At 41.8% G+C, this 72089-nt stretch overlaps 1 protein-coding gene across 2 annotated transcripts; it reads right to left on the reverse strand.

Moving 5' to 3' along the window:
• Positions 1-4283: 4283 nt before the first annotated feature.
• LOC124045093 (chemokine-like protein TAFA-1) lies at positions 4284-35625 on the reverse strand. 2 transcript variants are annotated; one of them, XM_046364327.1, is made up of 6 exons: positions 35164-35625; positions 33327-33474; positions 7703-7843; positions 5169-5293; positions 4777-4835; positions 4284-4641 (listed from the first exon to the last, which is right to left on the reverse strand). In XM_046364327.1, exons 2-5 carry the CDS (start codon positions 33472-33474, stop codon positions 4794-4796), a joined length of 456 nt encoding a protein of 151 aa, XP_046220283.1. In that variant the 5' UTR covers positions 35164-35625; the 3' UTR covers positions 4284-4641; positions 4777-4793. The 2 variants fall into 2 exon arrangements, with proteins under 2 accessions (XP_046220283.1, XP_046220282.1); XM_046364326.1 differs by having other exon boundaries at positions 33327-33477.
• Between the last annotated feature and the right edge of the window lie 36464 nt (positions 35626-72089).

Raw genomic sequence — 72089 nt, forward strand, 5'->3', positions numbered from 1 at the left:
ACTACAGTACTAGAACTAAAGCGTTAGTAAATCCGCTACATTTATGCAGTACAGTACAGACAGAATGCAGTTTAGCAGTTACAGTGTACAGACAGAATGCAGTCCCCCCGGCGGGCCAAGGTGGCAATAAATTAATAAAACCAAAAGCTTACCTTGATTTGGAAGAGTTCCAGTGTTGGATAGCTATAGCCAGCTAGGTAACATAGCATCCCTCTCTGTTTGAGCCAGGTGTTTGAGTAGGTTAAACTAGCTAGCCAAATTTTCTTGCGAAGCGAAAGTGAAAGTTAAAAAAAATACAACCAAATATGGCTAACTTTCGCTCTCTCTTTCTTGCTTCCCCTTCATTTTGGAAGAAATGAATTTGTTCAAAACCATTCAACTATTGTCTTTCTCTCTGTTTGAGTCAACTGCTCAACACATTTCATGCACTACAGTGCTAGCTAGCTCTACTATAGCTTATGCTAGATTCATTCTCTGATTCTTCGATTGGGTGAACAATATGTCAGTTCATGCTGCAAGAGCTCTGATAGGTTGGAGGATGTCCTCCTGAAGTTGTCATAATTACTGTGTAAGTCTATGGAAGGGGGTGAGAACCATAAGTCTGCTAGGTTTTGTATTGAAGTCCATGTACGCAGAGGACGACAGAAGCTAGCTCTCCTCTGGCTACACCATGGTGCTACCCTACAGAGGGATTCCAGCTAGCACAGTGGATCATCTGGGCCGATTCCAGCTGAGAGTCGGGGTACTCAGCTGAGAGTCAGACTCGGCTGAAGTCATGTGGCCCGAGTCTGGGCCGCCTTCAGCAGTATTACTTATGGCTAGGATGCGGGGATTGAGCTCGGGCTGATTCCGGTGTGAGTTATCTGACCTAAATGTATTACTTGGGGCTCGGGCAGATTCCTGTGAAAGTTATCAGGCCCAAATGTATATATTACTTGGAGCTCGGGCAGATTCCGGTGAGAGTTATGTGGCGCAAATGTATTACTTGGGGCTCGGGCCGATTGGGGCAACTCTCTGGCAGATTATTACACCTTTCATTATTTATTTATTTCTCATATTTTCCTCATTGTTTCTGTGATAAAAAAAATACAATTAACATTTAAATGAAATTCTTTAAGAGTCCTGTGTAGTATTTTTGTATTTTGCTACTTTGTGCAGGGCAATTGATAAGCATTAAAAACTTTGTGGCTGGAACTTCCCGAGTGGCGCAGAGGTCTAAGACACTGCATCGCAGTGCAAACTGCATTTCTACAGATGCTGGTTCGAAACCCGTTCCGGCCGTGACCGGGAGACCAATGATGTGGCACCAGCGTCGTCCGAGTTAGGGATGGGTTTGGCTGGCCAGGATATCCTTGTCCCATTGCACTGTAGCGACTCCTGTGGTGGGCTAGGTGCATGCGCGCTGACACGGTCACCAGGTGTATGGTGTATCCTCTGAGTCAAAGTGTTGTTTTTTAAAATATTTAGTATTGTTGTATCTAAAAAGGATAACTTTTTAAATGTTTCACTATTTACATTTTTGGGAAATTCACTGAGGAGGATGGTTCTCCCCTTCCTACTCTGAGGAGCATCCACTTCTACCTCTATCACTCCAGTATCCCTGCACAGTGTAAATGTTGAATTGGAACTGACCCTGTATATTCTTACTTTCTCATTTTATTATTTTAATTTCTTGTGTGTTTTTGTTCTACCTTATGCTATTTTTGTACTACATTGATATTGATGGGTTTAGAGCTGGCAAGAAAGGCATTTCACTGTACTTGTGCATGTGACAATTAAACTTGATTCCCTCCATGAGGCAAAATGCTGCATACCGTGGTTTCACCTTCAACTACCGTTCACCTCTCTCATTTATCTTTTTCCCAGAATCCCAGTAGCCCAGTCTCACCAGCTGGTGTCCTCTGTGCTTAATCATTTCATCTGCAGCATGATTGTAAAGGGAGCCTTTAAAGGAAGCACATAGTCCATTAAACAGTGGTTAAGTAATTATTTTGCTCTCTTCGGCTGTGTCCTCACACAGGTAGTGTGCACACTGCCAGTTCATCAATCGGTCGTTATCAATCAAATGTCACAATACAGTGCACATCATTCGATTTTGAGATGACCAGCTCCACTAAAACCATTGACAGCTATGTGCCGTTTTCAAGGGATCGTTAATTAAATGTTAGAATTATTTTGATATCATCACCTCTGGAATGAGTATAGTAAGAACTACACATTTCCGATTATTCCACATTTAGCTCTATCATCAGAGTTATACAGCAAGTAACAGCATGCTTTTCATGATCACTAAACATCAAGTGATCATGCATTTTCAGACACATGAGGGTAGCCTTTTCATTTGGAAAATAGCTAGCTAGCTAAGCAAACAACATGTGTCATTTAGCTTGCTCCATCAGAGATTAGGCTTTTGGAAAGAGCTTGATAATGGCAAGTCCTCATCCTGGTAAAGTTGTCAGTCAGACTACTGTCATCGCCACTATAGATGGCAAGCAAATCAAACAATATTTGGATATAGCCATCTAGTTTATCCCCTGAAAGTTAGCTAGTTAACTAGCCATATTGACGTAATCTGTTATTAGCTAGCCCAAAGGCTGGCAGATGGCGATATTGAGTCGTTTCCATCTTACCGTCCAAACGCATTCTAAGCCACGAGCATAGTGGTGGAAAATGCCTTTGCAGCCTGAATGGACAATGTTTTGGGTACGAACTGTTCCACGAGAGATATGAATGCATTGCCAGCTACATACAATGTGTTTGGACAGTAAGATGAAACCATCAATACCATATCAATATCTGCTGGCCTTTGGGCTAGTTATTAGCTTGCTATCCAATTGACGTGATCAACCAATCAATGTAGCCCATCATGCCAGTCAGCAGCAATCGTTATTAAACACTCCGAAAAACAATGTTGAAAAGGTGATCATGTTAGCAAACTTCGCTAGGTAGGCCTATGATGAAAAGAAGGGACTCCTTGTCCCTCAGCAGGCAAATCGAACGCTCTGCAGCTTATTGTGATACTGATAACAACCTATTGTTCAGTTTGGAATCCTCTTTAAGAAACGGCATCCACAAAGCGTCCATATGATCTTATTCATTATGATCTAAAAGGCTAAACTGATCTTAGATCAGCACTCCTACTTTGAGATGCTTTGTGGATAAGAGCCCATATAAAACTTTCGAGAATACAGTTAGGATACAGTGCCTTTACTTGCATATTGCATTGTGTTGTCTCTAGCCTTCCTGTCGTTGGTGTGATGTGATTTCAGTGTGTGTTTGTACGATGTGTTTGATCCACACATATGAAGATTTCAGAAAACATGTGCCAGAGAGCAACACTCAGGGTGTCTGGTGGATTTAAATCTAATTTGCCCACTGGCTGCTTGGTTCCCTGACACATTGTAATAGTCTTTGTATAATCTGCTTCATGCTCCGTTGAGCATTCTTTGTTAAGTGGAAGACTTCAGAGAAAATGTGTTTTTCATTGACTGTCCTTATTAGTCCTAAACAAGCTCATTTCTTATTTACAAGGAGAGCAGGATACCAAAAAAAACTATTTGTTAGGTTAGAATTATGTCAGGGAAGAGAGCTGGAGTTGTGTTGTGTTGTTTTACTGGAACAACTGGTCTAGTACCCATTACAAAGATACATATACAAATTGGGCATTGATATTCTGTTCATGTGTTTTCCTCTACTTACTTAACCCAGTTAGCAAGCTAGTTGATTGTGATCGTTGTGCTTTCTGACATCTGTGCGCTATAGAGGCAATTATTATCCAGATTTCATCACTTAGTAGGATAGGCTGATTCGTCGATACTTCAACTTTAGAGGTAAATGGCTCTGTGCAGCCAGCACAAAATATATATTTAATTACATAACACAACGTACTTTAATTCAATATTTACGCACAGAGCAATGGTAGACTTTTAATATGTTGTTGAAGAAGACACACATAAGGCATCTAAAGGAGTAAAAAACAAAACAAGCATACTGTATTTTTGGTGAGCAATCAACCTTTTGAAGGATAACTAGACTATAAGTGTTGTTATTTCTAAGAGGGACGACGAAGCAACTGAGTTGACTGAATGCATTCAAATACAAAAACGTTTTTTTTCCATAACAAAAATATGTGTTGTTATATTGGTCAAATTATTCCTTTTAACAACCAATGTACAGTTGCATCCTCACGTGATGTAAAACCTATAGGTTATTGAATGTCTGAGAAATATTAGACTTTTGGCTGTGGTCTGAAACCTAGAACACATGGACAAGAACAGAACAGATCAGGGTTTGGAATCATTTACATCTCACCACCATCATACTGTAGACAATGTTCTTGTTAACATGAAGACACTGAAACATGGTATATACAGAATCCTGACTCCCCACTGCAAGTACTTGCTAAAGGTAACCCAGAAATGTCTGCCCATCTCGCAGAGTCTGTCTGAGTTTTCTGACAACAGATGTGCTGTACATCCAAAAGCAGTGTTTCCTCAAAGAACACAATTCAGAATTCAATAAGGTCCCCCATTGGTATCCTTGAACTGCACCATTCCCAGTACCCTTGAGCAGCAGTTTTTTTTGAGAATTCACACATCCAGGAAAGCAAACTGAATGTCTTTGTTGGGTCCTTGGATTGATCTGAAACAAACAAAAGGGAGAGCACTAAGATATTGTGATATACTGCAGTGCAGCTATAATGTTCATCTTGTTTATTAGAGGCTTTATGATAAGATGGTATACAGTAACAGCTCCATGGAACATGTCAAAGCTGACCTCTGCAGTTGGTCCGTCTAAAGTTCGAGGTATTCTTCACTTGCAGGCTGTTGGGTGTTCTAAAAAAGAAAGGAGACATTCGTAAAACAAATTAAAGTGTACAGTGAAATGCCTTACAGTGAAATGCCTTACAGTGAAATGCCTTACAGTGAAATGCCTTACAGTGAAATGCCTTACAGTGAAATGCCTTACAGTGAAATGCTTATTTACAGGCCCTAACCAGTAAAAAAAATAGGTATTAGGTAGGATATATATATACTTCAGTCAATACCTTGTGCCTTTGTCTTTAAATGTAAAGTCTGTATTGTTCTATTGGTGCAAATTCCTCATGACTGTAACTCTCCCTCCTTCAGTATGTCTCTGTTTCAAATGGTAACGAGAGGCTATCTTACCCGGGTGGTTTTGATCTTGTTCCCAGCGTAACACATCCAGCCTGAGTTGTCAGGCAGCGTCTTGCACTCCTCTCCCTCCAGGCAGGGCTCCATCTCGCACCACCACTTCCCAATCACTATGGATGCTGCAGGCAACAAATGGATAAGGTGACCTGAGTATGTCTTACCCAGTGGAACGGCTATATGTGATAGCAGTGCATGACTTGGAGATGGATTGGTGACTAGAGGGTCTGTTGCTTTGTTCATCACCTGACAGACACACACATCGAAATTGTGGGAATCTGTCTGACAAGTATCAAAGTAACTGTCAACTCTCCCTTGTCTTAGATCTGTAACATCCCTACCTGTATGGTGTAATAATCGATCAAAATCCGAATGGGAATCCTTGTACCAGTACTTACAAAACAAAATATGCACTGAAACAACCCTATGTGAATTATTGAAAGATTCGTATATCATTGCATTTCTTACATGCGTTATAAATCAAAGAGAAAGACAGACGTCTAGACATGTGTAGGAGGAGGCATAGCTGTGACTCTAATGCAGGCCATATTCTTGCTCTGGGAAGAGAAAATTGCCTTAAATACAGGTTAAATGTCCAGCAAATCTCAGATGTTTGACAGAAGAAAATACCCTGTCAGTCCTGACAGACAGAATAGACCTGAAATTCCCTCACTCTGTCTACTCTGCTCAGTAATTATGGCAACATCATCTAATGGTTAGAATCTAAAGAAGCATACAAGCAGGTGAGAAGTAATGCTCGCTGTACAGCACAGGAAGAATATATATGGAGGCATATAGGCTAATATTGGCTTCTGTTGGATCTTTACTGATGGTAAAATTGTGCCTCATCAGTCAAAAACCCAATACATACAATTCATAAAGCATCACTGCAATTCCGCAGTACAAAATGAGGTAGTTGTGTTGTATGTGGCCAGTAAGTTCAGGAAATATTTGGTTTGAGTGTTTTAATTCAAATAAAATGTTATGGACTGTATAACACTGTATTTACAAATATAGAGTAGGTAGTGACTTGGTCACACAGTGGAATCAATAGTATATAATTGAACGACAGCGTTGTGTGTGTGTGTGTGTGTGTGTATAGTCTCTAAGGTCCAGGTCTGTGAAGGGAGACAGCTAGAGTTAACTGTTCAGCATTCTGATGGCCTGGTGGTACTAGCTGTCTCGGAGCCTGTAGGTCCGAGACCTCATGCTCTGATACAGCTTGCCAGATGGTAACTGAGGGAACAGTCCGCGGCTTGGGTGACTGGAGTCCTTGACGATCTTTCGGGCCTTCCTCAGTCACCACCTTGTGTAAATGTTCTGCCCCCAGTGATATATTGGGCTGTCGGCACCACCCTCTGTAGAGCCTTCTGGTTGAGGGTGGTGCAGTTGCCGTACCAGGCGGTGACGCAGCCGGTCAAGATGCTCTCGATTGTGCAGCTGTTTTTGCCTACAATCACCACCTGGGGTCTGCCTGTCAGGAAGTCCAGGATCCAGTTGCAGAGGGAGGTGTTCAAACCCAGGGTCCTGAGCTTAGTGTTGAGCTTGGAGGGGACTATGGTGTTGAACACTGAGCTGTAGTCGAGGAACAGTATTCTCACATAGGTGTTCCTCTTGTCCAGATGGGACAGAGCAGTGTGTAGAGCAATGGTGATTGCATCATCCTTGGATCTGTTGGGTAAGTATGCTAATTGGAGTAGGTCCAGGGTGTCAGGTAAGGTGGAGCTGGTGTGGTCCTTGATCAGCCTCTCGAAGCATTTCATGATGACAGAAGTGAGCGCTACAGGCCAATGGTCATTAGGCAGGTTACTTTAGTTTGCTTTGGTACAGAGACAATGGTGGACATCTTGAAGCATGTGGGGATCACAGACTGGGACAGGGAGAGGTTGAATATGTTCATGAACACTGCAGCCAGCTGGTCTAACAGTGTTCTTTACTGTCGTAGTCTAAGTGGTTTTCCAGTCATACATATTCATCACCCATGAGGACCTCACTTGGACCTGTTCCTTATGGTAAACAGGGTTACCAAGGTTTGTTGCCAGGAGGCTGGTCGAACCAAGGTTATAGTGCATCTATTAATCAATAACAACAACTCCTTGGGCATCCTGTCTTAGACTTGACACTATTTAAAACTAAACGCATAATAAATAAAGAACCATGGCAGCTTCTCTCGGTCTAGGAAATGATTGCCATTGATGAATTGTATATGTTCTTCGATACGTTCTCTCAGGTTCATACTTCTACAGTCATCTAATCAGATGAAAGGGATAGAGCATGGGGCTCTCTATTTCTACTGGACACCTGCTGTGATATTTGCTATTCCAGATCTATTGGGAAAGGCAGAAGCATCATACACACTCCAAATGATATATTGTACTACTTTTATGCAACCCTGGAGAAACATATTTTAAAGAACTGTTGAATATGGGTTCTATTAGCAGCACCTGTGTGATTCCAATCAGTGATAGTACCAACACTTCTCTTGCGCCTGCAATACCAATGGGGATTGTGATGGTAGTGGTGGTACTCACCGTCAACACAGGAGGGTCTGTTCCTGGTAGTCCCTGCCACCTTCCCTGGTAGACAGGAACACTTGACTGTCTGGGACCGCTCTTCAATCTTGTTCTTATTACAGCATCTGTGAGCAGCAATCACCTCACATGTTCCTCCCTCTAAGAAAAAACAACAATTCAGAATAACTCCTGAGCTTAGTCCAGGGTATCTTAAACTATCCCTGTATCCCAAAGTGGGCCCTGGGCATGTGAGAGATAGGTCGCGAGTTAGGAGGATACATCTAGAATCACATACGATTTATTTTCAATTGGGTTCATTGTAGGAGGATTTGGGTCACGGAAGAGCGGTCAATTTCTCATTTGGGTCTGAAGCTGAAAGATCCCCTGGCTTACTTGATAGCGAAGTCAGCACAATTAACAATGATTTATGTAGCTGTATATGTAGGATTGTTGGTGGTCTGTTAAATAGCTTCAGCACCTGTGTATGTTTTTGGTTTTTATCACAATATCAACATACAGTAGATGGAATATCTTTATGCAAGACATTACACGTTTATTACATGTGACAGCTATTAATATGTCAAGCAGATTTATCATAAACAAGAGTAATGGCTGTTGTGCTTTGACTGAGTGAGGCCCCTGGTGTGTGTGTGACAGAATGATGATGATAATGGAGAGCCAGTAGATAAAGACATATCTATAAGCAGGATGAGAATGTCTTCAGGGGCCATCCTTCCCCCTCAGTCTGAATAATGGCCCTTCATGTAATTATCAGGAGGTTGGTTATCTTTGCCTACAGGACACCTGCCCGCTGTCCCTCTTTATCAGCCTGGCTGGCTTACTCTGCCTACAGGACAGACATCTCCCTATCAGGAGGCCCCACCTGCTGTCCTCAGCGGTCTACCCCTACACCTAACACTGTCAACACAACAAGTAGGACCCATCCAACAATTAGGCCTGTCTGTTGACCAGAAACAAGGAAGGTTTATTGTGAATCAGTTAGGAGAAATGTAAAGCTTCCCATTTGGAGGAGTTTGTAGAGAGAAAGTATATTCCTTTGTATTTTCAAAATGAGGCAAGTATGAACATTTTCCCACTTGGAGAAGTTTGTTGAGAAATATGTATGTCATTAAGTTTAAAATATGTTTTATGACTAGAGAATGTAATTGCAGAGCAGCAGTGGATATCACCTGCTGATGAAAGTAATACAATGGAACATATAGCCCATGAGACTGGGTTGAATAACACTCGTGCTATAATCTTACCTTGTGCAATATCCAAAGATTAGTCAAATATAGCCAACGGACTTTTCACCAACTAGATAGAAATTTTGATTTGTCTTCAAAGATATGAGATTTCAAGTAAAACCCATATTCAGAGTCAAAACCCAGATTAACATTTAAAAGAGCTTAAATTCAGGTTGGAGATGAGTCGGTGTCGGTTTCATGCTATAATTCAGACATCATGGTAGCGCCTGATAAGATTATCTAACACCACCTCGCCTGACCCTTGGATGAAAGGAGACCACACACTACTCTCCTACCGATTCACTTGCTCAGTCATTCCAACACCTTATCTCATTACCAAAATAATTCCGTTCACATTTTCAATAAGACACGCAAAGACTGTTTAAGAGGCTTCCAAATGTTACCATTATAAGTAAGGGTATTAGGATTTGTGATATTCTTCACCCACCCACTGTCTTTATGCATCATAGCGTTGTGTTTTTCAGAGTGTGCATTGTATCAGATATCTGAAATGTCTAGGATCGACTGAGAAGTGACTGCAAATAATAGCAGCAAAGCCGGGAAGTGACGTTAGAGACAGCCTAGAGGTTTAATTGGTGGAAATAATTGTAATACAGTAATTAAACCATGGTAATTGATGTTTAATTGAGGGGGAGGAAAGAAATGACAAACTTTGGCTTCCCAATTCTCAGAGGGGTTTTTGTGACTCAAGGCTAGTGGTTGAGAAAAAGTCAACAACCTATGGCAGAAGTTGAGGAGAGACCATAAAGTATATCTCTGAGCCTGGTCGTTGTGCTGTATAACAACAGGGCATATTTGCACAATGTTGATCCTGATATAGCAGTGGAAGCAATAGGGCATCAGTTAAAACAACAACAGCCCACAGGGGTTTGTTCTCTTTAATGCATCTTCTTAATTGCATAAGACAAGACCCAGATTCATCCTTTGATCTATTTAAAACCACACTACTCAACAGAATCCACTTTGTTCGTTGCTTGTTGAGAGGAGAGCAGCAGAGAGAACACACGTTTGAGTCTGGATATACTCTATAATTGGAAATCATTACCGCTGAAGAATATATTAAAATCAAATAAAAATGCAAATAGACTTGGTTATTTCCAGCTGGGCAGGTGTATTCGGTGGCTTCAAACAAAAGTAATGTAAAACTGATGAGCGTTCTTTAAGCTCAGTCGGCGTGGAGTCAGTTTGTGACTGCCACACACTGCATGCCCCAAGACCACATCTCTGCATCATGAATATATCAGGGGAGATGGAGAAAAGCTGCCTATGGATAATAATAATGGCTGGAGATGAATACTGCCTCATCAGGTGACGGCTACTGGAGCCATGCCAGGATATAATCATTTTCTGTATTTCCATTCCCCTCCTCCATTATCAATGGCTGAGAAGAAAGTCAATATGACAAATGGTGTCAGAACTAGTGTGTGCATGCATGTGTTTATGTAGCTATAGGTCTAATAGAAGCTGTGATATTCTATGGAAGGTTGAGTTTGTGTATTTTCCAAAAAGCAGAAAAATATCGGTTTAATATCTCCCATCTCTCCCGGAGAAGCACATTATGTGAAGCATGTCACGAGCCAGTTCCTGATCTCTTAGCTTATTGATTCTACTGCCGTTGTGTTGACTGACAGTCGTTCCAGGGGGTTGGTGGTAAAGGCAGGCAGGAACAGGAGGAGCTTTTCTAGTATGGCACTGTTTTAGTTGCCATGACATGTTTCTGCTAGTGCCCTCCTCCTGGCTGCAGGACTTTGAACATTGGATTTGTCAGCAACACAGGTGCCAACACACAACCTGCCACCCGATAGATCTGGGCCGCTTTTTTATTTTCTTTAGAGGCATTGACCCTTTTCACTGCATTTCGAGGAAAGAGAAGGTACAGTCCTTACATTTGACAATGTACTTTCTGTGGTACTCAGGGGAGATGGTTGTAACATTTCAAACTAGTGTAAAAGGGGTTTGGGAGCCCCGGGTCATGGGGGCTGCAGAGACAAACCTTTGTGTGAACACTAAATAATTTAAGAACCCATGATTTGGACAGGTCACACAACACCTGGTGTCTATGGTAAATCACTTTCTGAGGACTAACAGAGGAGTACATCCGTTTCTGGGGAGTCCACAAAACAATCAAACACATGCAGAAACCCAGTGAAACCCAGCGGAAATGAAGAATGATGATTTATTACCCCTAATATAGAGGTTCATACTGTAGTGCCAACACATGCATGACAATGACTCACAACATTGATATTCCACAATTGCGTGGATCTGAGATTCTCTGTGTCTAATGGAGGTGAACAGGGGCAATATGGGACCAATAATTGACTATTCACCAGTGATGAAGCTGCTATTTCTCAAAGGCAAATGGTCGCTACATCTCACTAGAAATGTCACTAATACTATATGCCATAAGCATGCCATGACTTGCTGTCTACTATAATTAACACAGAGAGTATGTGTGTGTGTGTCACTGGCGTAATGCAGTTTCAGTGGACCCCTACAAGGTCGGAGGTGCCCCCCCCCTTCATAAAAAATGAATAATCTAATGTGTCAGCCAGACACAAAGTATAGAATACCGATAGCTGTCCATAGTGCTGAAATTGCGATATGTTTCTGTGGTTGATTTCTTATCGGATCGATGATAGGCTTTCTGTGGTGCTAGGGCATATCCAGCTTTGCTTTAACTAAGGGGCTCCTGTGTGGTGCAGCGCTATAAGGCACTGCATCTCAATGCAAGATGCAGTCCCTGGTTCAAATGCAGGCTGTGTCACATCCGGCCGTGATTGGGAATCCCATAGGGCGGCGCACAATTGGGCCAGCTTTTGTCTGGGGTAGGCTGTCATTGTAAATAAGAATTTGTTCTTAACCGACTTGCCTAGTTAAATTTTTTTACATCTATTTTTTTTAAATGAATGTTATTGTTAAGGCTATTTGGTCCTCATTTTGTCATGTTAAGCCTAACATTTCACAAAGCTATACACGGTGTTGCAATGCTGTCATTTTAAGATTGCTGGCTGGTGGCAATAATAATTACTTGTTCAGTAATTGAAGTTGGAAATTAAAACATTGCAGATAGTAAAATAAACGTTTGATGCAAAAGCAATGAGTTACCAATAGATTTTGTTTTGAATATACTACTGTCCTATATAGGCTACCTGAACCTGCATGACATGAGCTGTCCTCACTCTCTCTCCCAGCTTGGACAGAAAGTTGTTGTGCATAAAACCAGTCTATTAATTCCAAATAACACAGTATGTCCACCCTCAAAACAGTAGCTTACTAGGGATTGTTTCATTATGCATTGTAGTCTACTATCTACAGTGCTTTCAGAAAGTATTCACACCCCTTGACTTATCCCACATTTTGTTGTGTTGCAGCCTGAATTCAAAATGGATGAAACAGTTTTTAGAAATGAAGTACAGAATGATCTCATTTACACAAGTATTCACACCCCTGAGTCAATACTTTGAAGAAACACCTTTGGCATCAATTACAGCTGTGAGTCTTTGTAAGTCTCTTAGAGCTTTCCACACCAAGATTGTGCAACATTTTCCCATTATTATTTTCATAATTCTACAAGCTCTATCAAATTGGTTGTTGATCATTGCTAGACAAACATTTTCAGGTCTTCTCATAGATTTCCAAGCCTATTGAAGTCAAAACTAACTTGTCCACTCAGGAACATTCATTGTCTTCTTGGTAAGCAACTCCACTGTATATTTGGCATTTTAGGTTATTGTCCTGCTGAAAGGTGAATTCATCTCCCAGTGTCTGGTGGAATGCAGACTGAACCAAGTTTTCCTCAAAAAGTTTGCCTGTGCTTTGCTCCATTTCTTTTTATCCTGAACAACTCCACAGTCCTTAACGATTACAAGCATACCCATAACATGATGCAGCCACCACTATTCTTGAAAATATGTAATGTGTTGTATTTGCCCCAAACATAACACTTTGTATTCAGGACAAAAAGTGAATTCACATTTTGTGTAGTATTACTTTAGTGTCTTGCAAACAGGATGCATGTTTTGGAATATTTTATTCTGTACAGGCTTCCTTCATTTCTCTGTGTCAATTAAATTAGTATTGTGGAGTAACTACAATGCTGTTGATCCATCCTCAGTTTTCTCTTATCACAGCCATTAAACTCTATAACTGTTTTACAGTCACCATTGGCCTAATAATAATATAATATAATATAATAATGGGTGAAATCCCGGAGCGGTTTGCTTCCTCTTCGGCAACTTAGTTTGGAAGGATGCCTGTATATTTGTAGTGACTGGGTGTGTTGATACACCATCCAAAGTGTAATTAATAACTTCGGTCACCTTTTTCTTACCCATCTACTAATAGGTGCCCTTTTTGGCAAGCATTGGAAAACCTCCCTAGTCTTAATGGTTGAATCTGTGTTCAAATTCACTGCTCAACTGAGGGACCTTACATATGTGTGTAGTACAGAGATGAGGCATTCAAAAATCATGTTAAACACTTTTATTTGCATACACTATGTATTTGCTGAGTGATCCCATGCAACTATTGTGACTTTTAAAGCAAATATTTACTTCTGAATTTATTTAGGCTTGTCATAACAAATGGGTTGAATACTTACTTACTGACTCAAGACATTTCAGCTCACATTTTTTTATTAATTTGTAAAATAAAAATAAAACATAATTCCACTTTAACATTATGGTTTATTGTGTGTAGGCCAGTGACACAAACAATCTCAATTAATCATTTTTAAATTCAGACTGTAACACAACACAGTGTGGAGAAAGTCAAGGCTTGGGAATACTTTCTGAAGAAACTTATTTATCTGCTATTTATTAACTTTTTAAATTGAAAATCACACATCAAATACATGTTGGCTTGAGGATAAATTCAGCAACTATTTATTGTTGAACTAAGCGGGTTTTGTCAGGCTAATGGCCTAAACAAATGGGCTGCAATATTCAAGGTAAATAAAATCAAATAAAATCTAACTTGAGGGACTCCCCAAGGCTTCTGAAGTCCTTGTGTGTTTTTTATTTATTCTACTCTATAGTATGTGGGTCCAGGCCCGACTGTTTTCTATACTGAGTATTGCCAACACAGTCTTTCCTGAGACATTGTGCATTGTGTCCATTGCACTGCACACAATTTAAACTTAGTCTTGAATGATGAATGCCAAGATATACCAGAGATAAGGGACTGCTTATATTGCAACCACACAACTCAAATACCGGTTCACCAGCAAACCAATTTTTTTTGTTCAAACCCTCAAGAACTGTTGTCCGCTAAAGATGATCATCTGTTTGCATCTGGCACATTTATTGGCTGTCCGGTATCCAGACGACCTGTCGCCAGAGCTTCCTATACAGTTAACCTCTTTCCGTATTAAACGTGTTGAGGCCTGCAACTAAGGAGAAGGAGAGGCTCAATTAAAGATGTTGCAGAACTGCTGTATTTGAAGCACCACTCCCTACTGCCCAGTTTCCCTGATGTTGCTATGGCAATCAAGCTGTTTTTACCATCACTGCAACTGCTGTTTCTACAGAGATATCGTCCTCTAAACTAAAACTCCTACAGAACTACATTAAAAGCAGTAGGCTCTCGGTCTGATACAAACTTTTGAACACCTGAGTCATCTCCACTCATTGCACTGGCACCGTCGTAGTCGTGACAACGGCATTTGTTCCTCGATATATCCCCTTATACTTTCAAATCGGTAAAAAAAAAACACAGATGCATGAGACACACACGCATGAGCATACACACACCAACACACAGACGCATGCGTGCATGGACGCGCTCAGGTGACATGGCTCTCTCCCACGCTCTCACGCATCTACGCACACACACACATTCAGGCATAGACATTGGTGTGTGATCTGCTAATCTAGGACAACTCACTCAGAACAATGCCATGTTTGGCTGCCTTCAGAGATGTTTCTAAAAGTTACATCATGTAATTATTGCCTTTATTACATCATTTGAGGAGAAAATAAGAATGATTGGTATTGATGATGTCATAACAAAGTAAAGTAACTGCCCTCAGTAAATATTACACTTAAATTGTAGCAAATATTAAATTTGCAACCTAGGTCCCTCTTTTGTGTGCTCAAATGTTATAAAAAATAACAAATAACTTAAATGAAACAGCAGGACAGATCTCCAAGAGTCCTGGAAAACCACAGCCCATGCTTGGAAGGAAGCAGCATGCCTGTCACCATTAAATAGAAGATTTGCTCAAGGTGACCCGTAATAGGCAGCTCTTATGGTTCATTCTCTGTAGAGGTCCATGCCAGCAGGCTACCACAGCCCTGTTACTGAGGTAATGAGACAACCAGATTAGAGAATGTCAAATTAATGCAGATGGAAGACAGCGAGAGCCACAAAACACAAGCCTGCATGGTGTCAAATTTAAGGACTATGTTTCTCCCTCCAGTAAAGTCCCTACAGTGCTGTTGTTATTCTGGTCTCAAATGCTTGGGGAAAACAGAGAGACATGGAGACAATATTGCATGATAAATTCTATGATAAATATGCCGCTCGTGAGAAATGTGTTTCTGCAAAAAAAGAACAGCGTAAGATAACATGATATGTTTGCCAATTATAACTTTGTCTTTTGAAATTCAATAGACAAAATGAAATCTAGATGAATCGTGTGAGTCATGGCACAAAAGAAAACCCTGAGTAACTGAATGTGATGAACAGCTCAATGTTAGATCAATGTTTCCTTAGAGCAATACGCATGGCTTTGAAAAGCACTGAGAAGTCCCAGTAAGTGTGTGTGCGTGTGCATGTGTGCATGTGTGCATGCGTGCATGCGTGCGTACCCGTGTTTACCTACCCTCCCAGAGCAGAAAGAATGATCCTCCCCTCTCCCCCTCTGGATTTGATTTAGCAAAGTCCTTTTTCACAGCATGCACAATTTACACATGGCTGAAGAAAAATATAAATTGCTACTCTGAAAAAGTCGGGCCCATGACAAATATAAGCAAGGAAATGTATGAAATAAATGGCTGGCAGCACTGTCACTTTAACACAGGAGGGTGAAAGATATGTCCTATGCAACAGGCCACCTAGAATGGGCAATACTTTATTGAAATGCAAACTGAGAGGAGGGAGCTGCTGCTGCTGTTTTGAGATGCATGAAAACAGCATGGAAGAGAGGGACCAGAGAGTGAGGGACCAGAGAGAGAAAGGGAATGTTTTTTTCCTCCCATTTGCATCTGAGCCTCAAAGCCTGTCTCCACAGCTGTCATACAGGGTGGCAGAGGCTGTTGTAAAACTGGTATTGATCAAGGGTATGAAATCATATTCCCAGTCTTCCCTTATGTGAAACACTGCCCATGGTGATTAGGTTTTGCTGTGGATATACTGTATTTGTGTGCTGTCGGTCGTGACAACAAACTACAGTAGCAAACATTCAATGAAAGACATACATGCCACTTTAGACTTGCATTATCTGGTGAATGGTGACATTGGTAAAGTAGGACAAGAAACATGGAACATGAGCCCCTAGTTTCCTTACTCCATTGTTAAATGTCAAAGCTTTGTCTGCCTGTCTATGTATCTGGCCCTGGCTCTCTCTGCCTGCTACGTTTCCAGGTATTTAATATCTATAGATAGCCTTCCCTGATGACAGACTTAGAGTCTGCATGGAGAAAGAAAGAATGAAAAAAAGAAAGAATGAAAGTTGAGAAAGAAAGGAGGTAAGAGATTGGCGGGCGCTATTCAGAGAGTCTTCAGTGGACAACTGCTTAGCTTGGATCTGTAGCGACGTCGTTTCCTCTTAGGGCTGGATGGACGGACACTGTGATCTGGTGCTGGGTACTAATGTGTCTGGCTGCCCTGCTACTGCACTCTGCTGCAACATGTGCTCTGTGTGATAATGCACTGTATAATAGAATGCTTAAATAACCTGTCATACAATAAGACATGTACTCTCCTGGGTTGGGTAGTAATGATTACGTAAGTTTCGCAGGGTGACAGTGCTGGTAAAAGGAGTTGAAGGAAATGGTGAATGATTAATTCAATATGCTGGTGTTGTGCAGAGATGTCTTAGGTAACAAGCATTTTCAGTTATCTTAATCGTGCGTTAGGAATTAGGACACGTGGGTGTTTGTGCCGTGTACAGCCTACTGTTTCATGTTTTATCTAACTTCTAGCCTACTCTCCAGTCCTGTTGCCACCAGTGGACTGTTTGGTTCATATTAATGAAGGGGCAGTATACCAATCATCATTTCTATACAATGAAGTACCATTAGGTACTTTCTTATCACAAGTGTCCCAATGTGAGAGAATAGGATGCTGCTCCAATTGATGCTCTCTAGCCTAACTCCATCCCTCATCCTATGATAGGGTTCTCGTTATTGCAACAGAGCAGTCAGTTCTATCTATCACCCCTCTACTACGGCATCGGCATGCTTAACATCAGCTCTGAACCTGCTGTAATTGGATGGGTGGTTGAAATATGTAAAGTGATTTGTGGCACACCAAGGAGGTATAAGAGGCATAAGAAGCTGAAATCTGCAATAGAGCCTGATACTCACAGTATTAATTACCTTCCTTATTTATCATACCAAGCCTCATCCTTGGACCTAATTAGGAATTCAAGATGCTATTTTTCTAGTTAATGAGGTTTAAGTCATGATAATGAATTGCATATCCCTGTCGAGCATTTGAAATAACTAAGAATGGAGGGTAAAGACTTATCCTGCAGATATACTGTCGGTGTACTGGACATAGAGTTTCCTTTATTGACAAGGGTCAGAGTTGAACCAGAGTGTGGACATGATGAACCGAGGTGTGGACATGATGAACCGGGGTGTGGGCATGATGAACCGGGGTGTGGACATGATGAACCGGGGTGTGGACATGATGAACCGGGGTGTGGGCATGATGAACCGGGGTGTGGGCATGATGAACCGGGGTGTGGACATGATGAACCGGGGTGTGGACATGATGAACCGGGGTGTGGACATGATGAACCGGGGTGTGAACATGATGAACCGGGGTGTGGACATGATGAACCGGGGTGTGGGCATGATGAACCGGGGTGTGGGCATGATGAACCGGGGTGTGGGCATGATGAACCGGGGTGTGGGCATGATGAACCGGGGTGTGGGCATGATGAACCGGGGTGTGGACATGATGAACCGGGGTGTGGGCATGATGAACCGGGGTGTGGACATGATGAACCGAGGTGTGGACATGATGAACCGAGGTGTGGACATGATGAACCGAGGTGTGGACATGGTGAACCGGGGTGTGGGCATGATGAACCGGGGTATGGACATGATGAACCGGGGTATGGACATGATGAACCGAGGTGTGGACATGATGAACCGAGGTGTGGACATGATGAACCGAGGTGTGGGCATGATGAACCGGGGTGTGGACATGATGAACCGGGGTGTGGACATGATGAACCCGGGGTGTGGACATGATGAACCGGGGTGTGGACATGATGAACCGGGGTGTGGACATGAAGCTAGGGTTAGGGTTATGGTCATGGCTAGGGATATAGTTGAGAATAGGGTTAGGTTTGAACCAAGATGTGGACATGAAGCTAGGATTAGGGTTAGGGTTGAGACTAAGGTTAAGGTTGAACCAAGATGTGGACATGAAGCTAGGGTTAAGGTTAGGGTTTTTATTTTTATTTTTATTATTTTTATTTCACCTTTATTTAACCAGGTAGGCTAGTTGAGAACAAGTTCTCATTTGCAACTGCAACCTGGCCAAGATAAAGCATAGCAGTGTGAACAGACAACACAGAGTTACACATGGAGTAAACAATTAACAAGTCAATAACACAGTAGAAAAAAAAGAAAAAAAAGGGGAGTCTATATACAATGTGTGCAAAAGGCATGAGGAGGTAGGCGAATAATTACAATATTGCAGATTAACACTGGAGTGATAAATGATCAGATGATCATGTACAGGTAGAGATATTAGTGTGCAAAAGAGCAGAAAAGTAAATAAATAAAAACTGTGGGGATGAGGTAGGTGAAAATGGGTGGGCTATTTACCAATAGACTATGTACAGCTGCAGCGATCGTTTAGCTGCTCAGATAGCTGATGTTTGAAGTTGGTGAGGGAGATAAAAGTCTCCAACTTCAGCGATTTTTGCAATTTGTTCCAGTCACAGGCAGCAGAGTACTGGAACGAAAGGCGGCCGAATGAGGTGTTGGCTTTAGGGATGATCAGTGAGATACACCTGCTGGAGCACGTGCTACGGATGGGTGTTGCCATTGTGACCAGTGAACTGAGATAAGGCGGAGCTTTACCTAGCATGGCCTTGTAGATGACCTAGAGCCAGTGGGTCTGGCGACGAATATGTAGCGAGGGCCAGCCGACTAGAGCATAAAAGTTGCAGTGGTGGGTAGTATAAGGTGCTTTCGTGACAAAACGGATGGCACTGTGATAAACTGCATTCAGTTTGCTGAGTAGAGTGTTGGAAGCAATTTTGTAGATGACATCGCCGAAGTCGAGGATCGGTAGGATAGTCAGTTTTACTAGGGTAAGCTTGGCAGCGTGAGTGAAGGAGGCTTTGTTGCGGAATAGAAAGCAGACTCTTGATTTGATTTTCGATTGGAGATGTTTGATATGAGTCTGGAAGTAGAGTTTACAGTCTAGCCATACACCTAGGTACTTATAGGTGTCCACATATTCAAGGTCGGAACCATCCAGGGTGGTGATGCTGGTCGGGCATGCGGGTGCAGGCAGCGATCGGTTGAAAAGCATGCATTTGGTTTTACTAGCGTTTAAGAGCAGTTGGAGGCCACGGAAGGAGTGTTGTATGGCATTGAAGCTCGTTTGGAGGTTAGATAGCGCAGTGTCCAATGACGGGCCGAAAGTATATAGAATGGTGTCGTCTGCATAGAGGTGGATCAGGGAATCGCCCGCAGCAAGAGCAACATCATTGATATATACAGAGAAAAGAGTCGGCCCGAGAATTGAACCCTGTGGCACCCCCATAGAGACTGCCAGAGGACCGGACAGCATGCCCTCCGATTTGACACACTGAACTCTGTCTGCAAAGTAATTGGTGAACCAGGCAAGGCAGTAATCCGAAAAACCGAGGCTACCGAGTCTGCCGATAAGAATATGGCGATTGACAGAGTCGAAAGCCTTGGCAAGGTCGATAAAGACGGCTGCACAGTACTGTCTTTTATCGATGGCGGTTATGATATTTTTTAGTACCTTGAGTGTGGCTGAGGTGCACCCGTGACCGGCTCAGAAACCAGATTGCAACCTGTTTGTTGACTTGGCTTTCGAATACCTTAGATAGGCAGGGCAGAATGGATATAGGTCTGTAACAGTTTGGGTCCAGGGTGTCTCCCCCTTTGAAGAGGGGGATGACTGCGGCAGCTTTCCAATCCTTGGTGATCTCAGACGATATGAAAGGGAGGTTGAACAGGCTGGTAATAGGGGTTGCGACAATGGTGGCAGATAGTTTCAGAAATAGAGGGTCCAGATTGTCAAGCCCAGCTGATTTATACAGGTCCAGGTTTTGCAGCTCTTTCAGAACATCTGCTATCTGGATTTGGGTAAAGGAGAACCTGGAGAGGCTTGGGCGAGGAGCTGCGGGGGGGGCGGAGCTGTTGGCCGAGGTAGGAGTAGCCAGGCGGAAGGCATGGCCAGCCGTTGAGAAATGCTTGTTGAAGTTTTCGATAATCATGGATTTATCGGTGGTGACCGTGTTACCTAGCCTCAGTGCAGTGGGCAGCTGGGAGGAGGTGCTATTGTTCTCTATGGACTTCACAGTGTCCCAGAACTTTTTGGAGTTGGAGCTACAGGATGCAAACTTCTGCCTGAAGAAGCTGGCCTTAGCTTTCCTGACTGACTGCGTGTATTGGTTCTTGACTTCCCTGAACAGTTGCATATCGCGGGGACTATTCGATGCTATTGCAGTCCGCCACAGGATGTTTTTGTGCTGGTCGATGGCAGTCAGGTCTGGAGTGAACCAAGGGCTGTATCTGTTCTTAGTGCTGCATTTTTTGAACGGAGCATTCTTATCTAAAATGGTGAGGAAGTTACTCTTAAAGAATGACCAGGCATCCTCAACTGACGGGATGAGGTCAATGTCCTTCCAGGATACCCGGGCCAGGTCGATTAGAAAGGCCTGCTCACAGAAGTGTTTAGGGAGCTTTTGACAGTGATGAGGGGTGGTCGTTTGACTGCGGCACCGTAGCGAATACAGGCAATGAGGCAGTGGTCGCTGAGATCCTGGTTGAAGACAGAGGAGGTGTATTTGGAGGGCCAGTTGGTCAGGATGACGTCTATGAGGGTGCCCTTGCTTACAGAGTTAGGGTTGTACCTGGTGGGTTCCTTGATGATTTGTGTGAGATTGAGGGCATCTAGCTTAGATTGTAGGACTGCCGGGGTGTTAAGCATATCCCAGTTTAGGTCACCTAAAAGGACAAACTCTGAAGCTAGATGGGGGGCAATCAATTCACAAATGGTGTCCAGGGCACAGCTGGGAGCTGAGGGGGGTCGGTAGCAGGCGGCAACAGTGAGAGACTTATTTCTGGAGAGAGTCATTTTCAGAATTAGTAGTTCGAACTGTTTGGGTATGGACCTGGAAAGTATGACATTACTTTGCAGGCTATCTCTGCAGTAGACTGCAACTCCTCCCCCTTTGGCAGTTCTATCTTGACGGAAGATGTTATAGTTGGGTATGGAAATCTCTGAATTTTTGGTGGCCTTCCTGAGCCAGGATTCAGACACGGCAAGGACATCAGGGTTGGCAGAGTGTGCTAAAGCAGTGAGTAAAACAAATTTAGGGAGGAGGCTTCTGATGTTGACATGCATGAAACCAAGGCTTTTTCGATCACAGAAGTTGAGACTGGATTAGGGTTAGGATTAGGGTTAGGGTTAGGGTTGAGACTAAGATTAAGGTTGAACCAAGATGTGGACATGAAGCTAGGATTAGGGTTAGGGTTAGGGTTGAGACTAAGGTTAAGGTTGAACCAAGATGTGGACATGAAGCTAGGATTAGGGTTAGGGTTAGGGTTGAGACTAAGGTTAAGGTTGAACCAAGATGTGGACATGAAGCTAGGATTAGGGTTAGGGTTAGGGATGAGACTAAGGTTAAGGTTGAACCAAGATGTGGACATGAAGCTAGGATTAGGGTTAGGGTTGAGACTAAGGATAAGGTTGAACCAAGATGTGGACATGAAGCTAGGATTAGGGTTAGGGTTGAGACTAAGGTTAAGGTTGAGCCAAGGTGTGGACATGAAGCTAGGATTAGGGTTAGGGTTGAGACTAAGGTTAAGGTTGAGCCAAGATGTGGACATGAAGCTAGGATTAGGGTTAGGGTTGAGAATAAGGTTAAGGTTGAACCAAGATGTGGACATGAAGCTAGGGTTAGAGTTAAGGCTAAATGGTCACAAACACATTTTTTTTGCAAGAGATTAGGACAAGAAAAAAACAGCTGAAATGAAATGACTGTAATGATTGAGTTATTTTCTGGTGGATACAGTTCAGCCCAGACACAGCATCAGATCCAGGGGGGGGAGTCTTCCTTGATGATACCTAAGGGTCCTGATCTTGTCTCACTGAGATGTTCAGCAGACTCACAACACTAATAGTTTAATACTGATTAGAGTTGACGCCGGCATCATGGTAAATTAATGTTACTCAGAAAGAAATGTCACACATCAAAATCCCATCAACTGGTAGGGTGGTGTGAAAGGTATTACCATTAATACTGCTTTGTAGCTTATCATATATTCTAAGATAATGGTGGTCCGCGGACGTACCGCAGGTGGATAATAACAGTTGGGAGTATGAATGGTATTAAGCAATTTGACCATTTATTTACTTTTCACAATTCAAATTGTTTCAAATAATAATAGGCCTTTAATTTGTTACCTTCACTGCTCTACTCTGGCCTTCTACCTGGTGCTGACTGTTCAAGCCATGAATGGTCTTTTGTTTTTTTATTAGGATCCCCATTAGCACCATCTACTCTTCCTGGGTTCCACATAAAACATGAAACATGATATAATACAGAACATTAATAGACAAGAACAGCTCAAGGACAGAGCTACTCACATTTAAAATGTCACACAGCCTACATTTCAGTACATACACACTAAATATCTAGGTCAAATAGGAGAGAGCCATTGTATTGTGAGCTATTGCCTTATCTGTTTATTGAAACCAGGTTTGCTGTTCACTTTAGCAATATGAGATGGAAGAGAGTTCCATGCAATCTTGGCTCTACACAGTATAATATTGTACGTTTTCTTGCATTTGTTCTTGATGTGGGGACTGTGAAAAAATCCCTGGTAGCATGTGTGGTGTGTGTGTGTGTGTGTGTGTGTGTGTGTGTGTGTGTGTGTGTGTGTGTGTGTGTGTGTGTGTGTGTGTGTGTGTGTGTGTGTGTGTGTGTGTGTGTGTGTGTGTGTGTGTCAGAGCTGTGTGGAAGTTGACTATGCAAACACTATGGCATGATCATCCATCTATTGAACTATTTGTTGCATGTCTTTTTTACATTTTGAACTAAAATTGTATTTGGCTTAAAGCGCTTTGAGATTGTATTAAGAAACGCTGTAAAAGTTGAATACATTATTAGTTTTATCATTACAATTAACTAAATGTGACCACCAATATATTTTCTTTAAAAAAATGCAGTGGCATCGCGAATGGGGGTCCTCAAGATCTTTTGACAGTGATTTGGTGGTCCTCCAGATCTTTTGACAGTGATTTGGTGGTCCTCCAGATCTTTTGACAGTGATTTGGTGGTCCTCCAGATCTTTTGACAGTGATTTGGTGGTCCTCCAGATCTTTTGACAGTGATTTGGTGGTGCTCCAGATCTTTTGACAGTGATTTGGTGGTCCTCCAGATCTTTTGACAGTGATTTGGTGGTCCTCAAGATCTTTTGACAGTGATTTGGTGGTCCTCCAGATCTTTTGACAGTGATTTGGTGGTCCTCCAGATCTTTTGACAGTGATTTGGTGGTCCTCCAGATCTTTTGACAGTGATTTGGTGGTCCTCCAGATCTTTTGACAGTGATTTGGTGGTCCTCAAGATCTTTTGACAGTGATTTGGTGGTTGGATCTGAAAAGGTTGGGAACCACTGACATAGGCACGATACATTCACTGAAAGGATTATCACTTTACTCTATTTCAAAATCAGATCTCATTAGGATTAGGATAAATACTATTCTTCTAGCCTCCTTCATCCTCATGCTGTTGTGGAGAATGGCGAAACGTGAATAGAGGATGATCGCATTGAATGTGGAGGCTGTTTGACACTGTGTTGATGGATTGCTGTTTTCGTGTGACTCCAACATGCAAGACAAAACAATTCCCCTCCACTCTACACTTTGTTTGTGTGTGTGTGTGCGTGCATGTGTGCGTTCTTGGAGATCCCCCTACGCCAGCGGCCACTGAGCCTAGTGGGAGTGAAGTAGCATGGTTATTAATGCACGGAGATCCTCATACAGAGAGTCGGAAGCTGCTAACAGCTGGCAGAGGCAGAGCAGAAAGAGTGCTGGGTAATTAATTAAGCTGTAGGCCACCGAAATGCATTTTGCACACACACATTGACCTCAAACCATAGCAATGCTGCTGCATGTACATTTTCAATTAACATGTTGTATAAACAACTATCTACAAGCACTAAGCCCACATGTGTCTTGTGTATTGAATTATTCATGGTTTCCAAGAGAGAAAATTGTGAGGAAATCGAATTGTAAAATCCAATATCGCTCCTATACTGAACATAACAAGGGTATTGCATGTCCAAAGTGTCCTGTTATCCATACATTATTATTTTTCACCTAGTTGAACCAAAGACACAAAATAACTGAGAATATGTGGCCCAAATCCAAAATCCAAAATTGGCACATCACTAGTTTTTTTCTCCCCTGAAGGAGACCCCAAAGTCTGATGTGGCATGTGGCAAATGCTATGAGAATAGTTTATAGACTGGGCATTAGTCTAGAAAGGTTCCCTACATCGCATAATGGATCTGTATGGAGTGTTGGTCCTCTGGGGTCACACTGTGGCATGTATGGAGAATATTGTGCCAAAGTGGCCTTGGCAGGCTCCAGATGTAGCAGGGCCTGGAGCTCAGGCTGCATGCCACTTCCCATAAACACTGCAGGGAGGCTGGGATGAGACTGGTGAGAGCATGGCTCTGAGGAAGACCTGGGTTCAAATACTATTTGAAATAATTTCAAATATTGTATCTGTGCTTGATTAAGCTTGCCTGTTGCAATGGGAACCAATACAAACGTCTCAAAAGTGCAAACCCCTCCCACCTGGCACTCCAGGCAGACCAAAGCAAATGCTCAAAGTATATGAAAGATTTCAAATTGTATTTTAACCCAAGCCTTCTCAGCGGAGGTCTGAGGGCAGGATGAGGGAAATGTAAGTTAAATAACGTGCCACGAGGATGCATTATATAAGGCTATTAAACTGTCACTCTCTAGAACTCAGAGAAGGAATCAAACAATGTTTGCGACAGCTGAAAATCCATTTTCCATGTTTGTTTCTGGCGAGGACGTAGCACTGCAGCCTGGTTGCCGTCTCTGTTCAGCTATTACATTCCACTCCTTTCCTCTGCTGTCTTTGGCAAATGAGTAGTACTGTACTAGTACACTGGCTGTTCTTTGTTACACAGCATGGGGGTAATATCTGTGCGCCTTCTCTTTCTCTCTCACTCTGTTTTACAGAGCGATACACAATGAAAAACATGTAGCTTGCAAGCAACGTTAAAATAGTGTAACCTACATGTAACCTCGGCCTCTAACCTAAATATTATACTTTGACGTGTGTGGATTCAGTTCTGATTTCTTTATCGCAACAACAAAAAAATGTACGTAACGTTTTTGTGTCTGTCAGTTAAAGTATTTATTTGCACGGAGATTTAAAATGATACTGGGAGTCTTCGTACACAAACATGATGTTGATGTTGTATCTTTAGGGCTTTTAGGAAAGAACCATTCAGCCAAGTAGAGTTCAACACTGACTGAGTTCAAGCCCTGCCAGCCATAGTGTAGGTGAGAGCGAGTTGATGAGACCACCTCAGGCTTCTGTCTCCTTCCACCTCCTCTCTGTTGTCTCTCTTGACATCTCCACATGGAACTAAGCTTTAGGCCAACCACTCAACCGGATTCTTCCTATCTAAAGCACCAATCTTTCCTCCTCTTTGAAGAATGTACATAATTACAATACAATCACTCCAGATTAATTTAAGATGGCATGTGTTTCCCTCTACTGGATATAGATCACTTTTAAGTGCACACACACCACATGGGAAAATGGACTGTCTGACAGACAGCATTTTGCATTTAAAATAAATATAACTTTTACATATATATAATTTATATATAACCATATCACTATAGATGAATTGCATATGTTTGTTTTGAGCATATGGTTCAGTTTGTAAAGTAAGTTCAAAACATGGGACAAAGCTTATGCATGAGTTATCTATGAGTTTGTAGAGATAAAGTGTGATTGAAAAACTAAATAAAACTTAGCAACAGTGGCAAGAGTGTTTACTTTTCAGTACTAATCAAATCAAATCAAATTCATTTATATAGCCCTTCTTACATCAGCTGATACAGTGGGGCAAAAAAAGTATTTAGTCAGCCACCAATTGTGCAAGTTCTCCCACTTAAAAAGATGAGAGAGGCCTATGACAGACAAAATGAGAAAAAAAATCCAGAAAATCACATTGTAGGATTTTTAATGAATTTATTTGCAAATTATGGTGGAAAATAAGTATTTGGTCAATAACAAAAGTTTATCTCAATACTTTGTTATATACCCTTTGTTGGCAATGACAGAGGTCAAACGTTTTCTGTAAGTCTTCACAAGGTTTTCACACACTGTTGCTGGTATTTTGGCCCATTCCTCCATGCAGATATCTTCTAGAGCAGTGATGTTTTGGGGCTGTTGCTGGGCAACACGGACTTTCAACTCCCTTCAAAGATTTTCTATGGGGTTGAGATCTGGAGACTGGCTAGGCCACTCCAGGACCTTGAAATGCTTCTTACGAAGCCACTCCTTCGTTGCCCGGGCGGTGTGTTTGGGATCTTGTCATGCTGAAAGACCCAGCCACGTTTCATCTTCAATGCCCTTGCTGATGGAAGGAGTTTTTCACTCAAAATCTCACGATACATGGCCCCATTCATTCTTTCCTTTACACGGATCAGTCGTCCTGGTCCCTTTGCAGGAAAACAGCCCCAAAGCATGATGTTTCCACCCCCATGCTTCACAATAGGTATGGTGTTCTTTGGATGCAACTCAGCATTCTTTGTCCTCCAAACACGACGAGTTGAGTTTTTACCAAAAAGTTCTATTTTGGTTTCATCTGACCATATGACATTCTCCCAACATGTACTGGCTTAAGCAGGGGGACACGTCTGGCACTGCAGGATTTGAGTCCCTGGTGGCGTAGTGTGTTACTGATGGTAGGCTTTGTTACTTTGGTCCCAGCTCTCTGCAGGTCATTCACTAGGTCCACCCGTGTGGTTCAGGGATTTTTTCTCACCGTTCTTGTGATCATTTTGACCCTACGGGGTGAGATCTTGCGTGGAGCCCCAGATCGAGGGAGATTATCAGTGGTCTTGTATGTCTTCCATTTCCTAATAATTGCTCCCACAGTTGATTTCTTCAAATCAAGCTGTTTACCTATTGCAGATTCAGTCTTCCCAGCCTGGTGCAGGTCTACAATTTTGTTTCTGGTGTCCTTTGACAGCTCTTTGGTCTTGGCCATAGTGGAGTTTGGAGTGTGACTGTTTGAGGTTGTGGACAGGTGTCTTTTATACTGATAACAAGTTCAAACAGGTGCCATTAATACAGGTAACGAGTGGAGGACAGAGGAGCCTCTTAAAGAAGAAGTAACAGGTCTGTGAGAGCCACAAATCTTGCTTGTTTGTAGGTGACCAAATACTTATTTTCCACCATAATTTGCAAATAAATTCATTAAAAATCCTACAATGTGATTTTCTTTATCTCATTTTGTCTGTCATAGTTGAAGTGTACCTATGGTGAAAATGACAGGCCTTTTTCATCTTTTTAAGTGGGAGAACTTGCACAATTGGTGGCTGACTAAATACTTTTTTGCCCCACTGTAGGTCTATATACACTATATATACAAAAGTATGTGAACACCCCTTCAAATTAGTGGTTACAGCTATTTCAGCTACAACTGTTGCTGACAGGTGTATACAATTGAGCACACAGCTATGCAATCTTCATAGAAAAACATTGTCAGTAGAATGGCCTTTCTGAAGAGCTAAGTAACATTCAACGTAGCACCGTCATAGGATGCCACCTTTCCAACAAGTCAGTTCATCCAATTTCTGCCCTGCTAGAGCTGCCCCGGTCAACTGTTATTGTGCTGTTATTGTGAAGTGGAAATGTCTAAGAGTAGGAACGGCTCAGCCACGAAGTGCCGAAGCGTGTAGCATGTAAAAATGATCTGTCCTCGGTTGCAATACTCACTACCGAGTTCCAAACCGCTTCTGGAAGAAACGTCGTTGAGAGCTTCATGAAATGGGTTTCCATGGCTGAGCAGTCGCACACAAGCCTAAGATCACCATGCACAATGCCAAGTGTTGGCTGGAGTGGTGTAAAGCTCGCAGCCATTGGACTCTGGAGGAGTGGAAATTAGTTCTCTGGAGTGATGAATCACGCGTCACCATCTGTTAGTCCGACGGACGAATCTGGATTGGGGCGACCTGCCCCAATGCAAAGGGACAACTGTAAAGTTTAATGGAGGAGGAATAATCTGTCTGGGGCTGTTTTTCATGGTTCGGGCTAGACCTCTTAGTTCAGTGGTGGAAAAAGATCCCAAGTTAAGTAAAAGTAAAGATACCATAATAGAAAATGACTCAAGTAAAAGTGATAGTCACCCAGTAAAATATTACTTGAGTAAAAGTCTAAAAGTATTTGGTTTAAAATATACTCAAGTATCAAAGGTAAACATTTATTTCAAATTCCTTATAAAGCAAACCAGGTGGCACAATTTTCTTGTTTTTTTACTTATTTACAGATAGCTTGGGGCATGCTCCAACACTCAGACATAATTTACTAATGAAGATTGTGTTTAGTGAGTCCGCCAGATCAGAGGCAGTAGGAATGTTCTCTTGATAAATGTGTGAATTAGACAATGTTCCTGTCCTGCTAAGCATAAAAAAATGTAACGAGGACTTTTGGGTGTACAAGAAAATGTATGGAGTAAAAAGTAAATCATTTTCTTTAGGAATGGAGTGAAGTAAAAGTTTGAAAAAACATTGCAATTATCACAACACATGCTGTAATATGGCTTTTCTACCCAGCCTGGCTTCCCCGATGATTTTATCCATGCACCACTACTGACAATCTGTTCCTCTTTTGTGCGCTGTTGTTCACGCTCCTTGCACCGGATAAATACGGCACCTTGTGATTCATGTGACCCTTAGCTCAGCAAGCCACACTGTCCGTCTGCACCAAAGGTAAAACAGCCCACGGCACGTCTGAGATTGGAGCTCTGGCTGATGCTACATCCTATAAGTACAGCTGCAGGGTGGAGAGGAGGACACTACCTCCTCCTGATTCACTGGACATACATAATCATCTATTCAGGAATCCTATTTCCAAACTAGAGTTAGAGTGTGCTGGGCCTGGGCCTGGAAAGACTTCGGGCTCTATTCAATATGTAAAGCTGAAGTGTTACAGATTCCGCAATAGAAATGTACAGGTCATTTCCCATTCAGCCGACATGTGCAGCGTTTACCATGAATTCGGCCTCCACTGAAGCAGGAACATTACCTTTAAAATCCAATCACACTGTAAAGCTGAACGTCCACGATTTGGATTGAATAGAGCCCTTAATGCTACCGGGAGGACTGTCAAGTACTACCCAATGAACTGTTGTTGGGTAACCAGTATCCTTGCAAAGCAGAAGTAATCACCAGTGTGATCATCTCAAGTACAGGGAGACTTGGGATGATTTGTGCTGTTTTTGCAACACATTTCAAAATTGGCTCAAGGCAATTATACATATAGACCTACCTGTGTTCAAGGCTTTCAAAGTGAATGTCTATTGTTTGGGATTAGGTGTTGTTTATGTTTATATAGGACATCATGTGAGTTGCATTTATCCGTGATCAGCATGTAAAGAGTCACAACCTTCCATTTGACTATGCCTACCATTTATTCTGATTAGAGGCCCTGTTTACCCCTACAGCCCAACACTTTCGTTTGGCAAGGAAACAACTGATCTACAGCCACTTGTGATCTCAATTACCTGTGGTAACACCAGTCACATTGAACTTATGGCATGTCACTGGCTTCAATGATTGGCCCAATGGTCTACAGCCAATGGCCTTCCTGCCACCAATTCATGACCCGTCAACCCCAATACTGCTACCAATCCAACAGCCACACAACACATAACACAGAACAAATGCCCTGGTGTCACAGTCAATCCAGACATCCCATTCTGTTCTCATAACACCGGCATCCTGTTTATCCTGGAATGAGGATAAGGAAAACTATGGTATTCAGGATTGACAAGGCTTTTACACTTTCCCCTGATCCAGAAAAATAAGGATTGTATGCTTTGTACAATATCAACTACGTAGAATGTATGCACACATGACTGTAAGTCGCTTTGGATAAAAGCGTCTGCTAAATGGCATATAATAACTAACCAGGATTCACGTTTGGTTGAATTTGTAATCTCTCTTAAATGCTTGTCTGAAACGTGTGTTTGTCAGAGGGTATTGTGCCAACATCCCAAGTGATTGATTCTTCAGTGGGAGAATGTAATTATGGTCTGTACCATCACAAAGCCCATAGAACAGCAACACTGACGTCTCAGAGGAGATTTCATAAGGTCATTATTTGGTAGCTAGGGCTCTCAAGCTCAGCAAACATAGTCTCCTTCATTATTGTTTAGACATTTTTGGGGGACGGACATGCAACTGAAACACTCAGCATTTACAGTCCTATCCCAGTCCCATCTCATCTGTGTATCTGTTTATCTATGTACAAGGCCATCTCTTAAATGGCTTTTTGGGTCGTTTTAAATGGCTCTCGGTGTAGTTTTTACTGTCAAGGACTAGAGCTGCTAATATGACATCCATGTTGTGTTATTCCTCCGTCATTGCTTTATGATTCAAGCAGCTAGACTAATTAGCTGCTTTCAGGGCCGGCACAATCAATCTTTTCAGGAAAGCTTATGAGCAGAGACATCTAAACAACAAAGACTCACGAGAGAGCAGCAACTCCAATCAGGCGTACAGCTTTCTCCAAATAAATCTCACTAAAGTGGATATTTGACATGGAAAAGAACAGAACCTAATGAGCATGTAGCCTACAGCATGTTGTGCTTTATTACATTGACCCAATACATTTTTTAAATGAACACTGAACATTTACTTTATGTATTAAAAAAAATGCTGTAGGAGGATGTATAAAACCATTGAAATGGTGCACCGTTTCTTCGGAACCAGTCTTGATTGCTGCTTCAGTAGGCATCAGGACATGAACATGGAATTTTATATTGTAGTGTGAATAATTGTCCTGACATTGACAGCATGTGGAATACCAGCAGCAGCTAACATGCTTTAGCACTACTATGACATTACAAATTTAACAGCCACTGAGGGAGGAGCTGCACACTCAATTACATTTATGTCATTTAGCAGACGGTCTTATCCAGAGCAATTAGGGTTAAGTGCCTTGCTCAAGGTACATCAAAATATGATTCACTTAGTCAGCTTGGGGATTCAAACCAGCAACCTTTCAGTTACTGCCCCAATGCTCTTTAACACTAGGCTACCTGCCACCCCAGTTAAAAGCATAGGCACAGTCCTCTGTGAAAAGCCTTGACAAGATTTACTATACAGCGTGGGAATGCTTCTCTCTTTATATCATATGAACCATATGACCGGTAGTCCACATCCCATTCAGCCCAATTTCATAGAGATTGTAATCACCCAAACCAGAAGGAGGAGAATAGTTTGTTGGTAAATAAACTCACACCTCAGCATTGAAGTTAGTGGGGGTCATAGTTCTGTCAGATCAAGCAAACTGTCGCTCGAAATGACTAAACACTCAATCTAGCCAGGTGGGCTTGGACTTTTGCAGCAAAACATCTGTGCACAAAAGGCAAACGCAACACAGTGCAATGTGCATGCTAGCTAATGGGTGTTTAGTCCGAGCTTATTAGAAATGAATGTCTTTGTCAAATTAAGGCCCCACAGACACCACACGCACCATAACCTTTTCTAAAGAGGTAAGAAAAATATGACAATCTTTCTCCATGACTATTTACAAAGAAGATACAAACACACACCATTCTACATATACTGAACAAAAATATAAAAGCAACATGTGAAGTGTTGGTCCCATGTTTCATGAGCTGAAATAAAATATTACAGAAATGTTCTATATGCACAAAAAACATATTTATCTCAAATTTGGTTCACAAATTTCAATTGAATGATTTCTGTAAATCAGTCAAATCTTTGAAATTGTTACATGTTGCATTTCTGTTTTTGTTCAGTGTAGAATATAGTTATATTGCCCAAGCCCTCCTCCCTATCCCCTTCCAGTTAAAGCTGAGATCTGTGATAGGTGAAACAGCGCCACTGGCAGCTCCATGCGCATTTGTTATTGATTTTGTTTTGAGGAAATAAGCATCCAGCAGTGTGGTCAAAAACATTGCAGTACATACTCTGCTGTTTTATCGCGTGTGCTATGATGTCCTATGATGCCCTATTATGTCCTATGATGTCCTATGATGCCCAATGATGTCCTATGATGTCATATGATGTGCTATGATGCCCTATGATGTCCTATGATGCCCAATGATGTCCTATGATGTGCTATGATGTGCTATGATGTGCTATGATGTGCTATGATGCCCTATGATGTGCTATGATGCCCTATGATGCCCTATGATGTCCTATGATGCCCTATGATGCCCTATGATGCCCAATGATGTCCTATGATGTCCTATGATGTCCTATGCTGCCCTATGCTGTCCTATGATGTCCTATGATGTCCTATGATGCCCTATGCTGTCCTATGATGCCCTATGATGCCCTATGATGCCCAATGATGTCCTATGATGTCCTATGATGCCCTATGATTCCCTATGATGCCCAATGATGTCCTATGATGTCATATGATGCCCTATGTTGTCCTATGATGTCTGAGGTAAAATAAATTGTTTGTTGTTTGAAGTAACATCTTTGTTGTTGTAATATCTTATCAAACACACGTGGAGTACCGCAAATATCCATACAAAGGCTATATAAAGACAATAAACCTCATGAAATTTGACTCACAAGGTCAGACTTACATTCACACAGCTGAAAGGAGGAACAAAGCAGAAGTCGAATAGGGTGTTGTCGTTGAGAAGCCAACTCACCAATCACGTGAATGGAGGTCCTTCCAGGCCGTGTCACATGGTGCTGCTGTAGCTGTATGGTCTCATAAAAGGTGGCCTGGCACAGCTGGATGGACCTCCCACTGACCCAGAGGACCAGGCACAGCAGCCAGGACATGACAGGACACATCTGCTATAGAAGGGGGAGAGCAGAGTCAATGTCATAGGTCATCATGTCACACACACAGGAACACACACGCAAGCACAAAGGCATTTATGACCGCATGAAAGCACACACACACACACACACACAGAAAAAGATGTCCTGGTACACTGACCCAGCTGAACTTCCACATAATCGCCATAACAAGCAGTGTATCATTAAGTGTGATTATCAACTGCTCATTTGTAATCTTTTTTATTCCTGCCCTATCTCGTCCCTGATCCACAGCGCAGCAGCAATTGTGGAATGGCCCCTGGGGACGTTTTCCATGCAGCTGAGTTTTCCACTGACAGGCTGACTCCCTCTTCAATTCCTGACTCTCTCTCTCTCGCTCTCTTCTTGCCTGTCTTTAAACCAAAAATTTAAATAAAAAAAAGACAACATTTCTCTCCTGGCTCGCAGGCAGTTAGCTGCCAACTCTTTTCTATGGATGGCTTTTGGATATCACAAGGCTGTGACAGTGACAGAACTGTAATGGGAATCCAAAGACATGTAATGTCTCTCAAAAGATGTGTATATAAGGCACATGCAGACCCCAGGTTAAGGTTAGGGTTGGTTTCAGAATGATTCAATATTTGAAACAATTGCCTCTGTCAAGAGATCTTGACATCAACAAACGTTGTAGAGGTGATAGCATTAAATTGTGATTCTATTGAACAGAGTACAGAATTATCCAATTTTAGTCACGCTTGTGAAAGCGAAATAGCTTTTGGTCCGGTGCCTTTGTCGGGTAATACGATTTTTTATTAGATTCCATTTCAGTGCCTTTTTTCTCTCAGTTATAAACAAAATAATTACCTCTGTCAAAAGATCCTCACATCAACAAACTAGAAGGGTTGTCTGCAAGCAGTGTTTCTGTTCAACGAATTACAAAATAATACATTTTCAAGGAGCATGTCAACGGCAAATGAGCTTTTAATATCTTGTTTTAGATTAGGTTTCAAATGATTTTGCACAGCCTTTTCTCTGAATGCAGCCTACCGTGTCTGTGTGAAATTTTAGCAGAGTGTTTTCTTCTACCTAAAAGGATTGGGTTTCAAGAATGGTACTTCCGTGAGGAAATTTCTTCCAGCAGCTCATCTTAGATATTACAGTCTCCGTGATCTAGAGAACCTTACCTTTGTAAAAAAAAAAAGGTGGCAAAGTCAGCAAACCATATTACATAGTTATTTTTGATGCTCTATTAAATGTGTTCATGTACTCATGTGTGTTCATGTAAGTACAGTAAATAACATAAAAGGTTAGGAAACTGTCAGTACATTTGATCCTTCATGCATTATGAATTTGAACAGGCTCTGTGTAACCTGCACTTATTTGTCATCGACATTTGGTATAAATGATCCTTGGAAAAAGAGAGGAAAATGAAATCCACAACATAGAATAAACAGTAAATATTGAGTACGCAAAGCAATGTTACTACAAATAAAGTGTGTGAAGGAAACAGAGCACCGTACCTCTAAGGAGTTTGCTTAATGCAGTGCATATGTGCAAACACACTTTAATCTTTGTGAACATGTTAAACAAGTGATGCTGATTTTATAAAACTGTCTCCATTTATTCATTTGAATTCACTTATAGGTGAATGTGTATTTCTACTTCCCTCCATACAGTAAACATGTCTCTCTCTCTCTCTTCTTTAAACAGTACGTCTCTTACCTAAGTATTCTAACACGTTGTTTTAAATCCATCCATCTTGAGGCTGATGTGGAATCCCCATCCAACTCCGTCCTTGATTTAGGTTGAGACTCCCAAACTCCTTTGACTCGTCACACTACTCTTCCTTCCTTTTCTTCACTTTGTCTGAGGACAACCAACAGCGTTGGGCACAGTGACTGAAAGCTGACAGCTGAGCCAGTCAGAAACAACACATTTAGAGCATTGCCATTTCCACCTTTGAAATATCACTGGCTTCCCTTGAGGAGACCCTGGCACTGACACAGAATAGATTTGGCTTTTCGCGTTTACAGGCACATAAGGAGCAATCCTTCATTTACTGCTGTAGAATCTCCCCTCTCGCGCTCTCGCTTTCTCTCTCTCTCTCTCTCTCTCTCGCTTTCTCCATCTGCATCCTCCTCCCATTGAGAGGCAGCCTCTGAGCACACGCTCTAGCTCTGTCCCCTTCAGCGAGCACTAAGTAATGAGTGTTCCTCTACAGCCCGGCTGAGTGTAAAGACTGTATCACATTTCTTAAAGCAAGACTGCCCCACTATCAAACTGGAACTGCATGCTACTGTAGGGTGCTGTATGAACAAACCATGATAATCAGCCTCTCACAGTTGCAAATCAGCACAGGTGGTCTCACATAGGAAAAACCCACTTGAGAACCTACAGACACTCAGATTTCCCCAGTAATCTTTAATGGATTTTTGTCAACATTTCATTTCTCCCCTCACTATAGATATACATAACACCCAGTGGTTCATGGTAATCTGACATGCAATTGCATGCAGTCTAACTACTTTTACTGTACATTTGATATACTCGAGTCTGTTGATTACATGGAAATTGCAGGTAATACATATTCATCACCAAATAGACACCTATTAGAAACAAGAAGTTTGAAGAAGAGAGTTGAAACCAACCTTCTGCTGAAGGGTGATTTACTAGAAGGTTGTTCATAAACTGGACTGCTGAGGGGGATATTCAAATACCGATGTGATGGAGGTTTAATGGCTACCTTAGGAAGTAAGGGAGAGGTAAGTGTCATTGCAGGGAGTAAGGGAGTAAGTCAGCCCTGATCAGTATGTGTGGGAGAGGCTGAGAGAAGCTGTCCTCCCTCCTCCATACCCATGGCATGACTTGAAGCCAGCTCCACTCCTCCACTCTATTGTGCTCAGGCTTTATCGCTGGTATACAGAACACGCCTGCGGCCCTGAACTCACACTGCTCTTACAGCGGCAAGAAAACTTCCATATTTATTGGAGTTGCTTGATTGGAAAGGTGAGGTTAATTCCCATGGAGGGGAATGAGTGAATAAAAACTTGGAGCAAGAAGAGAAAGTGTGACACACTCCTCTCAGGTGTTATGGCACAACTGCTTTGAATGATTGTCTCTGCTGCGAGGCTATGGAATAATCAACACTCTGACGGGGATGGGGGAGACAGGATGTGGAGGAGAGGATAACAGTGGAAACAGACTGAGAGACAACTTAAATCTCTTCGAACAGAATCAGAGTCCGACATTCATTCCCACCGTCAGCCATCTGCAGCATGAAGTATCAGCCTTTAACATTGATTAGATCTTTCTTTGACAGCGTTAGGAGCGAACGATATGCTTCAAAGCTCCGTTGGAAGCAGTGCAACAATGCAAGGATCTTATTGGAAACCAATAAGTCCTGGCATCAACAAAGCACACGTCAAGCTAATGCAGCGCTGAATGCTCAGTGGCCAGGGTAGAACATTCTTTGGTCTCTGTTAGTTTTCTTTATTATGACTATATTTATGATATAGCTCGGTAGCGGGTACAATCACAAGATAGTTTCAGCCTGCTTGTTATTACGTTGCACACACCCATCATCTAGTCATCTTGCTATACCCTATTATGTTGACCATGTTTTTTCTTATGAATTAATAGTTGATTTTTGGAAACAATAAACATTGAATTGAGATTTTAGAAAAGTTCTGATTCCATGTGATAAATATGCTAGAGAACCATTCTTTATTCGTAGTGAAACCTGCTGTGGTACCATCTGTTTCTCTGACCTACAGACCACTACTCTCTGTCTTTAACAGGCTTTGTGTACAGCCCCTGGATGAGTGTTTCTGACAGCTATCATCCTTAGAAAGCAGAAACCAATTACAGTAGGTATGTTGTTGTAGAAAAGGAACACTCTCCTTCAGACAGGAAGGTTGTTATTGTTGAGGATGTGAGTCTCTCGGCCCTGTAAATGACCCCTCACATGTCTGTGCTGTCGCAGGTGTTGCAGCACTCAGCAGTCCACTGACACAGTCTCTCTCATTACAGGAAGTCCAGGGAAGGGAACACATGTTGTTGCTATCCTCAGGACCAAACAGGAGAATAAATGTTTTAACAAATACAGGGCAATATTGGTCTGATACGCAGCGCTGAATGCATCATAAATACTGTACTATTTATAATATACTGTAGGATGTAACTCAAAACCTCTCTTCTCTATTTTGGTTAGGCCAGGGTGTGACTAGTGTGGGCATTCTATGTTCATTTTCTATGTTTTGGATTTCTTTGTTGTTTGGCCGTGTGGTTCTCAATCAGAAGCAGCTGTCTATCGTTGTCTCTGATTGAGAACCATACTTAGGTAGCTTTTTCCACACTGGGTTTTTGTGGGTTGTTGTTTTCTGTTGAGTGTTTGTATCGCATGTCAGAACTATTTCGGTCATTCCTTTTATTATTTTGTATTTAGTGTTCAGTTTCAAATAAATAATATGAACACGTACCACGCTGCACCTTGGTCCTCACCTTCTTCCTATGAATGCCGTTACAGAGAGATGGTGGTGTTAATGTACATATGTCCGAAGTGAACAGTGCATGTGATGCAATTGTGAGATGCAGTATCCCAAACTAGTTCATATTTTTCTCCCCTCAGCAACAGTAATGTTTACCACTGTCGCGATTGACCAAATTCTGAAAGGTTTTGATGTCCCAAAAACCACACATGACATTTGGAAATTATATTGTTGACAGTGACATTTACTCCTGAAGGCTCATTTTTTTAAGACATGGACTTCATGGAGCATGTCAAAATGTGTAATTATCTAGTAAAGCGCATTAGCTGTCACACACCAAAACAGTTCTATAGGAGGTGCTGACTAATGGAGAGTTAACTGTATAAAAAGAAAGAAAGTTGAAAACTATATATGCTCTCAAGAATTTAATGCGTAAACATAACAAATGTTTCAGAAAGCAGTGCCTTCTTCAGGGAAAATGTGCGACTTAAATATTTTTTTAAAGTCCTAGTTACTCTATTTTATATATTGTTGGTTATTCAGAACAATACAACATGTCAAACCTACTCCAGAGATTTCATACTTCATATTAAATGTATTTCTACTACATGTGAGCACAGTGAGGGGCATAGGCATAGGAGTAGTTGAACAGCTCCTGTTTCAGCACCATGGCCAATTCTGCGTTCTACAGCACCATCAAGAGGCCCTAGTTCAGCAACATAGACAGCTCTACTCACTACAACACCATCAAGAGGACCTAGTTCAGCACCATGGACAGCTCTGGTCATGGGCATCACAATGAAGAACCCACATTTGAGCAGCCTGGAGAGCTACAGCCCTAATCACTACAGAACCATGCTGGCCAAAGACAGCCAGCCCCTTACTTGACACACAAGACGCCTGTATAGCGTTACTTATCAACACACCTGCAAGGCAGTCTCTAATCAACACGGTGGCATGAAAGAGCGGCCTGAGGTTCTACACCAGTGGCACAGTTGGAGGGACATAGCCACAGATTGCCAGCAGACCCCCATTGTGTTTTTAGGTCTCTCTCTCTCTGCAGGTTGCTCAGAAGGATATCTTCTTTTAACCCTTCCATTGAAGCCAAAACACTGCCTAAGTAAGGGAAGCCAAGCAGTTAGCATCTTCAGCCATCACTCGCCTGAGGGCTCTGTGAACTTTTTTGGTTTGATAGTCTTGTTTGTGTGATTTACTCATTGCCACCTGTGTGTATGTGTTTTGTCTTTGTAACAGGAATCGATATTCATTTCTCTCTCTTTCCGGAGAGTGAGATGGAGACTGAGACAGATACAGAGACTGATGTGGAGATGACAGAGACAGACGGACACAGAGACTGACACAGAGTCAGACTGACGACATGTTTGCAGCTGTGAATGTGCCAGCCACCCCACCAGGCTCTGTTGTTCATAATCGAATTATCATTTCTTCAACTGACATTAATAAAGAGTATAATTTAAAACCCATTTTAATGACGTGCTGAGGAAACACTCAAGACTATTTAAAGAGGAAGAAATGCCTTCCCCTTATGGTCCAAATGCCTTTTCTCACGAGGCATATCAATCACCAGTGTCAATAAACCACACCGGAGAGACAGCATGAGATGATGAGGGATTCCCTTCGACTTCCAACTATTAGCATTTTCATTGAGTGCTTCTGTTTTAAGCACAGCAATTGTGGCTTGTTTCTTTAAAGGTCAATGGTAAACAGTTAGGGGCTGATCCATCTGCATGAGCCACCTTGCGGCTTCAGCCAAGTAAGAAATAAGATTATCTTCAAAGGGAGACCTAGTCTGAAAGTCTGAAAGCCGAGGCCTTGAATCTTATATAGTGGGGCATTAATATGTTGAGTAGGATTCCATCAAACCATTATTAGAATAACTGATGTTTCGATTTGAGGAAGCTTGGTATTTTTCAATTTATTGACTTCTCAAGTTGAATGGAAATTGAGTGTCTCCACTTTTTACACCTGATGATCCATTTAATACATTTAATAGATTATTTTTAAGGATGTCTTCCGTTTCATATTTGTTATGGATGAGAAGGAGAAACAGTTGGAATCTTTCCCCCAGCAAACATTATTCATTAACTTACTAGGTACAAACTTCACTATTCATTAATTTACTAGGTACAAACTTCACTATTCATTAACTTACTAGGTACAAACTTCACTATTCATTAACTTACTAGGTACAAACTTCACTATTCATTAACTTACTAGGTACAAACTTCACTATTCATTAACTTACTAGGTACAAACTTCACTATTCATTAACTTACTAGGTACAAACTTCACTATTCATTAACTTACTAGGTACAAACTTCACTATTCATTAACTTACTAGGTACAAACTTCACTATTCATTAACTTACTAGGTACAAACTTCACTATTCATTAACTTACTAGGTACAAACTTCACTATTCATTAACTTACTAGGTACAAACTTCACTATTCATTAACTTACTAGGTACAAACTTCACTATTCATTAACTTACTAGGTACAAACTTCACTATTCATTAACTTACTAGGTACAAACTTCACTATTCATTAACTTACTAGGTACAAACTTCAGTATTCATTGACTTACTAGGTACAAACTTCACTATTCATTAACTTACTAGGTACAAACTTCACTATTCATTAACTTACTAGGTACAAACTTCACTATTCATTAACTTACTAGGTACAAACTTCACTATTCATTAACTTACTAGGTACAAACTTCACTATTCATTAACTTACTAGGTACAAACTTCACTATTCATTAACTTACTAGGTACAAACTTCACTATTCATTAACTTACTAGGTACAAACTTCACTATTCATTAACTTACTAGGTACAAACTTCACTATTCATTAACTTACTAGGTACAAACTTCACTATTCATTAACTTACTAGGTACAAACTTCACTATTCATTAACTTACTAGGTACAAACTTCACTATTCATTAACTTACTAGGTACAAACTTCACTATTCATTAACTTACTAGGTACAAACTTCACTATTCATTAACTTACTAGGTACAAACTTCACTATTCATTAACTTACTAGGTACAAACTTCACTATTCATTAACTTACTAGGTACAAACTTCACTATTCATTAACTTACTAGGTACAAACTTCACTATTCATTAACTTACTAGGTACAAACTTCACTATTCATTGACTTACTAGGTACAAACTTCACTATTCATTAACTTACTAGGTACAAACTTCACTATTCATTAACTTACTAGGTACAAACTTCACTATTCATTAACTTACTAGGTACAAACTTCACTATTCATTAACTTACTAGGTACAAACTTCACTATTCATTAACTTACTAGGTACAAACTTCACTATTCATTAACTTACTAGGTACAAACTTCACTATTCATTAACTTACTAGGTACAAACTTCACTATTCATTAACTTACTAGGTACAAACTTCACTATTCATTAACTTACTAGGTACAAACTTCACTATTCATTAACTTACTAGGTACAAACTTCACTATTCATTAACTTACTAGGTACAAACTTCACTATTCATTAACTTACTAGGTACAAACTTCACTATTCATTAACTTACTAGGTACAAACTTCACTATTCATTAACTTACTAGGTACAAACTTCACTATTCATTAACTTACTAGGTACAAACTTCACTATTCATTAACTTACTAGGTACAAACTTCACTATTCATTAACTTACTAGGTACAAACTTCACTATTCATTAACTTACTAGGTACAAACTTCACTATTCATTAACTTACTAGGTACAAACTTCACTATTCATTAACTTACTAGGTACAAACTTCACTATTCATTAACTTACTAGGTACAAACTTCACTATTCATTAACTTACTAGGTACAAACTTCACTATTCATTAACTTACTAGGTACAAACTTCACTATTCATTAACTTACTAGGTACAAACTTCACTATTCATTAACTTACTAGGTACAAACTTCACTATTCTCGATGTGAGATCAGTTGGAAACAAATCAGCGACACAGCAGGTTAAGATGTTTACATAATGTACTCTCTGGTTTTTGCTTTCGAGTAGGCCCCTAGTCTAAAAAAGACTGAGCAATATGCAAAGCCTCTCTGTATAAGCCGTCTTTTTGAGCTCATTGTGGGACAATTACCCCCAATTTTTCTCACTTTTATGGTTTTACTGCTAAGTAGTAACATCAATGCATGCACATGCAATTTCGAATAGGGGTGAATACAGTAGTGCAATCTGAGGCATAAAATAAAAGATATACAGATGCATTTTAACATAACTACTCATTATTTTATCCCGGGCTGCTGATGACAGTCTCCTGAGAGAGCAGATGCTTTTTCTTCTGGCTCGGGGCCTCACCGTTCCATCTCAGTAAGTGCCTCTACTTCTCCCCAGATCTGCTATAACAACTCTCTATTCAATTATACAGTATATTACTTTCTTGCTGCTTTTATCATTGCCATTGTCACTGAGCACTTGTCAAATCAAGGTGAAAAGAACGAAGAACAGATGTCAACTCGGATGTGTCTTTATTCTATTAAATGTGTTTGTACTCTTAAATACATGTTTTATTAGGCAAGGACATTGAATTTACTCATCTCTCAAAACTGTCAACCTGTCCACTTGATTTAAATCAATCATTTGGAAAGAGAAATTCATCGCTGCTGCCACTGAATGATTCATTACATCGAATCGTGTCATATTGACATCCAGCATTGAACCAACTCAAGTTGTGGATTACTAATGGATACATTGTGTATTGTACTATGTCTAATATTTTTATCCTGTGGAAACTTTGGAGAAAACATATCATTTTCACTTTTAAGATATGCCAAATGTGTGAGGCTCAGCCAATGCAAATGCCTTGCGTGGCTCATTCAATTAAGTATGGCTCCATCATGTCAAACGTTCCCAAAACTGTGGTTGAATACATTATTGCACTTGTCAGCTCTTTCCTGATGAATGTGTTTGTCTCTAGAGACTGCCAGACACAAATGAAACCATAATGTGCCATAATGTGTTCAAAGATTCTGTTTAGCATCTGGAGGGCGACATCAACATCATGTCATATTAATCTACCATCAACATGCATGTCACTACATCAGCCATGAGACGAGGCTGAATAATATTCATGGGTCTTGTATATAGCCTAGTTATTGTTATTTTATTGTGTTACTATTTTCCCTTCAGATGTTTAGCCAATTTTTTAAAAACTGCATTGTTGGTTAAGGGTCTACCTACACCTGTTGTATTTGGCGCGTGTGACAAATAAAATGAGAATAAAAGGTGATTTCTACATTAGATGCTGCAGGGTGGTCTTTGCACCATGCATACAACACATTCTGAAAATAATCCAGACGTCTTGGCAGTACAGTGCCTTGCAAAAGTATTCACCCCCCTTGGCATTTTTCCTATTTTGTTGCATTACAACCTGAAATTTATATGGATTTTTATTTGGATTTAGTGTAATGGACAGCCACCAAATAGTCCAAATTGGTGAAATGAAATGAAAAAAAGAACTGGAAAGAATATGGCACCATAACAAACCTGCCAAGAGAGGGCCGCCCACCAAAACTCACGGACCAGGCAAGGAGGGCATTAATCAGAGAGGCAACAAAAAGACCAAAGATAACCCTGAAGGAGCTGCAAAGCTCCACAGTGGAGATTGGAGTATCTGTCCATAGGACCACTTTAAGCCGTACACGCCACAGAGCTGGGCGTTACAGAAGACTGGCCATAAAAAAGCCATTGTTTAAAGAAAAAAATAAGCAAACACGTTTGGTGTTCACCAAAAGGCATGTGGGAGACTCCGCAAACATATGGAAGAAGGTACTCTGGTCAGATGAGACTAAAATGTAGCTTTATGGCCATCAAGGAAAATGCTATGTCTGCCGCAAACCCCAAATCACTCATCACCCCGAGAACACCATGCTGTGGGGATGTTTTTCATCGGCAGGGACTGGGAAACTGGTCAGAATTGAAGGACTGATGGATGGCGCTAAATACAGGAAAATTCTTTAGGGAAACCTGTTTCAGTCTTCCAGAGATTTGAGACTGGGACGGAGGTTCACCTTCCAGCAGGACAATGACCCTAAGCATACTGATAAAGCAACAATCGAGTGGGTTAAATGTCTTGGAATTGCCTCGTCAAAGCCCAGACCTCAATCCAATTGAAGATCTGTGGATTGACTTAAAGATTGAAGGACTTGAAGGAGCTGGAGCAGTTTTGTCTTGAAGAATGGGCAGAAATCCCAGTGGCTAGATGTGCCAGACTTATAGAGACATACCCAAGAGACTTTCAGCTGTAATTGCTGCAAAATGGGGCTCTACAAAGTATTGGCTTTTGGGGGGGGGGGGGGGGGGGTGAATAGTAATGCACGCTCAAGTTTTCTGTTGTTTTGTCTTATTAAAAATTGCAACTTCAAAGTGGTAGGCATGTTGTGTAAATCAAATGATACAAACCTCCAACAAACATGTTTGAATTTCAGGTTGTAAGGCAACAAAATAGGAAAAATGCCAAGTGGGGTGAGTACTTTTGCAAGCCACTGTATCTGTTGAGTTTGTTTTTGTGAACAACACAACAGTTATTTTTTGTTTTTCAACACATGATTTGCTAAATGTGTTCTGCAGCTCTACACAGCTCAGTCTGATGAACGTTACTACAATAAAGTGTGATGTGCCTGTAACATCAAATGGCATGTTATTTAGTTGTCATATGGGTGAATTCTGAGAAATCATTGGTGATTTGGTCACCACCATAGGAATGCTGCCTGAGTGATAATGCTCACCAGGCCAAGGAGATCTAAATTGTTTTGTCACCTGTCAGCCATCATTGTTTTGATACCTGTCACCATAGTCTCCACTGTCTTTCAACACAGCTCTTCAGAGATAATTATGCCAGTCTGGTCTGAGCTCGTGAAATGATCATGTGTTCTTTAAGAAGCAGTCTCACCCACTAAACTTAAGTGTCTATTTGGGAATATGACTTTTTAAGCAGCTGGATGTAGTTTACTGGCTGGAGGAAGCAGATGTCTCTGGAGACTCTGCCTGAGTGATGATGATAGTATCTTACTTGTAGTTACATCATACTGTTCAGAGATGACAGGAGGCGGGGTCAACCGGCGAAGAAAAGGAAGAGTTCAGCTGACATAATTTTACTGGAGACCAGGCACTTGGAGCAGATGGGTGATTCTCCTGAGATGCTGTGATACAGTAGACTGAGAACTGAGAACCACTCATGGGACTGCGCTTTAACAATCCTAGGGATGGTTTCTCATGTCTAAACACAGCATTGAGCAGCCATTGCCTAACTCATTGTGGAATGATTGAATGCCTGTTCAGTAGAGTACAGTACTGTGCAGTTATGTTCAATATAAAGCTTTGTTATCCGAACAATACACATGGACCAATACAACATAAAAACACACAATGAACAGATGTCACAATAAATCAAACCAAATGTTAATTACACCCGAATACACCAGGTGTGTAGACCTTACTGTGAAATACTCATTGACGAGCCCTTACAGTTCAAGAAATGGAGTTAAGAAAATATTGACAAAATAAACTAAAGTTTTAAAAAAGGATAAAAAGTAACAGAATAAATTAACAATAATGAGGCTATATACAGGGGGTACCGGTACCGAGTCAATGTACAGGTTAGTCGAGGTAATTTGTACATGTTGGTAGGTGTAAGGTGACTATGCATAGATAGTAAACGGTGAGGAGCAGCAGTGTAAAAAAGGGGGCGGTGTCAATGTATGTAGTCTGGGTGGCCAATTGATTCATTGTTTTACGATATATGGTATGCAAACAAAGATAAGGGTATTTGTTTTCTTGAAAGAGCAGTATACATTTTTCCTGATAGGACAAAAAGACTTTCAAAACACCTTAAAATGATAATACCTTTTCTACTACAGCATGCTGTGAGTCCAACCGGACTGGGGGAACATGAAGTATATGAAAACATCCCCATGAACATTATTGTACCGTGCTTTTGTTCAAAAGACTGAAGCAGTGGGAGTCGGTTACTGAACTCAATTTCCTGACATCCTCCTCCTAGGTGTTATCGGAAAATTGTGAATATAAAAGTTGAAATGGTATTCTTTCCATTGTAAAAAGAGAGAAGATTGCATGCCAAGTTGGCCTGGGTTGAAGTACCCACGGTGAATCACTCCTGTGAGGTTGGAGGAGAGGGGGACCATTTTTCCTTCCACCAATGGAGGAGTGAGTCAGGTTTATTACTTCAGAGAGCAGGGGGTGGCCTTTATTTCCCTGTGAAGAATCATTATTATTACCCTGCAAATTTATGGCTGGCTCCCAGAGAGGAGCTACAGGCGAAGGGACTGTCATTTCTCTCGCTGATCCATGCATTATTTATAGGTCTATGGTCCTATCATCTATTGTGCTTCATTGCTATAGATCACTGCTATAGCAGCTAACAGCAGAGGGCTTGTGAGAGACACGTTTGAGTCTCTGCTCTTCTCTTTAAGACATTCCCAGACTATCTTGTCCAAATGTTAATAATTTAATTTATTGCATGGAACATTTTTGCTGTAAGTAAAAAAACATTTTGAAATAGACATTCAACAGCTATAGTAAAGGTTACTTTTCAGTTGTAACCGCCATGACATTATTGCAATGAACCTATTTGTTAGAGCTCTCGATCATTATGTTACATTATATTTAATAAAATAATTACACCCAATTTTCCTCGACAATTACTACTACAGCCTCCTACGCTCGGACGAAAGGGAGCAGCATGCTTTGCAGCTTTGTCATAAACCACTGTCCTACATTCAGTGTGTTGGGTTCATGCGGTGGTTAACATGACTGACAAAGAGGAACACTTGTAATTGGAGACATAACATCAGAATAAGTCTGATGACCAATGAGAATATGTATCCATTGTCATAACTGTCTCGCACACTGGGGACAAGAGTAATATTTTCTTCTGAGCTGGGCTTAGTCAAGTAATAGGCTTATTCCTTATATGCCACCTCCCCCTTATAGGATTTGAACAACAAACACCTATAAGACTACTATAAATTATAATGATGATCAGTCTGTGCAAAATGCTTTGACAAGGCAACAGCTGCATCCACTTGGCTACATGGTGGAGCCCTTTCCAATTCTGACCACAGATCTAGAACCAGAGATGAAGAGGAGGCCCCTACTAGACCACGGAGCATTTGTTTGATTGTCTAAGGATGCCGTTACATTGTAGAGCTATAAGCGGATTCATGGTGGCAATTTGTTCTTAATTAGCCAATTATATGAGGGGCTAATTAGATTGTCAGATTGTTAAGAGCCAGGATGCCCATTCAAAACCACTGAGCCTACAGCAATTGCACGGATTAAGTTCTCTCCTATAGCCTTCAGACTCCCCTCACTGTGGCATGAACACTCTCACGGGTTTACTGGAATGAGTATAGCCCCAACTAGAAAGACCATGAACAACATTTCCTGCTATTACCTGTTGCAGTGTACTCTTTTCTGTTATGTCAGAATGAGAATGAGTGGGCAATGGAAGTGCTTCTCACCTTCATAATTATTTTGCACTACTGCAACACTACCCAGGTCATTGTTGCAAATGAGAATGTGTTTTCAATCAACATACTGTACTGGGTAAAATGAATAAGTAGACAGACCATATCTGACAGTGGTTGGTAAATACAACACATAGACCCTTGCTCACGCAGAGTGTGTTCTGACTCACCGTCAAGTGTAGATGGCCAAGGTGTGGGAGAAAATGGCTAATATTCCTCCCACATTGTTCAGGGTTGCTCAACACGAGGCTCAGCCCCGCCCACATGTGTGTGTGATAATCTGTTCCCTCTGTTCTACCAAAGCTTCTCGCTCTGAAGTAAAGGGAAGCGGGCCTCTGCATTTGAGCCTCTGCATTTTTTCATGTTGCATGTGGTTGGGAGTGTGCGGTCAGATCGGACAACTTTGGGATGAAAACATATTTGTTGTCCCTCAGATTATTTGGAGATGGTCGTCTTTCTGCTCTTTAATGCGTTAGCGTAGGCCTGACTATTGTATTAAAATCACATCTTTTGTCATATTGTTCACACACTCAGAATTCGCTGCTTCAAGTAGCCTACCCCTTCTCTCATACTTAGGCGCGCAAGATCAAGTGCGTCTAGTAGGTTTATACACTCAAAAAAATGTGGGGTTCAACAAGGGTTCTTCTAAGACCCTCAAAGTTCTAATAATATGGGAGGGGGTAGTTCAAACATTAAACCCAAAAGGTTATTCAAAAGGTTCTTTGAGGATCCATTAAAAGGGGTTCTTTGAAGAATTTATAGGGGTTCCCCCACCGGTTCAATTTGATGAAACCCTAAAGGATACTCCAGGAACCTTTTCTTTTTAGTGTGTATGTGTGGTCTCAATGAACAACTACAGAGTAGGCTGAATATGCATGGGCAGAGAACCAAGGGGAAATTAGTTATATTACCAAAGAAATGTACTTCCTAAATATCATTAGGCTATAGTTACTACATTGCCTAGAAATAAATATTGATCACCCATATGTGTAGCCATCTGAAAATCCTCACACTCATAAATGGTAGCAGTAGCTCAAGACAAATTCCATGTCTCTTCAACTCAGCTCTCTTAAAACTAGCTGTAGCCTATTAGCTGATATACCCCAGTAATACCAATAGCCCAATATATATTGCCTATAGGGTGCAATATTATGCGGGCCTGCGGTTGGGTTCGGGACCAGCGGGTGTGGGCGGGTGCGGTATGAAAAACTGCGGGTGCGGAAGGGAGTGGGATTAATAAATCACTTCTGCAAGACCTCTACTCTGAGGACCCTTCAAATCCGATGCAATCATCCTATTGAGACAGCTGAACAGAGTGCTTTGTGTAATAGGGTTCTTTGCAAGAGTTGTTTTGCCAAAGCCTGCAATTATTACCTGAAACAATGTGCATTTTGATGTTTTCAGTTACCTGATTTGTTCTTTGGTTTGCATCAACTGACTTTACTTTACTATCGTGTATACTTTACCTATATCATTATGCAGTATAGCTGAATGTCTCAGCCCTATAAGTTAGTGATGCATTTCCATCATATTTCAGGAAGGAAGGAGTGTTTTTCCTGGAAAGAATGCCTTCACAATATTGTACAACCTTATAAGAGAGATTGACAAAAACAAAGAGGAAACAAAAAACGAAATGGATTCCCTTTTCATTGCTCATTGGCTTAGTTAAGATCATTTTCAGAGTCCAAATAATTTCTGTAGCCTACTACTGACCCACGTTAGGAATACATTACAATACATTATGGCTGTTTTGAGTGTAGAGTCATGAAGGGAGATGTGTGGTTTGTATTCAGAAGTAGTTTGTGGCATGAAGTCCCTGAGGTGATTATGCATACTGTCTTTGGTAATAGGAACTTTTGCTCATTTCAAAACGGCATCTTGAGTCTACTGCAAATGCTTGTGTGAAATTCATTGATTTTAAGTGGAGTGGAAAGATAGGGTCTTCTCAAAAATAATTTAAATTATGCTAAACTAAGCTCTCGACCTGGAAAGGAAAGTTTCACATTGTTGAGTGATTAGAAAATACCTTTTTGCACCTTGGATTTGGGAAAAGTAAGTGGTGAGAGCTTCAGGTTGCCTATATGAGAGTATTCTTGAAGCCTACAGTAAGGACGTGAATTAGTTTGCAATTTTTCATTTTTAGTTCTTAGTGAAGTATTCATTATAAATTAATAGCACCATAAATGTATAAACTTACTGTTTTTGTATATTTTACCCACAAATCTTTCCAATTCGAGTATATAAAACATATCTGAGGGATATGGTCCATAGTTGACTACTACACATTGGTCATATCTAAATACCCACACACTTAAACTGCATACTATTTAGGCTACTCATTGTTGCATACTATTTACCATGTATTGTTTAGTATATGCAATATGTCACAGCCGCAACGCAGTAGCGGCTCCTGATTGGCTGAGTAGTTGGGGCTGGGCAGAGTGTGGGTAGATTTTTCCAAATTCAACAGACATTGTATTAACCAGCCTGATAATAGCTTATTTCCGATTTGATTCATTTCTCTAAACTCTGAAAAGGTTTGGAGATATAACCAGCTTGAGAAGGCATATAGTAATATATAATAATAATAATATATGCCATTTAGCAGACGCTTTTATCCAAAGCGACTTACAGTCATGTGTGCATACATTCTACGTATGGGTGGTCCCGGGGATCGAACCCACTACCCTGGCGTTACAAGCGCCATGCTCTACCAACTGAGCTACAGAAGGACCAACTATTAGACCTATACTATCACATTAGACCTATACTGTAGTAGACCATGTAGCCCATCTATCCTATTTAAAAAGGACTGTAAACAGAAACAAATAATATGGTTCCATTTCCATTTCACATACAGTATCAGTCAAAAGTTTGGACACACCTACTCATTCAAGGGTTTTTCTTTATTTTTGACTATTTTCTATATTGCAGAATAATAGCGAAGGCATTAAACCTAAGAAATACCACATATGGAGTCATTACTGACCAAAATAAGTGTTAAACAAATCAAAATATATTTGACCCTTTCCCTCGATGACAGCTTTGCACACTCTTGGCATTCTGTCAACCAGCTTCATGAGGCAGTCACCTGGAATGCATTTAAATTAACAGGTGTGCCTTGTTAAAAAGTTAATTTGTGGAATTTATTTCCTTCTTAAAGTGTTTGAGCCAATCAGTTGTGTTGTGACAAGGTAGGGGTGGTATACAGAAGATAGCCCTATTTGGTAAAAGACCAAGTCCACATTATGGCAATAACAGATCAAATAAGCAAAGACAAATGACAGTACATCATTACTTTAAGACATGAAGGTCAGTCAATACAGGACACTTCAAACTTCGAACTTTGAAAGTTTCTTCAAGTGCAGTCGCAAAAACCATCAAGCGCCAGGATGAAACTCTCTCTCATGAGGACCGCCACAGGAAAGGAAGACCCAGAGTTACCTCTGCTGCAGAGGATAAGTTCATTTGAGTTACCAGCCTCAGAAATTGCAGCCCAAATAAATGCTTCACAGAGTTCAAGAAACATCTCAACAGTTCAGAGGAGACTGTGAATCAGGCCTTCATGGTCAAATTACTGTAAAGAAACTACTACTAAAGTACACCAATAACAAGAAGAGATTTGCTTGGGCCAAGAAACACGAGCAATGGACATAAGACAGGTGGAAATCTGTCCTTTTGTCTGATGAGTCTGAATTTGACATTTCTGATTCCAATCACCGTGTCTTTGTGAGAAAGTAGGTGAATAGATGTTCTCTGCATGTGTGGTTCCCACCGTGAAGCATGGAGGAGGAGGTATGATGGTGTGGGGGTGCTTTGCTGGTGACACTGTCAGGAAATTTTATTTAGAATTCAAGGCACACTTAATCAGCATGGCTACCATAGCATTCTGCAGCGATGTGCCATCCCATCTGGTTTACGCTTAGTCGGACTATCATTTGTTTTTCAACCAGGACAATGACCCAATACACCTCCAGGCTATGTAAGGGCTATTTGACCAAGAATAAGAGTGATTGAGTGCTGCATCAGATGACCTGGCCTCCACAATAACCTGACGTCAACCCAATTGAGATGTTTTGGGATGGGTTGGACCACAGAGTGAAGGAAAAACAGCCAACAAGTGCTCAACAGATGTGGACTGTCCATTAATCACGGTACTCCATTCTGCTTGTTTATGTTTTATCTGTCGGCCCCAGCTTACCTCCACTGTACCCGCACCCCACCATACCCCTGTCTGCGCATTATGCCCTGAATATATTCTACCATGCCCAGAAATCTGCTCCTTTCATTCTCTGTACCCAACGCTCTAGGCGACCAGTTTTGATAGCCTTTAGCCGCACCCTCATACTACTCCTCCTCTATTCCGCGGGTGATGTGGAGGTAAACACAGGCCCTGCATGTCCCCAGGCACCCTCATTTGTTGACTTCTGTGATCAAAAAGCTTTGGTTTCATGCATGTCAACATCAGAAGCCTCCTCCCTAAGTTTGTTTTACTCACTGCTTTAGCACACTCTGCTAACCCTGATGTCCTTGTCGTGTCTTAATCCTGACTCAGGAAGGCCACCAAAAATTCTGAGATTTCCATACCCAACTATAACATTTTCCGTCAAGATAGAACTGCCAAAGGGGGAGGAGTTGCAGTCTACTGCAGAGATAGCCTGCAAAGTAATGTCATACTTTCCAGGTCCATACCCAAACAGTTCGAACTACTAATTTTAAAAATGACTCTCTCCAAAAATAAGTCTCTCACTGTTGCTGCCTGCTACCGACCCCCCTCAGCTCCCAGCTGTGCCATGGACACCATTTGTGAATTCATCGCCCCCCATCTAGCTTCAGAGTTTGTTCTGTTAGGTGACCTAAACTGGGATATGCTTAACACCCCGGCAGTCCTACAATCTAAGCTAGATGCCCTCAATCTCACACAAATCATCAAGGAACCCACCAGGTACAACCCTAAATCTGTAAACAAGGGCACCCTCATAGACGTCGTCCTGACCAACTGGCCCTCCAAATACACCTCCGCTGTCTTCAACCAGGATCTCAGCGATCACTGCCTCATTGCCTGTATCCGCTACGGAGCCGCAGTCAAACGACCACCCCTCATCACTGTCAAACGCTCCCTAAAACACTTCTGTGAGCAGGCCTTTCTAATCGACCTGGCCCGGGTATCCTGGAAGGACATTGACCTCATCCCATCAGTTGAGGATGCCTGGTCATTCTTTAAAAGTAACTTCCTCACCATTTTAGATAAGCATGCTCCGTTCAAAAAATGCAGAACTAAGAACAGATATAGCCCTTGGTTCACTCCAGACCTGACTGCCCTGACCAGCACAAAAACATCCTGTGGCGGACTGCAATAGCATCGAATAGTCCCCGCGATATGCAACTGTTCAGGGAAGTCAGGAACCAATACACACAGTCAGTCAGGAAAGCTAAGGCCAGCTTCTTCAGGCAGAAATGTGCATCCTGTAGCTCCAACTCCAAAAAGTTCTGGGACACTGAAGTCCATGGAGAACAAGAGCACCTCCTCCCAGCTGCCCACTGCACTGAGGCTAGGTAACACGTCACCACCGATAAATCCATGATTATCGAAAAGTTCAACAAACATTTCTCAACGGCTGGCCATGCCTTCCACCTGGCTACTCCAACCTCGGCCAACAGCTCGGCTTTTCTCTGTATATATCAATGATGTTGCTCTTGCTGCGGGCGATTCCCTGATCCACCTCTACGCAGACGACACCATTCTATATACTTCTGGCCCGTCCTTGGACACTGTGCTATCTAACCTCCAAACAAGCTTCAATGCCATACAACACTCCTTCCGTGGCCTCCAACTGCTCTTAAACGCTAGTAAAACCAAATGCATGCTTTTCAACCGTTCGCTGCCTACACCCGCACGCCTGACTAGCATCACCACCCTGGATGGTTCCGACCTTGAATATGTGGACATCTATAAGTACCTAGGTGTCTGGCTAGACTGTAAACTCTCCTTCCAGACTCATATCAAACATCTCCAATCGAAAATTAAATCTAGAGTCGGCTTTCTATTCCACAACATAGCCTCCTTCACTCACGCCGCCAAACTTACCCTAGTAAAACTGACTATCCTACCGATCCTCGACTTCGGCAATGTCATCTACAAAATTGCTTCCAACACTCTACTCAGCAAACTGGATGTAGTTTATCACAGTGCCATCCGTTTTGTCACTAAAGCACCTTATACCACCCACCACTGCGACCTGTATGCTCTAGTCGGCTGGCCCTCGCTACATATTCATCGCCAGACCCACTGTCTCCAGGTCATCTACAAGTCCATGCTAGGTAAAGCTCCGCCTTATCTCAGTTCACTGGTCACGATGGCAAAACCCACCCGTAGCACGCGCTCCAGCAGGTGTAGCTCACTGATCATCGCTAAAGCCAACACCTCATTTGGCCGCCTTTCGTTCCAGTTCTCTGCTGCCTGTGACTGGAACGAATTGCAAAAATCGCTGAAGTTGGAGACTTTTATCTCCCTCGCCAACTTCAAACATCTGCTATCTGAGCAGCTAACCGATCGCTGTAGCTGTACATAGTCTATCGGTAAATAGCCCACCCATTTCTACCTGAATGCGTTGTTTCCCGCTAGTCATCGATTTCTGTAGCGCATCCCCATATCTAGCCTAATTGATCAGACTGTTGGAAAAGCATTCCAAGTGAAGCTGGTTGAGAGAATGCCAAGAGTGTGCAAATCTGTCATCAAGGCAAAGGGTGGCTACTTTGAAGAATCTCAAATATAAAATATATTTTGATTTGTTTAACACTTTTTTGGTTACTACACGATTCCATGGGTGTTATTTCATAGTTTTGATGTGTTTACTATTATTCTACAATGTAGAAAATAGTACAAAATAAAGAAAAACCCTTGAATGAGTAGGTGTGTCCAATCTTTTGACTGGTACTGTATATGATAATAAACATATACCCTTTGTAGAGGCATGACTATTTGGTGAGTGTGAAAACCAGATAGCAATATTTCCTAACCAACCCTGAAGAAGCATTTAATGGCCATTTGCACGAGAGAAGCGTTCCCCCTTCATGAGTAATACAGTAAGATTTAAAGATAGCAGTTAGGTTTTTGAAGCAGACTGAAACCGAGGCTGCTGAACGTGAAGGTATGTCCTAAATGGCACACTATTCCCTATAGTGCACTACTAGTGAAAGTCGACACACCCCTTGCAGTCTTAACATTGTGCTGCCTTAAAAATTAAATCTAAAAAAGGATTGAATTAGAGTGAAATAAGTTATAGAAAATGTTCCTAATAAAAAATTCAAATGAAAATGAAGACATCTTGATTGTGAATGTCTTCACACCCCAGAGTTAATACTTGGTGGAGGCACTTTTGGCAGCCATGACAGCTGTGAATCATTTTGAATAAGATTCTACCAACTTTGCATAACTCTTAGGGCAACATACACTGAGTGTAGAAAACATTCTGAACACCTTTTTCTCTTTCCATGACATAGACTGACCAGGTGAATCCAAGTGAAAACTATGATCCCTTATTGATGTCACTTGTTAAATCCACTTTAATTTGTGTAGACAAAGGGGAGGAGACAGGTTACTTGAAAATACAGTGGGTTTTACTCTGTGTTGTGTTGTATAGGATTTGACCCAAACCTGTAGTTTTTAATAAATTATAATTATGTCTTTACCGTGTTGTCTTGTAGTATTACTTAACAGCCTTGTTGCAAACAGAATGGATGATTTGAAGTGGACTTTTGAACACAAGCGTCCTTCTTTTCCAAATCAAATCAAATAAAATGTTATTTGTCACATACACGTGGTTAGCATATGTTAATGCGAGTGTAGTGAAATGCTTGTGCTTCCAGTTCCGACAGTGCAGTGATATCTAACAAGTAATCTAACAATTCCCCAACAACCACCTAATACACACAAATCTAAAGGGGTGAATGAGAATATGTACATGATGAGCGATGGCCGAGAGCCATAGGCAAGGTGCAATAGATGTATAAATACAGTATATAAATGTGATATGAGTAATGTAAGATATGTAAAGATTATTAAAGTGGCATTATTCAAGTGGCATTATTTAGAGTACATTGTATAAAGTGACTAGTGATCCATTTATTAAAGTGGCCAGTGATTGGGTCTCAATGTAGGCAGCAGCCTCTCTGAGTTAGTGATTGCTGTTTAGCAGTCTGATGACCTTGAGATAGAAGCTGTTTTTCAGTCTCTCGGTCCCAGCTTTGATGCACCTGTACTGACCTCGCCTTCTGGATGGTAACAATGTGAACATGCAGTGGCTCGGGTGGTCGATGTCCTTGATGATCTTTTTGGCCTTCCTGTCACATCGGGTGCTGTAGGTGTCATGGAGGGCAGGTAGTTTGCCCCCGGTGACGCGTTGTACAGGCCACCCTCTGGGGAGCCTTGTGGTTGAGGGCGGTGCAGTTGCAGTACCAGGCTGTGATACAGCCCGACAGGATTGTACACTTTACACCTTCTCCACTGCCGCCCCATCGATGTGGATAGGGGGGTGCTCCCTCTGCTGTTTCTTGAAGTCCACGATCATCTCATTTGTTTTGTTGACGTTGAGTGAGAGGTTGTTTTCTTGACACAACACTCCGAGTGCTCTCACCTCCTCCCTGTAGGCTGTCTCGTCATTGTTGGTAATCAAGCCCACTACTGTTGTGTCGTCTGCAAACTTGATGATTGAGTTGGAGGCGTGCATGGCAACGCAGTCGTGGGTGAACAGGGAGTAAAGGAGGGGGCTGAGCTCGCACCCTTGTGGGGCCCCAGTGTTGAGGGTCAGCGAATTTGAGATGTTGTTTCCTACTACCTCCACCTGGGGGCGGCCCGTCAGAAAGTCCAGGACCCAATTGCACAAGGCGGGGTTGAGACCCAGGGCCTCCAACTTGATGATGAGCTTGGAGGGTACTATGGTGTTGAATGCTGAGCTGTAGTCAATGAACAGCATTCTTACATAGGTATTCCTCTCCACTCAGTGTGCAGTGTGATGGCGATTGCGTCGTCTGTGGACCTGTTGGGGCGGTATGCAAACTGAGTGGGTCTAGGGTGGCCGGTAAGTTGGAGGTGATATGATCCTTGACTAGTCTCTCAAAGCACTTCATGAGGACAGAAGTGAGTGCTATGGGGCGTAGTCATTTAGTTCAGTTATCTTTGCCTTCTTGAGTACAGGAACAATGGTAGCCATCTTAAAGCATGTGGGGACAACAGACTGCGATAGGGAGTGATTGAATATGTGCGTAAACACACCAGCCGTGCTGATTTCAAGGTTTTACTGCTAACCTACAAAGCAATACATGGGCTTGCTCCTACCTATCTCTCTGATTTGGTCCTGCCGGTCATCCTGTCTGGGTTGGAGCCCCCCCCCCTTGGGTTGTGCCATGGCGGAGATCTTTGTGGGCTATACTCAGCCTTGTCTCAGGGTGGTAAGTTGGTGGTTGAAGATATCCCTCTAGTGGTGTGGGGGCTGTGCTTTGGCAAAGTGGGTGGGGTTATATCCTTCCTGTTTGGCCCTGTCCGGGGGTGTCCTCCGATGGGGCCACAGTGTCTCCTGACCCCTCCTGTCTCAGCCTCCAGTATTTATGCTGCAGTAGTTTATGTGTCGGGGGGCTAGGGTCAGTTTGTTATATCTGGAGTACTTCTCCTGTCCTATTCGGTGTCCTGTGTGAATCTAAGTGTGCGTTCTCTAATTCTCTCCTTCTCTCTTTCTTTCTCTCTCTCGGAGGACCTGAGCCCTAGGACCATGCCCCAGGACTACCTGACATGATGACTCCTTGCTGTCCCCAGTCCACCTGGCCGTGCTGCTGCTCCAGTTTCAACTGTTCTGTCTTATTATTATTCGACCATGCTGGTCATTTATGAACATTTGAACATCTTGGCCATGTTCTGTTATAATCTCCACCCGGCACAGCCAGAAGAGGACTGGCCACCCCACATATGCTCTCTCTAATTCTCTCTTTCTTTCTCTCTCTCGGAGGACCTGAGGCCTAGGACCATGCCCCAGGATTACCTGACATGATGACTCCTTGCTGTCCCCAGTCCACCTGACCGTGCTGCTGCTCCAGTTTCAACTGTTCTGTCTTATTATTATTCGACCATGCTGGTCATTTATGAACATTTGAACATCTTGGCCATGTTCTGTTATAATCTCCACCCGGCACAGCTAGAAGAGGACTGGCCACTCCACATAGCCTGGTTCCTCTCTAGGTTTCTTCCTAGGTTTTGGCCTTTCTAGGGAGTTTTTCCTAGCCACCGTGCTTCTACACCTGCATTGCTTGCTGTTTGGGGTTTTAGGCTGGGTTTCTGTACAGCACTTTGAGATATCAGCTGATATACGAAGGGCTATATAAATACATTTGATTTGATTTGATTTGATTTATACAATTGAGATCAAGTTTATACAGTGCCTTGAGAAAGTATTCGGCCCCCTTGAACTTTGTGACCTTTTGCCACATTTCAGGCTTCAAACATAAAGATATAAAACTGTATTTTTTTGTGAAAAATCAACAATAAGTGGGACACAATTATGAAGTGGAACGACATTTATTGGATATTTCAAACTTTTTTAACAAATCAAAAACGGAAAAATTGGGCGTGCAAAATTATTCAGCCCCTTTACTTTCAGTGCAGCAAACTCTCTCCAGAAGTTCAGTGAGGATCTCTGAATGATCCAATGTTGACCTAAATGACTAATGATGATAAATGCAATCCACCTGTGTGTAATCAAGTCTCCGTATAAATGCACCTGCACTGTGATAGTCTCAGATGTCCGTTAAAAGCGCAAAGAGCATCATGAAGAACAAGGAACACACCAGGCAGGTCCAAGATACTGTTGTGAAGAAGTTTAAAGCCGGATTTGGATACAAAAAGATTTCCCAAGATTTAAACATCCCAAGGAGCACTGTGCAAGCGATAATATTGAAATGGAAGGAGTATCAGACCACTGCAAATCTACCAAGACCTGGCCGTCCCTCTAAACTTTCAGCTCATACAAGGAGAAGACTGATCAGAGATGCAGCCAAGAGGCCCATGATCACTCTGGATGAACTGTAGAGATCTACAGCTGAGGTGAGAGACTCTGTCCATAGGACAACAATCAGTCGTATATTGCACAAATCTGGCCTTTATGGAAGAGTGGCAAGAAGAAAGTCATTTCTTAAAGATATCCATAAAAAGTGTTGTTTAAAGTTTGCCACAAGTCACCTGGGAGACACACAAAACATGTGGAAGAAGGTGCTCTGGGCAGATGAAACCAAAATTGAACTTTTTTGGCAACAATGCAAAACGTTATGTTTGGCGTAAAAGCAACACAGCTCATCACCCTGAACACGCCATCCCCACTGTCAAACATGGTGGTGGCAGCATCATGGTTTGGGCCTGCTTTTCTTCAGCAGGGACAGGGAAGATGGTTAAAATTGATGGGAAGATGGATGGAGCCAAATACAGGACCATTCTGGAAGAAAACCTGATGGAGTCTGCAAAAGACCTGAGACTGGGACGGAGATTTGTCTTCCAACAAGACAATGATCCAAAACATAAAGCAAAATCTACAATGGAATGGTTCAAAAATAAACATATCCAGGTGTTAGAATGGCCAAGTCAAAGTCCAGACCTGAATCCAATCGAGAATCTGTGGAAATAACTGAAAACTGCTGTTCACAAATGCTCTCCATCCAACCTCACTGAGCTCGAGCTGTTTTGCAAGGAGGAATGGGAAAAAATGTCAGTCTCTCGATGTGCAAAACTGATAGAGACATACGCCAAGCGACTTACAGCTGTAATCGCAGCAAAAGGTGGCGCTACAAAGTATTAATTCACCAACTACTTCTCTGATAGAGTTCAGTGTGTCAAATCGGAGGGTCTGCTGTCCGGACCTCTGGCAGTCTCTATGGGGGTGCCACAGGGTTCAATTCTTGCACCGACTCTCTTCTCTGTATACATCAATGAGGTCGCTCTTGCTGCTGGTGAGTCCCTGATCCACCTCTACGCAGACGACACCATTCTGTATACTTCCGGCCCTGTGTTAACAATCCTCCAGGCAAGCTTCAATGCCATACAACTCTCCTTCCGTGGCCTCCAATTGCTCTTAAATACAAGTAAAACTAAATCCATGCTCTTCAACCGATCGCTACCTGCACCTACCCGCCTGTCCAACATCATTACTCTGGACGGCTCTGACTTAGAATACGTGGACAACTACAAATACTTAGGTGTCTGGCTAGACTGTAAACTCTCCTTCCAGACCCATATCAAACATCTCCAATCCAAAGTTAAATCTAGAATTGGCTTCCTATTTCGCAACAAAGCATCCTTCACTCATGCTGCCAAACATACCCCTGTAAAACTGACCATCCTACCAATCCTCGACTTTGGCGATGTCATTTACAAAATAGCCTCCAATACCCTACTCAACAAATTGGATGCAGTCTATCACAGTGCAATCCGTTTTGTCACCAAAGCCCCATATACTACCCACCATTGCGACCTGTACGCTCTCGTTGGCTGGCCCTCGCTTCATACTCGTCGCCAAACCCACTGGCTCCATGTCATCTACAAGACCCTGCTAGGTAATGTCCCCCCTTATCTCAGCTCGCTGGTCACCATAGCATCTCCCACCTGTAGCACACACTCCAGCAGGTATATCTCTCTGGTCACCCCCAAAACCAATTCTTTCTTTGGCCGCCTCTCCTTCCAGTTCTCTGCTGCCAGTGACTGGAACGAACTGCAAAACTCTCTGAAACTGGAAACACTTATCTCCCTCACTAGCTTTAAGCACCAACTGTCAGAGCATCTTACAGATTACTGCACCTGTACATAGCCCACCTATAATTTAGCCCAAACAACTACCTGTTTCCCAACTGTATTTAATTTGTTTATTTATTTTGCTCCTTTGCACCCCATTATTTTTATTTCTACCTTGAACATTCTTCCATTGCAAAACTACCATTCCAGTGTTTTACTTGCTATATTGTATTTACTTTGCCACCATGGCCTTTTTTGCCTTTACCTCCCTTCTCACCTCATTTGCTCACATTGTATATAGACTTGTTTATACTGTATTATTGACTGTATGTTGATTTTACTCCATGTGTAACTCTGTGTCGTTGTATCTGTCGAACTGCTTTGCTTTATTTGGCCAGGTCGCAATTGTAAATGAGAACTTGTTCTCAACTTGCCTACCTGGTTAAATAAAGGTGAAATAAAAAAATAAAAAAATAAACTTAAGGGGGCTGAATAATTTTGCACGCCCAATTTTCAGTTTTTGATTTGTTAAAAAAGTTTGAAATATCCAATAAATGTCGTTCCACTTCATGATTGTGTCCCACTTGTTGTTGATTCTTCACAAAAAAAATACAGTTTTATATCTTTATGTTTGAAGCCTGAAATGTGGCAAAAGGTCGCAAAGTTCAAGGGGGCCGAATACTTTCGCAAGGCACTGTATATTGTTGCCTGGTTGGGCTGATGATACAATGATTTGAGCAGTGAGATAGAACAGAGTAAATAGGCATTTCAACATCATTGATATAGCCAGTGGTAACTTGTGGAATAGACAACGGCTAGAATGCGGTTTTAACCAATCAGCATCCAGGATCCAACCATTGTATAGCAAGTAATACCTCTGTGGTGTGAAGACATTATGCATTCAATACACCCTCTATTTTCTTTATTTTTTGAAAGCCTTTCTATATTTTTTCTTTCACTTTGAAAATGTAGAGTAGGTTGTGTAGATCTATAGGAAAAAATACATGTACTCCCTCGTAGATTTAATTTTAAGGCAATGTGAAGACTGCAAGGGGTGTGTAGACTTTCACTAGCGACTGTAGGGAGCTATTGAGACTCAGCCGGAGGCGTTCTTCAGGGCCGAGCCTCATGCCAAGACATCCCTGCTAATGACCTCCACATACTATTTACTGTATGCCTAATCCCTGCCTCCAGTCCAGTGGAGAGAAGGGGAAGGGGAGGACCACCCTCCTCAGTGAATTTCATATATTTTTTCTTAAGTGAAAAAGTTATCCTTTTTAGATAAAACTAAATATATTCATATGTCACCAAATAATTGATTACAACACATTGTTTTGCAATGAAGGTCTACAGTAACCTCAACAGCACTCTGTAGGGTAGCACCATGGTGTAGCCTGAGGACAGCTAGCTTCCGTCCTCCTCTGGGTACATTGACTTCAATACAAAACCTAGGAGGCTCATGGTTCTCACCCCCTTCTATAGACTTACACAGTCATTATGACAACTTCCGGAGGACATCCTCCAACCTATCAGAACTCTTGCGGTATGAGCTAGCACTGCAATGCATAAAATGTGGTGAGTAGTTGATTCAAAGAGAGAGAAAGACAATAGTTGAACAGTTTAAAAAAAAGTTATTTCTTTGAGAGAGAGAGAGAGAGAGAGAGATTTTTTCACTTCCTTAGCTAGCAAATGCAGCAAGCTAGTTTAGCCTACTCAAACAGAGGGATGCTATGTTAGCTAGCTAGCTGGCTATGGCTATCCAAAACGGGAACTCTTCCAAGTCAAGGTAAGCTTTTGGTTTTACAAATTTATTGCCACCGGTGTAACTGCTTACTGACTGTACTGCATGATTGTAGCGGATTTACTAACACATTAGTTCTATTACTCATGTTGACTATGACGCTACTTTAGCTAATATGGTGACAACAACAATGATGTAGGCTGTATGTAGCGGTTATGATATGAAGGTTTTCCTTGGAAAGTTGTTTTCGCCTGGTCACAGACAAGGTGAGAAAAGGTGAGGTGGAGGAGGTGAGAGGAAAAGGTGAGAGGAGGAGAGCGCGTAGATGTGAGAAGGAAAACAATGAGCTGTTTATATGTGGCTATGAAAGTGAACTGTTTGCATACAATCATTCCGCCGATTCTGTTGAAAAACATTTCTTAAATAGAAGCAAAAGGAACAAAACGGGGCTAAACATACCTGAACTTGTCCGATGCAAACTCCTTTGCAACTGTTGGACAAATGATTACACCCAAGATCAGGTAGATGCAGGCAAGATTGTGCAAGGCGATATTGAACGTGTCAGTCTGTCCATGTGTCACTGTCTGTCACCTAATATCTTTCTCTCAACCTGTGTGCACCTACATTGTAAACTTTCATTAATAGGCTAGGCTGTAGCCAACTCATGATGAGTATAGGGGAAATTAGAGTATGATGTAGTAGCCTAAACCTATCACTGTCATTGAACTGGGTGAATATAATATGAATGACAGTCATCCCATATGCTGTAATAGAAGGCCATGCTCATCAAAAAAATGATTGTCCTCCCTCATCTTAAACGGCACCGACTGACTCCAGCTTTGATGAATCCTTTATGATGGGAGATTGTTTTTTAGATTAGGAAACAAAGCCTTCAATGATTTGCTGTATATGTGGGAGGTGGAATACCAGAGCTGTTAATGTCCTGTTTTTCCTTTACCTTCTCAAGATTGTTTTGTTACTGCTTGAACCAAAAAAATCCAAAAGATGTCAAGCTAGCAGAAATGCAGCACTGCAAAAACACACGTTGCTGTGAGGGAATGTAGCTTCAAATATCATCTTCTAGGCCCAGGGGAATAGTCTGTAGGGACAGACCAGCCAACTTCTCCAAGAGGTAATGAAGACATATTATTGTCTTGGCCATATGGCTCGTGCTCGTGTATTCTATGAAATGTGTTGCTTCTGCTTGGGAGGAGAATCGGAGTCTTAATCACACACCTCGAAAGGCAGTTGTCAGCGTTAACAACCTCATCATATCTGTCAGAGAGACACAGTGCCCTTGAAACTGTATTGATCCGCTTTGAAGAACTTCGCCAGACCATTGTTGGCCAACCTAGAAACACTTTTTGTTTACATGGAGTGTTCAAAAAACAAGGCTCTAAACCACAATGTCCAAGTAGAATGTACCTGAGGCGTCAGCAGCAAGCAACATTGCTACCGATAATGGAGACCCATCTACAATGTTTGTATCCATCGTACATTTCCATATAGTGTTGTATCCACTGGCACATTGGCTCATCACAACGGATGATACACGCATTATAAGTCCACTATTTCAGAAGCATTTATATGTCAGAATGTATCGGCTGCAGTCCAGATATTACATGGTTCTGATATGTAATGACACAGACGTTAGGACTGAGATGGGTGTATGAAGGAGCTCGCAGCAAATTTGTCTCATCATGCCTCATCCTGCATTTCACTTTGGGGCAAGGACAAACCGTAATGCCTCAGTTGGTCTGGTAATTATTTCTGCTCCTCTTCCTTTTCCATGCCCAATCCCAACCATGCACTGGCAGCATCCCAAATAACACCCAACTCCCTAAATAGTGCACTACTTTTTTACTTTTGAGTCCTATGGGCCCTGGTCAAAAGTAGTGCACTATAACGAGAATAGGGCGCCATTTGGGACATGACCAATTGTAGCCCGGGCCTGCTTCTCATCTCCCAGAGGACATGACACTGGAATAGCTATATAGCAATCTTAAGGCTGTGCAAATGGGGATTGGGAACAATCTTAGATTTGATTAGATTTCTCCAAATTAAGAATAAGGAATTCCGTGAAATCGTACAATGTTATCTCTCACGTCGAATTGCCCCTCACGGTTGTGTTCCCCTGATAAACCTTGATGGTGCGTCTCATAGTTTGGATCGACCATGCCTTGTTGTAGATTACATCTCTCTCCCCTCCCTCCCTCCCTCAATCTGTGCGTATGTCTGTCTCTCTCCCTCTGTATTTGTGTGTGAGAGAGTGAAAGAGAGAGGGAGACAGAGAGAGAGGGGGGGAGGGAAAGGGGCAGAGGGAGATAGGGATAGGGAAAAAAGAGAGGGGGAAAGGAGAGAGAATGAGAGAGAGGGGGGGAGAATGAGAGTATTTAGCTATGATAGAAGGTATATCATACCAATGCAAATAGTTTACAGGGGTGCTCTGCAATATGAAGGAATGCATATTCCTTTTGATAGCAGTTTGCAACATATTCTGCAATTCCTCGGGGAAGGGATAGATCTTACCCCATGGCACTCCCTATGCAGCCCGTTTCCCATCACATTCACATAATGGCTCCAACATCTCGAAGCACAAGAGCTTTCATGGTAGCCTGTGTTCAACAGATAAAGACAGAACAATGGCACTAATAGGCCACAGAGAGACTCCATAATCACTGTCTCAGAGACACGCATTTGTTCTCACAAAGGCTAAATGTATTTTGAGTGGCAGATTAGCAATGTCGGTCAGGGGCCCAGCATTGTGAGCTATGAAAGGCATGGTAAATGTGGGTTTGGATGATAATTTACACTGTCTCAGACTAAATGGCTGACAAAAAAACATAAAACAAGCCACATTGCATAGGCTTAGTTTGGAGATTTGTGTGTTTCACAGTTTGTTGATTATAGGAGACATCGTAATCTCATTATGTCTTTTTTTGCATGGCCTCTCAATTCCTTTGATCATTGAAGTAGTGTAGTGTATGCATGTTTGGTGTTGCTAGTTCCTCTTTTGTCTGGGTTCAAACAAAAGACTTTGCTCTCTACATAGTCATGCAATGGGTTTCGCTTGTATTCCCTCAGATAGCAGGACACACCAGCTTCTGCATAACAATTCACCCAGATACTCTACAATACCACACTCAGGGTACTGATGCAGGAAACAGGGATAGTCCTTTCAGCAGAGAAGAGTCACTCAAACACTACTGTGTAGGAACTTGCCAAATTCTGAGTTCAAACATGTTACACTTCCACAAAGGCGAGGCACTCAGTAGTTTATTTGTAGGCTTAATATTCCACGTTTCTTCAACCTGGATATTGTGAGTTAATCATGTTGCGTAACATCAAATTTCAATTCATGAAACTATTTCCATCTGGGCATGCATTTGGGTAGTATATTTTTGTTTTTGTAAAATAATTTTCCCAAGATGGAGCACAAATGCCAGAACATCTATTGACAGAAAAATGTGTATTGAGTATTTTGGTTTACAGGTTCATTGATTTAGTCTGCCCTCTAGGGACTACCTCAGGTAACACACAATTGTCACTTACCCTGTTCACACCGAACACAGTAAATCATTAGAGCCTACAGTACAAGTATTTTGATATGTAAGTCTGATAAATATGTATTTATGTATAGAATGCAGCAGTTGGGGGTTAACAATTCTACGTATCAGACAATGCTCTAGTAAAGGCACAGTCAGCGATCAATCAAAATACTGTACAGGCAATCTAACGGAGTCACAGTGTGCTGATTGAACCCTTGAAAGTTGCTTGAATAGACAGACAGTGAGACGCCAGACAGTGACCACTTCTCCTGTTCGCATAGCATAAGAACTCACTAAATCCAGCCATGGTAAATGTCCGATCTTCAGTCTGTCTCACAGTTGTACAGGGTTCTAGAACTCAGAATATAAAGCCTCGGGGTGGCAATCCCATAATATCCCCAGCTCTCTCCTCTTGGGGTGTAAACACTGGGAAAACAGATTAGTTCTGCTGCAGCAGTTAAAGCAGATTATCAGAGATTATTAACAAGCATGTTGGATTAGGCAGACAGTATCATTTCATCATTTTCACATATCCAGCTCAAGCAATTAAAGCAGTGGTTGGGGAACAGTGCTGGCGTGAACTTGGTCTGTTCATTTCTCAAGATTTTAGATGTGTACTGAAGCGTGGAACCACATTAGAGTAACTACCAGTTGGTCTTTGCTTTTTTCGATTTGACAGCTGTTACCTTTAAGAACTATATTCATTGAGTATGGCTTTGGTGTGTCATGCTGGTGCATATTTTGTATCTTATTTCTTTCTACATCCATGCAATTAATGAAGTCCTCATGCAATGACTCATACTGTAGTTGTCTTGGTATTATATGCACATCAATAAGCATCACAGGAACTGTTACATAAAGTCTATTCAAATTACAGCGATATCGTTTTGTGTGCATTTCGTCTAATCTCCGCTGCATCTATCTCCTCCACCCAAAGTTAAGATAAACCGTGGCTGGACTCTGCAGTCTCCATCACAAGGAAAAAAGGATTGACCCATCCTGAGAAGCTGCCAGGATCCAATCTTCTGGGTCTCAATTAAAGGCAGATTTACTGACATCAGTACCAGTTCAGTGTGTGTAATTACATACAAGCTGTTCCGTAAGGAGATAATGCAGGGTTTTATAGGAAAGGCTACTAATTGGAGGCCTTCACTTTCTCGGTTTGTGCCCATGACTTGAACTGTGGATGTCTGTCAGTGTCCTTAGGGTGTTGTGGTTAACTCTGTACACTGGCAATCAATCATTTACCCATGTGAACTATGATCTACCCTATTTTCTGCATACTTAATACTGTAATAACGACATACTGAGGCATGGTGGCATGGTGTCCACCAGGCATCTAAAGAACTGAAGCTCAAGCTGAACCCTGCAACACTGTGTTTGACGATTAGACAAGACCAAGACCCTAGATAGATCTTTCTCTGGCAGTTACATGTGTTGCTTATCAGATTTCCAGGTTATGATATTACAGGTTATTATAAACCCATTGATTTTCTCTGATAAGTGATTTTCCTTAGACAGAGGTAATTTCTGCCTTAAAGGGAATTTAATGATTAGGATATCTATCTGTTATGATGAGTATTGATCTTAGATAAGGACCACACTGGAAGGAAGACACTTGAACAAAATTGGTTGAATAAACGTTGTTTCCACGTCCTGTCACACCCTGACCATAGAAACATACAAAGCAAACTATGTTTTGTTTGGTCAGGGTGTGATCTGAGTGGGCATTCTATGTTGTGTGTCTAGTTTGTCTGTTTCTGTGTTTGGCCTGATATGGTTCTCAATCAGAGGCAGGTGTTAGTCATTGTCTCTGATTGGGAACCATATTTAGGTAGCCTGTTTGGTGTTGTGTTTTGTGGGTGATTGTTCCTGTCTCTGTGTTTGTTGCACCAGATAGGGCTGTTTCGGTTTTTTTCCCCACGTTTATTGGTTTTGTATATTGTTCTATTGTCATCTTTATTAAAGATGTATCAAAGTAACCACCCTGCGTTTTGGTCCGCCTCTCCTTCCCAGGAAGAATCCCGTTACACGTCCTTTCAACCCCAAAATTAATTGCGATGACATTGAATCAACATGGAAAACTGATTTGATTTTTTTAAGTCATCAAAATAAGGAAATCAGAATTTTTTTGATTCCATATTTAATTCACATTAGTTGACAACTCAACCAAATATAAATCAAAACTAGACATTGAACATTGAATACAATAGTTGAGAATATTTAGAGATATTATGCACACCTAATTCATGTAAAACATGCTTTAAAGTAATACAAGATTCCTCCAAGAAATAGAATCCTAGGAATTGTCAATTCCTTAGCCAATAAGTGATATTCATTCATGGGTCAATGAAGTGCCAGTACTGAACTCCTGGTTTGCTCTGAGAACCTTGTTTTCTATAGGAGGCCTTCATTGCCATCTAGTGGTCATAAAGATATGGGTTACAGCTCCCTCCAAATAGTACATTTACACATTTACATTTAAGTCATTTAGTACTGTGACATCTGGTAAACTATTTTATTTACAAGAATCATAATATGTTGTATTTGGGTAAAAACATCATTGCTAATTTGGCAAACAAGACAGCATGGGCCAAAGATTAAGAAGCACAACTCTTTTTATTAAATAAATCTAACAAAAAATACAAAATGTCAAGATATACACATCAACATTAACCTATAAATCAGCCCATCTCTGCCATTAAAATGTTTTGTCCCCTGTATCATTTCCTCATCCTTGCTGATTTTAACCTCATTTTCCTTTACTCCTCCCTCCTCCGCTACTCACAACTTACCAGAGAGTACCCCTATGGCTCCACTCTGTCTCTCCTTTTCCTCCTAGTCCAGCTGTTTGTAATTGAAGTCGTTCATGAGTACATGTATTTCTCATGTCAAAGATATCCACCAAAAACCTTGTAGAGCGAGTAAGCAGCACTCACTGTATGACCTCCATGGACAGCTCCTTGACTATCAATTATGCTTACACCGATTAGACTACTACAATGCTTAGAATTTTCAAGAACACAAAATGTACATCAAGTACAAAACACAGAGTGTACAAAACATTAGGAACACCTCTTTCCATGACATGGACTGACCAGGTGAATCCAGGTGAAAGCTATGATCCCTTATTGAGGTCACCAGTTAAATCCACTTCAATCAGTGTAGATGAAGGGGAAGAGACAGGTTAAAGAATCATTTTTAAGCCTTGAGACAATTGAGACATGGAATGTGTAGATTTAAGTGCCTTTGAACAGGGTATGGTAGTAGGTGACAGGGGCACAGGTCTGAGTGTGTCAAGAACTGCAACGCTGCTGGGTTTTTCACGCTCAACAGTTTCCCGTGTGTATCAATAATGGTCCACCACCCAAAGGACATCCAACCAACTTGACACACCTGTGGGAAGCACTAGAGTCAACATGGGTCAACATCCCTGCGAAATGCTTTGAACACCTTGTAGAGCCTATTCTCTGAATAATTGAGTCTGTTCTGAGGGCAAAAGGGGTTGCAACTGAAGGTGTTCCTAATGTTTTATACACTGTGTATATTTACAAAGGTATCTACCAATGTATGAATATATTTCCGAAAATGGTAAATTCACTCACCTGAGATTGGGGGACCCAGAAGCACGGGTCAACAATTGATGATGGTGACCAGTCCTACTGCGCTTGAGAACCGCTGTGCTCCCACCAGATCCATCAGGACCTCAAAGAGCAGGGCACACACCATGCCAAAAACCACACCAAAGACAGTATACACCACCAGGCCTGCATACTCCAGGTAGTCTGCAAAGAACATGCAGAGTAAGTGACACACACCATCGTATGCCACAGAGAAACTGAAGAAGTACTGGATCCTGGGCCGGATCCACTTGGTGTTAGCGATGAGGTTGGCATTGTTCTCATTGGACCTTCTCGTGGTTGTTCCATTAGAGGCCGTGACAGGATCTATTTTTAACTGTTTATTTTAACGGGTCTAATCAGGGCTCCAGCAACACAACAGTTCATCACTATGGCTACCAGGATCATGAAAGCTCCCCTCCATCCAAAGTTATCTGTCACTCCCTGACCTTAGATATCTCAGTTTTCTTTATATTTTGGTTAGGTCAGGGCGTGACTAGGGTGGGTACGCCAGTTTTGTATTCTCTAGGGTTTTTGTATGTCTAGGGTTTTGTAGGTCTAGGTGGTTTGTATGTCTATGGTGGCCTGATATGGTTCCCAATCAGAGGCAGCTGTTTATCGTTGTCTCTGATTGGGGATCATATTTAGGTAGCAATTTCCCTTCTGGTGTTTGTGGGATCTTGTCTATGTGTAGTTGCCTGTCAGCACTCGTTTGTATAGCGTTTCGGTTTGTTAAGTGTTCATTTTTTAAAATAAATAAGAATGTACGCATACCACGCTGCACCTTGGTCCGATCCTTATAACGAACGTGACATTATCAAACAGGAACTTATTGAGTGGATCCACAGTGGAGAGGAATACCGGACTTCCTGTGATGGCTAGGCCATTTGCCGTTGGTCATTTGAGCTAGAAGTACTTTCCTATGACTGTGAGAGAAGGCTGTAAGTTGAAAGAGAGGCTGAAACCTGTAAAAGTTACTTCATCAATCAATAAATCAATCTATCATCAATGATGTTCCGCCAAATTTAAATCACACTGGTTGGATGACATTGGTGTCACTGAAACTATATTGCCTGCCAATCTGTCTGATAACATGTCACTCAAACATCACAAAAACTGTCAGACTGAGTACAAAGAGTTCTCAAGCCAAGCTTAGATTCAGCGTGCTGTTGTGTGCTTACTGCTTACCTTCCTGTTTGTCTGGCATATGAGTTTATTGAAATTTCACCAATCACTGCCCTATCAGAAAATACTTTTAGGTTTTTAGTGGGGGTTACCTAAAGCATGAGCTGTTTGTTTTCTGGTATGCTAGTTTTCCAAATACTGTGCATGTAAAATTCTTATCTAATCAGAGAGGGGGAAGAATATCCCAAAGCAACCTTTGTGATCTAATGGTCTAACAGACACAGGCAGGCCCACATAGTGAAGGCCTGTCGTTGAACTATCCTTAACCACACATTGAAAGAGGGTGAGAGCTTAGAGGCTGCCTAGAGCATTAGCCCTAACTGATCAGACTGTTCTTCTCTATGAGTGACACAGCCTTCTGGCGTACACGACAGAACTACTCTAAAACTACCCTCTTCCATACACTTACACGGTAATTATGACAACTTCCGGAGGACGTCCTCCAACCTATCAGAGCTGACCCAATCAAAAGATCAGAGAATTAATCTAGTAAAGCATAAAAAAGCATTAAAAAATATGAAAGCATAAGTACAGCTAGCTAGCACTGCAGTGCATGTGGTAAGTAGCTGACTCATAGAGAGAGAGAAAGACAATAGTTTTACAGTTTGAACAAATTAAGTTCTTCAAAAATGAAGAAGTGAGGTTTTCTTTTTCACTTTCACTTACCTACTCAATCACCATACACAAACGGAGAGGGGTACTATGTTAGCTAGCTGGCTATGTCTATGGCTATCCACCACTGGAACTGGCGGTATTGAATGTCTCACTGTCTGTCACCTTGATTACTCTGTTTTCTTTCTTCTGTAACAAACTTATTTGTATTTATTATGGATCCCCATTATCTGATGCCAAGGCAGCAGCTACTCTTGCAAAATCAAGGCAGTTCATACCATTTTAAAAACATAACAATACAGTCACAGATTTCCCAACACACTGTGTGCTCTCAGACCCCTACTCCACCACTACCACATATCTATAGTACTAAATCCATGTGTATGTGTGTATAGTGTGCATGTTATCGTGTATGTGTATCCCTAGGAAGCTCTTTGCCACCTTCTCCTCCCTCCTGAATCCTCCTCCCCCCACCCCCTCCTCCCTCTCTGCAGATGACTTCGTCAACCATTTTGAAAAGAAGGTCGACGACATCCGATCCTCGTTTGCTAAGTCAAACGACACCGCTGGTTCTGCTCACACTGCCCTACCCTGTGCTCTGACCTCTTTCTCCCCTCTCTCTCCAGATGAAATCTCGCGTCTTGTGACGGCCGGCCGCCCAACAACCTGCCCGCTCGACCCTATCCCCTCCTCTCTTCTCCAGACCATTTCCGGAGACCTTCTCCCTTACCTCACCTCGCTCATCAACTTATCCCTGACCGCTGGCTACGTCCCTTCCGTCTTCAAGAGAGCGAGAGTTGCACCCCTTCTGAAAAAACCTACACTCGATCCCTCCGATGTCAACAACTACAGACCAGTATCCCTTCTTTCTTTTCTCTCCAAAACTCTTGAACGTGCCGTCCTTGGTCAGCTCTCCCGCTATCTTTTCTCAGAATGACCTTCTTGATCCAAATCAGTCAGGTTTCAAGACTATTCATTCAACTGAGACTGCTCTTCTCTGTATCACGGAGGCGCTCCGCACCGCTAAAGCTAACTCTCTCTCCTCTGCTCTCATCCTTCTAGACCTATCGGCTGCCTTCGATACTGTGAACCATCAGATCCTCCTCTCCACCCTCTCCGA

The sequence above is a fragment of the Oncorhynchus gorbuscha genome, linkage group LG10 (genome assembly GCF_021184085.1).
Source record: "Oncorhynchus gorbuscha isolate QuinsamMale2020 ecotype Even-year linkage group LG10, OgorEven_v1.0, whole genome shotgun sequence".
NCBI classification, from domain to species: Eukaryota; Metazoa; Chordata; class Actinopteri; order Salmoniformes; family Salmonidae; genus Oncorhynchus; species Oncorhynchus gorbuscha.

Bases quoted from the DNA above. Each gene is read 5' to 3' on its own strand.
- LOC124045093 (XM_046364327.1), bottom strand. From the start codon at position 33,474: ATGTGTCCTGTCATGTCCTGGCTGCTGTGCCTGGTCCTCTGGGTCAGT. The intron at 7,844-33,326 runs GTGAGTTGGCTT...GTTTTTTCTTAG, and splicing joins GACCTCCATTCACGTGATTG to AGGGAGGAACATGTGAGGTG. The intron at 4,836-5,168 runs GTAAGATAGCCT...TTTCTTTTTTAG, and splicing joins ACAAGATCAAAACCACCCGG to AACACCCAACAGCCTGCAAG.